General features: G+C 38.8%; 1 protein-coding gene across 1 annotated transcript; it reads right to left on the reverse strand.

Annotated features, from left to right (window-relative positions):
* Positions 1-1997: 1997 nt before the first annotated feature.
* dap (cyclin-dependent kinase inhibitor dacapo) lies at positions 1998-30248 on the reverse strand. The gene is made up of 3 exons (XM_090375064.1): positions 29701-30248; positions 16726-16848; positions 1998-2240 (listed from the first exon to the last, which is right to left on the reverse strand). The coding sequence occupies exons 1-2, from the start codon at positions 30170-30172 to the stop codon at positions 16745-16747; spliced, it is 576 nt and encodes a 191-aa protein (XP_090231190.1). The 5' UTR covers positions 30173-30248; the 3' UTR covers positions 1998-2240; positions 16726-16744.
* Positions 30249-72089: the final 41841 nt, after the last annotated feature.

Genomic DNA, 72089 nt, shown 5'->3' on the forward strand with positions numbered 1-72089 from the left:
GTTTTGGTTTGTGTTTTTCACTAGTTAGTAAGATTTCAGATTCTTGTTGTATGACAACGCTGGGCCATATTCTGAGCAGATTATCCATGCTTAAAGGACATTAGAGAAATTGGCAACAGTCAAATGCGTTTAAAAAATGTTCTTAACAGCTCTATCAGCGATTTCCCAAGTTGCTCAGGGCATTGAAAAATTTCTTTCGTTCTGACGATTAGTGTTTCTTTAAATTGACCATCCTGGAATTTAATTGTAAAATCTTGTATTTCTAATTTCAGAATTCCAATACAAATTACGTACCGAATTAAGAGATAATGATCCATAGAATTTAAAAGTTAACGTACCATTAAAAACATGGACTCTCGGCAGTAATCTAAGTATTAACTCGATCCTGTTCAACCTGTACATCGTCAACCTCGATTTGAGTCCTTAAATTCAAAAAGTATATCCAATATTTCAATGAGTTTTTGATCATTTAACTCCAACGCAAACCGTAGTGTTGAAAATTAATAAAAATCGATCATGAAATGTTCTCTTCTTGCCATACTTTTGAGTAATTTTTCCAATTACGGACAAAAACTTGAACAGGCATTTTCACTTTCTGAAGTTCCATGGACCTTTGACATGGATTATAGAATGACAGTTTTTTTGTTTGTTTTTTTAAATAAAAGAGTTGTTTTTCGGTCGCCACCCATCCGCTACAGCTACTGACTAGTCCCAACAAGAAAATACATGAGATCATTTTTTGGTTAAAATGGTTGCCCGGGAGTATTTATAGCCCACACAATAAAAAATGGTCTTTCATACCTAAATATAATTAAAAATAAGGTTATTTATTACAACATGAAAAATAGGTTAGTGTCTGTGGATTATTTATGAAATATTAACAAAAAACGCTTATAATTTTCTTCTTAAAACAAATATTACGGAATGGAAAAAATGAGATCAATTGTTTGGATATAATACATCGAAGTATCTCTTTGATATGAAACTAAATACACAAAACTTAGGCTTCAGCAGCCACTAACACATCTCTAATAGTAAAAGAGAAATCGCTAAGTAATATAAGGTTTTAGTAAAACACCAGTTAATACGACAGATGAAAAAACAGAATTGATTTCTTCACTTTAAGCGAAAGAAAAATGCTAAATCTTAATGCGCTCACTTCTGAACGAAGTACCTACCAAAGAGAAATCCAGAACACTGGACTTTGCACCATTTTTGACCAGGGAAAACGAACTGCAAATCTACAAACTATTCTAGAACTGTACAGGAAGAAAAGAAAGTTGATAATATAAGAGTCCATCACTTGCCTTCTGGAAACTTTAGCTTGCCAACACCAACAGGCAATGGATGAACCATGTGAGATCATAAGCTGATGTGATCCACCAGTAGTTCCTATCTTAAATACTTATCAATAAGTCACACTGATTTATGTACAACTATGTACAGCTACTGTTTTTTTCTTTTTTTTTTCCCCTTTTCATTTGACATTTCTTTATACACTATTTTATCTTATTTTGCGTTAATTTTCGCTTATATGCGACGTTTGATTCTACAAGAGTGATATTATATAGAGGTTAATGTCTACTCCATTATTTTGAAAGGTGAATCACCTAAATTAAATATTCAATATTGTAGAAATAATTAAATTGCAATTTTTGAACATTTTAAAATGGCTCGAAGTTATATACACGCACACATACGTTAATTTTTTGCCAGTTTTAACAAGATAAACTTATAACTCATTCTATATTGGCCTTTAATTACCTTAATTAATTAGGTAGTACTGCGCACGCTCCTCACAATATGGAGTAATGTTGAAAATCTTATAGGGAAAAAAAATACATCTTAAACTACATAAATTTGTAATTATATACCATATGATAATTAGTTTTGGATTATTTGAAGTTATTTTGAGCATTTTTATGCAATTATTAAAACAGAACAAGAGAAAAAGTTATTAAACAATTCATATTATACGTGAAAGCAATAGATGAAAAAATTGGAGTCCGATTTCTTGAAATCATAAGTTCTGTTTCTCTGATGTGTGTTTTTTTTTCTTTTCTTTTTCTTTTTTCGGTTTGCTGCCTGAAGATCATCCATTGTAGTGATGGCAGGGAGAGATTATTATCAGCTACCACAAGTAAGTGAACAATGAAGGCACCTTATATTCTTTTAAACCACTTGGTGGCAGCACTTATCACATGGACATCTTTGGTTGGTTTGGAAACTTCTGGAACAACCTGCAAATAAAAAAAAAAAGATATATATATTAAAAAAGTTAATTATAATGGTCAAAATTATAGAGAACTGACTTTACTTGAAATCAAAGAATAAGAAAGTATAAGAGTACTCAGGGGTTAATGTCTACTCCAGAACCTCCCAAAGTGTAGCCCCTTGAGGGCTCCCTCAAGGGGCTACACTTGGTTTCTTTGAGGGGACGTGTTCTTTTATGTTTTTTCTTTAAACGAGATACAGACAAACCATCCTACTAATCCCAAGCATATTTTTATAGCAATTTTGTGCCATATCTGTTTATTGGCACTTGTTTTAGAAGATGGGGGCACGTGAAATTTAGGAAATATTTTAAGGAGGATCAAGAGATAAAAGTCTGAGGATCTCTGGTCTACTAAAATCACCCCAAAGAATTCTGGACTACGTATCGTTCACCTGCACCCACATTCAACTCCTCCTACACTGAACATGTTATTTAGAGGTCCATAATGGGTATTGGGTACTCATTCCAGATATTCGATAGCGCAAGTTATTGACAAGCGTCAAGCAGTTACGAGAGAACAGTGAGTTAGGGGTCAATCATCGACGTATAGATCACCGATTTCCATGTCTGGTAGTTTGCTCGTCAGCTGACACCCTCACGAAACGCCTACTTCCTCCTGCTCCCTCCACCGGATGTATGAGTCCCAAGAATGCTGAGACTCTAAGGAAGTTACTTCCGCCCATTACCGGGCACCTGAATGGAGAGGGCCGACGTTCCTTGCCTCCACGGACTCTCTCTCAGCAGCACTCTAAAAGAAAAAGAGGATGAATAGGATGTGCAGTAAGTTTCATGGTTCATATCTTCCACTCATGCTTTCGTAGCTAAGCTAGAAATACCCCTCCCTCCCCTTTACTGTGTGCAATCCCTCTGTCGACACATTTCGTAAACACAGGAAATTCAAGCACATTCTATTTTTGACGGGTTTTCCGTTCCCAGAATGAATCGTATGTGCACGTGCGGAGTTGTTGAACTATGGAGGGAGGAAAAAAAAAAACATTGCCACTTGGACTCGAAAAAATTTCACACAGATCAAAAAACAAAATTCCGTGTTTTCTGTGGCAGTCTACCTCATATGGGCCAACATTTTACTGTCCAATTATATGATGCTTCATCATATAAAACACCTAGCATGGACAGGTATGTCCTGTAACATTATTTATTCAGAGATTAAAATATAAATTAGTGTTAAATTCCATATGGATATTTTTACGCATAACTGGTATTTCATCCCAAACTGGTGTACTTTTAAAAGCACACATTTCATAAATTTAAATTTATGAAATGGATGCTTTTTGAGGGGGATGTGTGAAGGATTCAATCCATTTATCTCGGTATTCACAAGTAGTTTTAAGTATCTTTAAATTATATCAATTCTTCTCCCTCAATTTGTTATCTGGTAAATTTTTGCAAGAATTTGAGCATTTTAATCATCTCTGGCACGTTTATAAACGTGGAAGTGTGCTTCAATGGTAATGAAAGCATTGCATCCCCGAATGGTGACTGAAAGACAGGCTGTCGCACCACACAACGCAGATTGTCTCTCCACTGTCCACGTGGAATTCCGCCTTTTAACCATAGGAGTATGCTCTGCAGGTGGCACAGCGAGTACACTCAAAATCTGCACTACTAAGACCTCTTATAGAAAAGGGAAGGGAAGTATTTGCCCAGTTGTCATCCTTTTTTTTTTTTACAATGAGTTCTTGGTGAACTTATGCGCTTAAGTGGTTTCTTTTCCAGCACTAGGAAATGCGAAAGTATTTTGCCAAGTCGCATTTGGCAGATCTATTTTACGATTGAAAATGAATTGCAGTAAATAGAGAAGGATAAAAACTGCTGGATAAGCAATTACCTTTAAAATTTCGGAAAACTGGAACATTTAAGAGTCTCTCAAAAAGAAACTTTCGGGACACCAGGACCAATTTTGAGAATATTTCAATCTATGGTGATCAGACACCTGGAAAACCAGATTTCCTAATTAAAAGAAATCTTGGAGTATTTTGCAAAATACAAAGGTTTTCACCTAGGGGTCTGACCTCTAGAAGGGTTCTTAAGGAAGGATGGGGGGTTTGGACTAGCGTGCATGGAGCACGTAACGGTGTGGAATTACTGGTATACGCAAACTCCCGTTATAACGCGCTTTGGAGAGGAGCCTGCTTAAATAAGCGAAGTCCCCTTTTCGAGCTTTTTTCACAGTTCATCAACATTTTGGTAGATAATACTGATTTTTCTTTTCTGCGGAGTTTATGAAATAATGGTTAGTATATAAATTGAAAACCTGCGCCCCTTAACATACTACGCTTGCTTTTGGGGGGGGGGGGCATTCACTCCCTTTTTTGTTAAATAATGATTTTTTTTTTTAATTTTTATTTTAAACGATTTCCATGAAGTTAAAAAAAAGTATCTATCATTCCTTCCCAAAAATCAAAAGGAAGGTGGATTATATGAGGGCTTATTCCCGGATATAAGCAAGGAAGCGCTACAGACGTTAAAAATGCATGGCAATTAATGGATTGAGCAATAGAATTATATCAACCACTCTCTGGCTGAAAACCAATTTTGGCATATCCATCCTACAATTATCCTTTTTAAATTTATGTCCCCTTGTGTTTACTGTCTGAGCGAGAATAAGGATGCCATCAAAATTTAGTTTACTCAATCCATTTAAAGCCTTAAGCACTTCAATCAAGTCTCCTCGCAGATGCTTAGGTTCCAAGCACTGCAATTTGTAGAACTGAAGTCTTTCGTGGTAAGAATACCCTTTCGTCCTTGGCATAGAGTTGGCCAAATGAAGCGTGAACACAGATAACCTATTTCGACAACACAGACGAGGAACACGTTCTTTACAATTTGTTCAAGGACTCCGAAAAAAATCTTAGTTACATCCCCTTCATATAGAACCCATCATAACTTTTTTTTTTTTTTTTATACTTACTGGAAATCAGAAGCATTTCACAACTTAGCAGACAGATTGTGACGGTAATGAAAGTTTCCACCCTTTTAACAACAGCGTAAACGCCACTACTGAACCAACCCATTAAAGAGGTACTGTTTCTTAACAAAGGACAGACTAGAAGGATGAGATGGGCAGCTCCCATTTCACGAGTGGCACCTCTTGTGTCAGGATACAAGAAATGAACCTGAAACCCGATTCGAACTCGCACTTATCACAAGTGCCTTCGCTACAACAGCCAATAACAGATTTTGCTCGGTAGTTCGGTATGCATATTATTAATGCTACTTATTATAACGCGTGGGATGATATCCATATTGTTTCTTCCTAGTTACAGATGGATTACTTTAGAGAGGAGGCAGAGACGGGAAGGTTATTTTCCGTCGGCAGTTCGCGTCCCCGAGTCATTCATCAACTTCGAGAAAGAGCAGAGATTACACTAACTGGTGTCAAATCTCTTAGGGTTCTTTGCCTCACTCCACTACCCGTTTTCATCAAGACGCTTCAAAACACATCTTCCCGAATAGAATCTTCCTTCTCCTGCAACGGTGCCGGATAAACAGACCAGTTAAGTCCCAGAAAACAACGCCACTAAGACACAGAAGACGCGGACCACTTAAAAGTTGATGTCAGTTTAGCGCAAGCTGCTGACGAATATGTTAAGGTGAAAAGGTTAAGTTGCATAAGAATCCTTCTGACAACGTGTTCGTCGCTACGATAAGGGGTCACATGTTTTAGCAAGAATGCCTCTTATTACGAGGAAAATGACGGCCTACTGTTAAAAACACACACAAAAAAAAATCTCTCGTTTGGGAGGCCAACAGGCAGACGACGAACTGGCTTTCTGTACTCCACGTGTACTGGTTTTTTGTTCCGTTGCCCGAATTAGACAACACGAGACGCCATGTGGATAAAGTTTGCAGAAACGCCCCACCTAACGTTCCCTAATGATGGCCTACAAAAATAAAAAAAGAAAACACAAAAAAAAAAAAAGTAACGAGGCTAGTTTTTGTAAATCTCGCAGCCCGTTAACTTGGTGATAAAATAAAATAAAAAAAAACACGAAATACTGAGTGGCAGTTGCAATAACTAGAATTTATTTTGTTTGCGTGGAAAGATACAAATAAACAGCGAGAATAAAATATAAAAAAAAAAAACAATGCTCAATCATAATATGGAAAATGTAAAGGTGGCGCTGCATTCAGCTTTTGTTGGCAGCCGTTAACAATAATTTCGTTTGGCTTCTTGCAACATTCAACTAATTGATTTCGTCACACCACGTTCTTTCCTTTGTTGCTAATCAACCAAGGCGTGAAAACTGAGAGAATTTTGTAATGAACCTTCCTGCACAATCCGATAATAAAACAAAAATATTTTTTTCTTAATAAATATATTTTTAAGAAAAAACATACTATTTTATTTATTTTATTATAAAATAACTATAAGTACTTTTTTCTTTCTAAATATATTAATTTAGATTTAGAAATAACTGGAAAATGAAGTAAAAATTGCATTTTTATACTTACATTTTTAGGAAAGAGTAATTACATTTATGATCAAAAGATGGCGCCACCACTCATTATAAAAGATCTGAGATAAAACATTTTTTTTGTTCGTTTTATGATAATATTAAGCACATTTTATTGGAAATAGTATGCTTAAAGCAGTATCAGCGCTACGACCTGTTAAACGAAGTCCTATCGCACTATCGCAGATGGTGAGGTGAGCACGTTCTTGTGGTACACATCCAATTACTTATGGTGTACACTGGCGTCAGCCTCTAGGCCTCAAGTGAAAGTTACCCACGCGCGCACCTGGCTTTGCAGTAGATTTTCTCCCTCTTCTCGTACGCTGGAGGGAAAGAGAACGCTCCTTTACATGTTTCCCCCACCCCATGCCCCATCCCAAAACAGCCGGCTGCTTCTCCAAGGCCGGGGAAGGTCTTTCGTCGTCACCTGTCCATTCTTCTGACAGTTCATAAGTTCAGAATGTCAGTTGGGCTGCTCAATATGAACAGCAAAAATTCTTGGTAGAAATCGTGATTTGTAGGGGACCAAAACCTACACCTTGTCACCTAAGAATGAAAACGTTTGGACAACAGATTGCCTTAATTAAGTCAAAGGTCACGCAGATAGACTAACAGATGCTCAACGAAGTCGAGGGTCACTGACAACGAAATAAACACAAGTTTGTTTTTTTCCTTAAACAGGATCCAGGAGGGAGCTAGGGAGAAGGGGTTTCTAGATTCCCCGAACACTTCTACATTCATCTGCACCTTGAAGACTTACAAAGAAATTTAATTCTTGGAAATTCCATTTTTGAACGATAATAAAATAAGATTGCTGCTTTTTATCTTTGTGAAAGTAACTTCTAGGTGTATTTTATCAGAAAGTGTGAGCAGGAAATATAATAAACCATCTACGTATATGACACTTTTGACGAAGCGTTGGTTGTCGTCTGGTCGCAAAGCGACTGCCCACTGTCTGGCAGGAGTTTATTGCGTGCTCGAACCAACAATACTTATTCGGCAGTCTGGCACACCACCCCAGGGCCCTTCATAAAAGCGCTTAATTAATTTGATTGCTCTAATAGTGCATAACCTTGATCCCGCAGAAGACAAAGACTTGCAATTTGCTAATCGCGACTCATCAATCCCTCGGACACGTGGGATTGCTGTCACAGCTACCCTTTAGGCATGCAGGTACTGTTAGACTGTTCGCCAGCCACACCCAGGAAAACTGCTTACGGCTCCAGATTCTAGAACTGCTACAGTTGGTGCATAAGCAGAAATCGGACTGCCCTTCGCTGCTGCCTACCTTGGTAATAACAGGGGAAGTAAAAACTTTGCTGTTTACATAATGGGTGCGGACACTGTACCTGGTGGATCGTACAGTGAGCGATTATTTACAATATCTTTAGGTACGACATTCATGCTCGCGCCGGCCCTGTGTCAACTTTATCAGATTTCCAGACATTTCAGTAGTTTTGACACTGAATTGTTGGAATCGCTGCAAGTAAGATAAGTAATGTTTCTTGCAGCGATTGATATTATATTGCGCAACTAAACTGTTATTTAGCTAGTCTGAGACCCTGGCGCACATATTTTTAGAGGCCCTTAGAGTAACAAGCGTTGTTTCGGCTTGGTGAGAAACCAACCAAATTTACGATTAGCGAATGTCTGTTTTTGACATCCTGTACAGTTGGAAGTATCTGAAATGTATGCTCTTATACTGTTGTTTATTTGTGGCCTAGAAAAGTGTTTGTTGATGTCCGGAATTCTTTTTTAGGGGGAATTCGTAACCAGGAGGAGAGATTTCTTTTGCGGAACGTGGATAACAATGATAGGTCCAACAACGCAAACAAATATAGTTACTGAACTTTAAAATACTAGATAAATTAAATATTTTTCCCGGCTATACTCAGGAACACCACACAGGGTCAAAGGAGCTTACAGAGTAGATAGAATACCAAAACAGCATCGTATTTTGCAATCACAAGGACTAGAACCACGATAAACCCAAACACGTGTACTACTGAACCCTCGCGTTTGACCACTTGCCTGCTCATCAATAAAGAGTAAACTAGTAAACATCAAATCCCAGAAGTCTATGCGCTACGAGTCCACTTTTGCAAAAAATTTACGACACCTAAAAACTGGTATGATTAAAGAATGGTACTGGGTTTGTTTACACGCATCTGAGCTGACCGTCATTCAAACCCACATAACTGCTAAATACGGGGATGTTATGTGTCGGCATATAAAGGGAAATTTTATTTAGATAAAAACTGATTCTTATTTTTCCGTCACACACTTTAAAAAAAATAAACAGAAAATCAATTTAAAATGCAACGTTTAAGCAACATTCGTACGCTGTGACACAGAATGTATTGCACAAAAGGGCTTACGCGAAATATTTATCTGGCTTATAAAAGAATAACAAAACTATTAATCAGGTGTTTGAAAATAGATATACACTTCGAAACATTTGTAATTCACAAAATAAACTTACATTTTCATTACACAAAATTATTAACTGAATTTTTTATAAAGCAAAGCAACAACTATTACCTCTGCCTAGAAGTCAAGAAGTTTTTCGTCTTGTTTGAGACTTATGAAGGTGAACTGTATTTTAATTTACTGAAAATACTGTATTTATTGTAAAATAACTATAGTTGAGCTTTCTTTGCTGACAATAGCGTTACAGTCTGCCTACCGATATAAATTGTAATTTTATTGGAAGTTCCACTGACAGAGCACCCCCCCCCCTTTCTTTCTTTCTTCCTTCCACACGCACGCACACAGTGATGAGACCATAAGACCCATGCCACTACCAAAGATAGCTGTCCCCACTTGAGCCCGCGCCATCTGCTGTGAAGGAACGTAATTCTAGCTACACAGGAAGCAAAGTGTCTTTTAGCAGTAATTAGGATGGGAAGGAAACCGGAGAGGGAGGAAATAAAGTTCTGTATCTCACCGTCAAACTCACCTGAGCGTGGGACTTGTGTGCGCGTGGCTACCTTTCCAGAACACAGGAAAACGGCTACACGGGCGTAACTTTTCCTAAATATGGGAAACTAGAAGCGAGGGGTGGAAGTGGACAAGGACCAATAGTCTCAACCCTTCGTACTCTAGCAGGTGCCTCCAAGAAGCTTGCTTTCGTCCAGGGAACGACCCCCCTCGTCCTTTCCCCTCGATACTTCCTCCCATCATCCTTTTTCCCTTGTTCTATTTTCTTTCTCCCCAATCACAAAGAACCCCATCTCCATGAGAACAGTGGAACCCTCGTGTGACAGGAAGTGCCTTGGGTTCACCTTTTTACACCCTGCTAAGGCATGGCCAAGTGTCTTCGTCCTTCTTTGTGAAGTCCGGAAGAAGCAGGTAAGATCGCCAAATAAAGGCAAAGAAATCGTGCGAACACAGCATTGTAGTCTTATTCGTATAAATCTGGCAAAAATACGCAGAATTACAGGTAGACGGCGACATGTGAATATTCCCCGGGGTTCACACACTTGTTTATGAGTAAGATAACAGAACGACCAGCTGAGTTTCTCTGAGCACAGCTGTTGGTGAGACTGTGCCACATGCAAAGTGCTGAGATCGCAACATCGAGCTCTTTAACAACCATAACCATGAAGTCGACTCATTTTGTTTATTGTCTTTTAGAGCTTGAGTTCTGGAAGATATCAGTGGTCAATCATTACCATCCTGTTCGTGTCCCACTGTCTGTGACGCTCTTTGAACTTGAATAAATCAAATATTAAACAAGCTTTTGACCTGATTTCGCAATAGGTTTTATTTAGCATTAAAATTCAAATTAAAAAAAAAAATTCCAAAAAAAATTTTACAACTGATTTTCTCTGACCTGATTCCTTTTGAAATAGGGTTTATTTAGAAGTAACTCTGAAATTTAAAGAAAAAAAAATTCTAAAAAAGATTTCCAAAAACTTTTCCCACTGATTTTCAAATCCCGAGAAATAATTTAGTTTATAGCGAAACTAACTTGCCATTTTCTTTGAAGAGAAGACAATTTCTTGGCTTTTATCATCACAATCAACAAATATCGGGGTCACACTATCAACAAATTAGGCGTTTTTACTCGTGGACAACTTTATATAGCGATTTCTAGGTACAGATAACTTTTGTTCAATAATTGTAATTTTTTAAAAGGACGATATAGTTATACAGATCGATGGGATCTCGAACTCAGGTCTTCTCCACCCGGTGTGGAAAATGGGAAGATGGCGATCCTACCAACTGTGCTACCCACGAGGGTGCAATATAAAGGATAACAGTCAATAAAACTGGAATGGCAGACTGTTACAATGCAACTCAAGTATCATTTCTTGCCTACGCAGATTACCTCATATGTACCTGAAAATGAGATCCAGCAAGGAATTTTGTAAACTTTAATTGAAAGTATGAGTACCGCTGACAACTCAACAAAAGAAGCGCACGCGTTCAGAAGAATAGTTCCTAACTCATGTAACGTTGTAGGATTGTGTGATGAATTGAAATCTGTCTTCCCAGATCATCTCATACATTGAAATCAGCTCTGAAGTCACCAGTCTTCAACTCTAAAGACGTCTGAGGCCACTCCGATCGGAAATATCCCCACTCTGAAAAAAGTCCTCCTCTATTTACGCTCTACAGTAAAAGTATTAATGTCCATCAGAAGAAAGCGTTGCACCCCTTAAAATTCCGAAACATGGTTCAAGGATTTCGACCCTATGTCTCATATCTGTCACAGTTCTCGAATATATATAATACAGCCACCCTACAACATGCAATGGATTTCATTGTGAACAGCAGGCATGTCCATCTGCCAGATAACGAAGAGAGTGGGACATCTAAAATCCATTCTTGGAAATATCGAGTAACAATGAATACCAGAAGGCAACATGACCATTCATCTCAACCTAGGTAAATCAGTGGTAAGAACATCCAGAGAAAGTTGACAATTCAAACACACAGTGAAAGGAAATCACGTGACACCAAGAAAGCTTTGGTCTGGCAGTGACTCGGTTACAGACGTGCTTCCTTTTAGCAATGCACGTCAACACCTATTCTTGTAGAAAGAACGGAAACATTGGCAGAAAGTGATGTGGACAGATGAATCACTACAGAATCCAAGTATCAGGTGGATGCACCTGATTCCTGGACTAAGTAGCATGATTCATCAGATTGAATCGGGGTATGGCGTATTTCCAAAGAACGGTTTCATCCAGATTATACTGCACTGAGAGAAAGTTCAGTGGTGATATTGCGGGTGTGTGGGTGTTGTAGGCGCATCGGTGACTTAGGCCATATTTCTCCATATATAATATTACTGTAAATAGTATGTGTGTCCTGTGATTGATCTGCTGTTTGCTGGACGAAAAACTCGAGTTTCGAGGAGAAAAAACCTTGTTACCCTCGCCTGAGACAGACGAACTCGGCCACGTTTTTCAAAAGGCCCATAAAATTCCTCGCGTCACTGACGGGATTCGAACTCTGTCTTTTCCACCAGATGCGGGGAGGTGCCTATACCAACTGTGTTATCCATGAGGGCAATAATATGGTGAAACCATCGCCGATCCAGATATGAATCCAACAGGTACATTTTTGGGATGTTTTGGAACAAGTGAGGGGACAGAGCAAGTAGTTCAAGCAGAGAACTACCCCCAGCCTTAATGCAGGAGTGTGGTAAGATTCCAGTTCATAATCGATATTAAAAAATTCATTTTCTGATCACATGTTTCTTCATTTAGTGTCCACTTACACGTTGGAAAGCAGTGTATATCTGCATCTTGAAGACATAAAACTCTGTACATGCACTGCACACTTTGCTTACTAAGACCATCAGACTCTTGGTGTCAGATCTCTTTACCTCTCCCTACAGCTAAGCATACTTGAGCCTCTATAGACTGAATAATTCAAACTAATCAATGAACATCAACTATCATGTTCCCGATACCAGATGAAACGGGGCCTTCTTTGCGATAAGAAATGTTCCGCCCTGAGGAAGGCCGCAAAAAGACAGTTGCTGCTCAGACGACAGAAAATTTCTGTCGTCCGGGCCAACTGCCATAAGACATATCCCTATGTCGCCTGGCAGTTACAGCCAGATATTCATCTGCTTGTGTTGTGACATTTGGACAAACTTGCAGAGTAATTCGGGATAATTTTAGTCTCTGCACTCGAGATATCACATTTGAGTGGACATTCAGAACCTTTGTAGGCTGTGATCTATTCGCTCTCCACCGCAATAAAACACTCATACACCGTCTTCCTCCATTGAACAATGAAATGCTTCTCATGAGTTTGAGCCACGGTACTTGAGAGAATTTTAAACGAATTATCTTATTAACAACCATGAAAAATATTTATATTAGATGCTGTATTTCAGTTCCAAAGGGGAAAAATATTTATTTTTCTAGTATAATAAAGATAATCGGGTTAATAAATACTTCTTTTAAATCTGAATTTTCAAAGTAATGTAATGGAATTTAAGAAATATATACGAAAAATTATAAACGCACGATTTCTTTCATCATCGACCCTTCGAAAGAGCCATACTAGGTCGGACGAGTTGTGTCAGTGAATAGCGCGATGCACAAAAGGCATTTATTGTTCCAGAAGTCAAAGGTTTCAGGTGCAACAACCATTTGTTCTACAGAAATCTCTGGACGCTGTATTCCTTAAAAGCCCATAACCGTTGGAAGCAGGGGTGTGCAGAACGCTATGAACGTTCACCGGTGTGTGACCTCAGTTTCCTGACCTGACCACCACCCGAGATCGGACAAGAAACGTTCACCTGCCAGGTAAATTCAACAGATTTCCTGTGCGAAATTGAGGGGTTTCCTCTGTCGCCGTACGCCTGACACATGGCACTATTACTACCCCCCGTCCCTTAAGGGCAGTCCCCTTTCTATCTCCCCCTCTTAACGTCTTCGTTACCCTAAAGCACTGCGGTCGCTCAACTCACCGTAACCAAGTCGGATTTCTTTACGGCTCTTCGCGTCGTCCTGGTCCCTTTTTTTTTGGTGCTATTAGCAATCACCATTCCAACGCTACGCGTAGGGTTGCCAAGGCAACGAGGTGCGTAGATCTCCACCTAAATCTCCTGTACTTCCTGTCATGGCATAAGCCACGGGGAAGTGTTTCCCCTTAAATTACTTTTCGTCCTTTGGAGTAAACAAGGATCCAGTTCGCAAGGCTGGTTGAAATCTGCACCCAATACGTGATGTGGTAACCTTGGTAAGTGCAAGCTCACCTTGCCCCTATATGAACAACAACGGTCATGCCATCAGCGATTTCTTTTTAAACAGAGGTTTATATTTTTCTACATTTCCAAACAAAAGTACGAAGAAGTGGAACTTTCGTGTCATAGCTTAGGAGAGAGAGAAAGACGAATTCTTCGTGCGCTGCTCCACCCAGAAGTCCGTTTTAAATGAAGAGATCTTGTTTACGTTGAAATCATTACACCGCGCCACAGTACACGTCACCGAACCCGCACCGTGCAGGACACAGGACTATGACCTTGAACGGGAGGATGCTCGCAACTCAAGGTCACATCAACCGAAGATGCTTGCAGATCCCCTGACGATGAAGTCGGTGTCAACTCACATCGAAATGCCATCCTATTCAAATTAAAGGTTTATTCCGTCTGTCTCTCCGATACCTGACACTACACGTGCTGTTTGACTGACCTTGTCTTCCTGGGGTTTCTCGCCTTCCCTCCCTCCGAAATACTTACAAGGCTTCTCCATCACACGAGACAAGATCCACCTGCGCCCCCATACGGCGGTTTCGCGTACACCTGCCAGCTGCTGCAGTTACTAAGCAACAACAACAACAGCTGCACTCTGTCAGGGCTTGTATATCTCGGGGTGGGTCTGGCCCGAAGACTTCCTTAATACCGATTTTGCTGAAATAGGTTACCGTAACTTAAATATCGAGACGTGAACAGTTGTTGGAAGCAGCAACGTTTCTATTGCTATGGCACTGTGTGTAGAAAGAAATTAGAGAGAAAAATCGCAGAGGTGCCAACCCTATCTGCGTGTAATATTAATAACGATTTTAATTCTATTTTAACGCTACAATAAATTTATTAAATAAGTCAAGAATTTGTCGATCTTATCTCCTATTGATGATGCGATGATTATTGGTGTATATAAAGCGAAAAGAATTCTACCTGCTCTCTCAAACAGTATCAGTAATATGAGGGCTGTTTGAAAAGTAAGGTAATTGTTGTCTTTGTGTAAAGGTTTAATCAATTAAACGACAAATACGAGGGGGACGGTTCAAAAAGATTTGTATTCACCCAGAAGTGCAAGCCAGTTTTGTAGAAGTCCTCTGACTGTCCTTCAAATCACGACTCATCATCATCAGCAAAGTATTTTCCACAAAGAAAGGACTTCGGCAGGAAAGAGGAAGAAATCGAGGTTGCAATGTCAGGGGAATAAGCAGGATCCGGCAATATTTCAAACCCACATTCGTGGGCACACTTCATTGCAATATGCGAGGAATGCGCAGAGGCATTGTGAAGCAGGCGCACACCTTTTGACAGTTTTCCCCATCTTTTTTTCTTTTATAGCAGCATGTAGCTTTATGCTGAGGTTGAAATAATCATAGTACAGTCCCTTTGATGGTACTCTGTTAGTATTATGCCATGCTGATCCCAAAAAACTGACTGCATCACCTTGCCAGCATTTGGTTGCACCTTTGAGTTTTTGGCGGGTGGTGATTCTACGCGCTTACACTGTTTTGACATTTGTTTAATTTCAAGATCATAGTGATCAATCCAAATTCCTTCCATGGTGATTACACGGGAAAAAACCTCCTCTTGTTTTCCTGTCACATCGACATTTCATATCTACATTGTGCCCTTTCCTTCTGGAAGGAGTCAGAAGTCTGGGAATCCATCTAGCAGACACTTTACTCATTTGATAGACGATGTTCTCCACAGACCCCATGTTTTTGCGTCATAAAAAAACGAAAATCGAATCAACCACAGGCCCTATACTAATTTGGAGCTTTGCAGCTAGTTCTTTGTTACCCACGAATGTGGGTAACAAAGAACTTAAGGCATTAATCTTCCAGGATTAATGCCTCAATTTTTGCAACACTCTCTTCTGATACAGCAGTTGCTTGGCGTCCCGAGATTTTTTCATCATGCATTCTTCCACATTTGAATTGTTTATACCTAGGTTCAACAAGACTGTAACCTGGCCAGTCATAAACAGCAACCATTTCTTTGTGGATTGTTTTGGGTATATCCCTTGCAGAGGGAAGAACCAAATCACTGATCTGTACTCCACCTTATCATTGTGACATTTCATTCAGCGCTGCAAGGGAAAAAAAAGTGGTTGCTATAGACATTTCATGCTAGTCTTTTGTTGGGTGAAGATAAATCTGGAGATAAATCTAATGACTTATTACAGAATAGTACAAATAACTCTGGAACAACTAGTAAAGATCTTGATGCTCCACTAAAAGATGATGGCTTTGGTGGTGCTGTTGGTGAAGGTCTTTTAGATGGAGAGACTGGAGGTCTGTTTGAGCCAACACGTTTGTTTGATGATGATGCTCCATTGGAACATGTGCCACTTGAATCAAGTTCGGTAGATAATCAAGCCGATGCACAAGAGGAGCCGTCGAGCAGGCAGGATCTTCCAAAAGATGATGATAGTGATGATGATGATATGTATGGTGGACCACCTTCTATGGGAGCCCCTTCACCACCATCCAGTCCAGAATTTCAAAGTAACAAACAACAACAAAAAAAATAATCTTTCTATCACAATTACAGGGTGAATACAATTTTTTTGAGCCCCCCCCCCCGTTGATGAAAGAATATTGCTGCATTACTTTTCGATATGGTTGCCCATCGCACCACATCACGAATGAAGTCATACCTCTGTTGCACTGGCATCCTGATCACACACAAAAAATAAAATAAAATAAAAAATCGTCAAGTGATCCAGCAAACATTGTAAATATTCCATTAACTGCATTTACCTTGTGTACGGACGGACTATTATGAGGATGCTGGCGTCCGCTGAACCTTGCTCTTTGGTGAATCAAGAGTAGCCGAGATCTTTGATGAAATCATTGCACTTCGTTTTCGTTTCTTCATGAAGTCTGAAATAAAAAAAAATAGGATTAAACTCGGTTTAAAATATTTACCACAACCAACAGAAATAATCTGTAATATATAACGCTAAAAAAAAAAAAAAAAATCTCACCCGTGTCAGCATCAATAAGAAGTTCCAGAACACCAGACTGTTTTTGTCTGGTGCACTCCGGAACTTCGCCGGCCCCAAATACGACTTCGTACGAGATAAATGGCACCTACTTCAACTTTTTCTCGACTGCCAGATAAGCCGGACTACCGTTTTGCCACCTGGCTTCGACGACATTTTTCCTGGTACTCGAAACCCACTTGACGACCCCACACACCGTCCCCGCGAACGTGCTAAAATATCTTAAGCGTTAGCAGACCCCTGTTTATCGTCATGAAAGCCCTGGAGCTCAATCCCACTGTATGCTTCCATTATTTCTACAGTTCTTCAACTACTTGATGTTCTGGGGAGTTTAATTTAGGGATCCAGCATGCACACACATCTGCTGTACACGAAAGGGGAAGTGTGTGTGTGTGTGGGGGGGGGGGGGGGTTGTATAAGATATTTCCAACGCCGGAAGAAACCGCTTCAATATAAGAGGGACATTCATAAAATCCATAGATGTCTACATTGAGTCGCTACTACTGCATTGGATCCTTCGATTTCCAACTAAAATTTCTTATTAATTCTAGATGTACCCGAAAATGCCCTCTTATTACAAGAAACAAGGTCAAAAACTGTTTTATTTCTAAGAAAACACACCAACCATCACTCTATCATTTTCTCCTAACGTATACTCAGTTCTAGGGCTGCATATACATCATGGGAGCAGGTGTTCGCTATTACACCTGCTTATGAAAAAAAGCAGGCGCAAAAAAGGGAGAAAATGTAACTAGGGAATGAGACACGCACGTGCCATTGGCAAACCTGTTTCTCCTATAAAAAAAAAAGCGAAAATGCCAAGCAGTTAGAAAACAGCATTAAATGTATGTAGCTAAAACTGACGAAAGATGGCAAAAATATTATAAGACTCAAATACACATCGTGAGATTCAATAGTTACACATATAACAGGCATGTTTTATAAATAAAATAAAATACCGTATTTACCGGACCATAAGAAGCACCTTTTTTTTTTCTTTTATTCCGAAAATATTGTCTAAAATCTCATGGTCTGAAGGTATAAGAGGCGCATGCAACGACTTCTCTCTTTCTCTCTCTCTTTTTTTTTTTTTTTTTTTTTTTTATGAGTAAAGACGTATGGATCTATCACGAGAAATCGTAATTTATTCCCAAGCAATATAATCGCAATAAAACCCTACTTTCTTTTAAAAATTTTTCAACAAATGTGGAATAAACAATTTCCTTAATGACACTGAAGATAACGCTCTCTTTGAAGAAAAGAGTTCAGATCATAACATCGGTAATGGCGAGAGTGACAATAACGGATTTTTGGGATTCTACGAATAAATAATTCGTTCTGCACTGACATTTTGTTAATTAAGAATCTGTAAATCTGCGTTTCAGATGTATGCAACAAAATTTTTTTTCCCGAAATTCGCCTTTAAAACGGAGGTGCGTCTTATAGTCCGAAAAATACGGTATATAACAAAAGCGTTTATTTCACCTTGTGATTTTCCCGGACCTTCTGAAGCTTTATATACATCTTGTTCTCTACTCACCACACTACCCTCATTAAAAAAAAAATAATAATAATATTTCTTCACCGTACATAAATATAAAAATCTATTACAATTCTACAAGATTTTTATTTAAGATGGGAAAGGATGTGCTTATCAAAAATTGTGTAAAGTAGCTTATGGTGGAAGAGGTTGCCGGCCCCTGTTTCAGGCAGAGACCTTCGCAATATCGGTACACTCCGAAATCTGTTTCCTTCTTTTCTCTTTGCAATTTGGTGGAACTCATTCAACTATCATTTCATAAATCCTTCGCGATGCCTCAAACAACATCTTGATACCTGGAGTTTAGCTCACTTAAGGGATAACCTATTGTTTGTAGGATTACGGTAACAACTCCATAAATGGTCCAGAAGGCGATGTGCCCTTTATAACAATGGACGCGTGTGGAGAATTTCCTCTCATTAATAACACGAAGTGGGGACAAACGTGCCGTAATCTTATCCAAGTTGAAAGGTATGTTGATCACGTGTTTTGTCACCACAAATAGCTCATTGTTTCCATACAGAAATATGTGAAATTTCTGTTGAATAATACGTAACCTTTTTGGGGGATAAGTTTATTTGTCCCTCAAACACAAAGGAAGCTTATCACTGAGATCGCTGAAGACAGGATTCATTTTCAAGCACGTCAGTACCGCAATGTACCATTAGCCAACGTCTGGGTGTCCAGTTATCAAGCTGACCCGAACAGGTTTTGGTTCCTACACAAGGTGACTCGCGTTCTCTGTTTTTGGCTAATTAATTCGTATTTTTTTAAGGCTCTGTGAGTCAAGCGTGGAATTTAAAGCATGTCCCCGACACAATGAAATGGAGATGTGGCTAGCAAATAGACGCACCTGCTGGGACAAAGCCGCCATTCTTAACTGCCCTCACGACACGAAGTCGCGTGCCATCCACGTCAGACCTCCTGTGGCACGCTGGTGACCATGGTGGTACCCGCATAGCGAGTTCTCCACAACGTTTATAAACGCTTTTAATAGAAGGCTTCCTTGTTCGCTTTCGAAAGTCAAGAAACAGATTTGAATTATTTAATTAAAAATTATGCGCTTTTTGAATGAGTGCTAAAAATATAAAATGGTGTTTAAAAGATTTGTAATTAACTATTTTAAAATTATATTATATATAAAATGTAATATATATATAAATACAATTATATTTCTTTTTAGGCGCATTAAAATATACATGTGTAATACGTCTATTGCCTTCGCCAAGCCGTATGTCCGTCCGCATGTAATAACTTGACTCCTACTGGATGGCTTTTCATTAAATTTTATATTTCGCTTTGTTAGAACGATTTGTCGATTATTATTATTATTATTTGTTAATGAGCCTGAAATGTAATGCATTGACTAAAAGGGCCCTTTCATAATGAAGATAAACTTTTCCTTCTTTCAAACACTGCAATCCAGTTCACTATTTTCTAAATGATCTTAATATAAAAGGACTCCTGGAATGGTAAGAAATTTTCTATCGCAATTATGTGCAACTTTACAAATATTTGAAAGGTAATTTGTATAATGAACTGTTGGAGGGTTCTCCATAGTGGTGCGCGTGTGTGTAAACATAATGGAAACATAAGCCCAATGTCTTATAAGTGACATTTCTTGGCCCTACGCTTAGTCTTGTATTTCAAACAGTAATTATCTGATTTTAACTCTCTACTGTGCACAGCGCTCCCGTGACCAGACTGGACTAATAAATCACAAGCGGTTGTGAGCGTCTTTATCGGACGTGTGGCTTGTCTACTACGATGCGGCTTGCAAACAACAGTGACGTCATCGGACTGCTGGGCGGAGAAAGAGGCAGGGGTAATCACGAACAAGGACATAATGGCTCAAGCACCTGGGCACGTCCAAACACGTCCCCCTAGAGGGGAGATCCATGCCATCAACGGGGTTTGCCTCCTACGGGCCTCGATTGACCTCAAGTGCTTTCACGAGCTGTCTGTCCTTACAGTGGGCTCGCCACCTCTGACATTTCGTTACGACAGTCAATCTCTCTTTCTCTCTTTCCGATCGTCTGTGTTTTTAGTAGCACTTTTTTTAGAAAGGCGCCAAAAGACAGATAAAGAGACTGTATGAGAAGCAGAAGAACTAAAATGAAATGCATACATAAACGTACTAAATCACAGATCCTATAAACTGTACAAATAAAAATATTTAAAATTACAGTATTTGAATTTAAAGGCATGTAATTAAAGTGTTTAATAAGCTTTGAGCAGTTGACGATGTATTACTTATTTTGAACAGTCCCATGATTCTCCTGAAAGGAATATTTCTTTGACATTAAAAATAAAACGAACAAAAATTGCTAAGTGGATTTTTATCGGCTGCTATTATTGGATTGATAATTTCTGTTTCTTTTTTTATTATTCGGGAAACTGTTTCACAGTATTCGTTTGGCACAGATTCTGCACCAAACGAACAATATACTAGTCCATCTGCACCAGCGAGATCACTGTTATGTCACTTGGCATCTTCAACAGGAGTTGCCTTGGTACTGTAGCACTTTAAATAAATAGCATTTACATTGTTATAGAGATGTATGTTTAGTTGACTCTGGAGCATCTTCCACCTTCACGACTTGCATTAGTATTACAGTACTTCAAAACAATCATCATTGCACTCTTGCAAAGAAGTTATTTGGATATTGATCACTATGATTCCTTATCAACGAGTGCGCTCAGTCGTGCACTACATCCAGTTCCATGTACCGGGATGATGAAAGAACAGGAAAATGATAAGCCCTACTCGTGACGGTACAACATAATGAAACAGTCATTTCATTTTCAATGGTTCTGACATATAACAAGGGGGTATCAACAAGTTTTCCCCCGACCTTCTGTGTATTCCGGAAAAGTCATGTTTTATTGACTATATTTCTTGTTTATCTAGTAATATATGCCAGAAGTTCCATGGCTCTAACTCTTAATGTCTCTTTTGTTACAGAGGTGAATGGTGTGAGAGAGTGTTATTATGGATAAAGTTGAATATCAATCCATTATCAAATTAGTTTTGTATGGGAATATCTGTTCATCGAATGACATTGTAAAACATTGGCAGAGATAGTTCAAATAAGGGCAGGAGAATGTCCATGATGAGGAAAGAAGTGGGCAGCCATCCACATATCGCACGCAGTGCGATATGTGGATGGCTCCGTGGAGAAAACCGAACAGCTGATCCTCAATGACCGCTGGATAACAATTAAACAGATAGTTGCTGAGGCTGGAATAAGCTATATGGATCAGTGGAGAGCACATTTCATAATGATTTAAATATGAATAAGGCCTCAGCACGACGGATTCCTCGCTTGCTGACATGTCTTCAGAAAGAAAATAGGCAGGCCTGCTCTGCTGAATTGATCGCCACGTGTGACAACGATCCTGACCTGTTTTTTTCCGATTTGTGAATACGGATGAATCGTGGGTACATCTCTTTAAACCAGAAACAAAACTGGTTTCAAAACAATAGAAACATCCATCATCACCAACTCCCAAAAAATGTCAGAGTACAACCATCTGAAGGGAAGGTGTTGCTGTCTGTTTTCTGGGATGAGATGGAGAAGGGTACACCATCAATCCACATTACTGCAGCAAAATACTGAAGCAATTACATGAGGAAATTAAGGAAAAGGGAGGCTCAGCAAAGGCGTGTTGCTGCTTCACGACAACGCATCAGTCCACACCTACTGTCACAACCATTGATCTTGTCCAGAAGTTAGGACTTCAGGGTTCATTTGACGTTTAATTTTAATTAGACAGGACATTAATTAAGATAATGAATTAAGAATGTATTTGATATATTAAATTTGCATAAGATTCCAGCAGACAGAAAATTTCTGGAATATTTAGTTAATTTTGATTTGTCTCTGAATTTAATAAAATCTCAATACGTGAAAATTTTATCTTTTGATAGCTTGAATGTTCAAATGTATCTGGTGAATATTCTTCAGATTCGGTTAAATTTCTGTGGACCGTAAGTTATTCCTTTGCTCTTAGTGATCGACAACTTTAGTTTAAAGTATTTTGAGTGTGTAAATTGGACATGGCTATAATCTCTGATAGCTTACTGAAGTGATTAAGTTACAAGTTGAACTTCCTCCTGCGTTTTCCAGACACTAATTATGTGAGCAGTTGAAAATTAATTCAGTGTTAGTACAATGGAAGGGAACACCCAAGATGAGTTCTGGCGAGTAGTAGAGTGGTTATAATCATCGTCCTCCCCACGCCAGGAACTTTTATGGGCTTTTTTTTTTTCCCCCCTCACTCCGTGGCCGAGTTAGCAATGTTCCCTCCACCAGAAACTCTTAGTTTTTTTTGTCCACTAAAACGACCGGAGAACACACAAATTATTGACCTTATACACATGTGTAAATGCGGTCATCCCGAGTGGCCCTTATAGAATTTTTTCTCTGTTTTGCATCCAAGATGGTTCCCGTGTTGAACAGAATTAGAAAAATAGATCTTTTTTTCTGATGTCGTAATAGTATTGACTGGTTTGTTACTGGTACCAGTGACATGGCCTAAGGATGTACTATCTGGAATTGAAGATATATAACTTGTGACTGTTGAATATTCAAGGATGATGCATTTTGTTTGTTTATTTATTTTCCATTGTAAATCTCCTTAGGCCTGACTGTATTGAAGGTTTTGCCTTTTGTTGTCTCCCCCCCCCCCTTAATGACACTAAAACTTGTGCTTACGGATTTCGACCAGGAGGACCAAGGTGACCGATTCTCCACCCCCCCTCCCCCGGCTCCATAACCAACAACAATATCACTTTTGTTTTTCTTGAATCCCTAAAAGAAAATTATATCAGATCCCCTTCCCCAAAACCAATTTTAGTATAAAGAATTTGGTCTTTGGGGAAATCCAATATAATCTTCTAATTGTTCAATATATAGAAACGATGAAATAGAAATGCCTTTACAATGATTTTTCATTTTTTTTGTTTGTTTTATATGCCAACCAATCCAATTTAAGTTTCTTATATAGTTCTTTAGGATTTTCTAATGTGATCGATACTGATTAAGATTGTCTTCGCAAGCACGCGAACAGGAGAGTATAAACGATAATTAGTTTGTAATCAGATCAGCTTGTCTCGACCGAATGGTTGCATTTCCCCTACCCCGGGGACTCGGATTTTTCATCCCGAGAAGAGAGGACCGCCATATATCCACGATTTACAGACATGATATATATTGACCTTTAGTGGCCTTAAATGCCTCAGCTTTTCTAAACCCACGAATCCAACTCTATAGGGTGTCTCAAATAATAATAAGTATCTATATTGTTCGAGATGGTCCTGTATTGCTTTTACAGAGCTTTGATTCATCAAAGAAAACCACGGTGTTAGTTGAACTAACCTTCAGGAACAGCCCTATACAAGGTATAATAAATGACCATGTCCATCTGTCTTTAATTATACATTCCATAATCTTGCGAATCACAGAAGTTAAACTCACTGGTCTATAATTTCCCATCATCATTTTGTCTCCCCCGGCCACAGACTGGGGGGAGACAATGGTACAGTACTTCTCCAGTCGAAGGGAACAAAGATGTTTACCTCAAAACTAATAATAAAAATTCATGAGTCCACCTGAAATTCGAAGTTTAATCACATAGATAATAAATCTTAACTGACACAAATCTTCATACATTGTATAGAATTTTATAAATATGATCCACCGCCACTTCATAGATCTAAAGTTCTCGTCCTTTTGTGGAAGATTGTCTCCTCAATCCTTTTGCCGAGGAAACACATACCATCAGAGACATCTTTTATTCTTGGATCTATGGAACAGATGCCTGGAAACAATGGTAAGAGGGGACCAAATAAAACTTTTATTTGATTGATATCAACGTTATCAATGGAATTTAAAAGGTTTCGATGCCAGGAGCTATTATCGGATAAAAACAGCAATATAAAAGTTTAATCCTAAGACACTTAAGTAGAACAGTTATAATAACTACATTTCTATATTGCATATGTTCTAAGGTTGTTTCATCTGCACTCGGACGAAAATATAAATAAAATCCACTGCGGAGGAACCTTCAACCTCAGGATACTGATTAACCCATCACCGATTTAAATAACAGTCATGGCGAATTTGTGGCTTAGGCAAACAGGACAATGATCCAGGATCTGTAAAGCCTCCAGGCCAAGGTTCCATTGCGTAAATTAGATTATCTTTCGAAACCGTGGTAAATCGTTGTTTTAAACTATAGCACATGGTGCAATCATTATACCATTTTTAAAATTAAAAAATATCATCAAATTACTGTTTATTTTTTCTGGTATTTACTATCTAGATTTAAAATTTAATGTCTAGATGTATGGATATTTTGCCTAGAGCGAAAATTTATAAATCTGTCGATGATGGCCCGAACTGGATTCCTACATTGGTAGAAATTTAATTAATGATAGGTGGAATTGGATTCCCACATCATCGACAGAACTTAAACTACGAACTTTCCAATGTGACGTAACATTAACTGACAGTAATACAGTACACCATGTTATGAAAAGTATTAGGACACGAAAAGATATCGCCATTTTAATATGGCGAAATCAAACCTCTGGCCTTTAGTATAACAGATGACTTACATGGCGTACTTTTCCTCAAATTTTTGAAAAATAGCTATTTTTCCATTCCACAAGCAGAAAATTTTAACGCAACACGGCTCTCCAGGCCATCCTACCCAGATGCTCAGCGAGGTTATGATCGGTCTCTGACACGTTTCTTTCAGGGGTAGCACACTATTCTCTTCAAACTAGGTCATCCTACTTGCACTTTACGGAAGAGGACACTATTCTGCTAAAACGTCTATGGTTCTTCACTGTAAAATTCCATCGAGGTAGCATTGTTTAGATTGGTAGAACAATTTATTTATTGTACCGTCTACAAAAGACGGTGTCCAATGTAATACTATTAAAAAGAAATCCCCACACCATCGCACTTCCACCACTTTATCTTGCTATTGGAATGGTACACGCTGTTCAAATCTAATTGAAACAACAACGTATACAGTGATTCATACAGTTTCTACGAGCACTGCACTATTGGCATTGTAAGCGAACATTGGTTTTTGAAATCATGGGTTTGTATCCCACAGCTCGTCCAAGGAAACCATTCCTATAAAATGCTGACAGTCTCTCTCTCTGTTGGACCCCTAAATAATCTTTCTGAAGCTGTAGCGGAGATTTTGTCTAATAGCACATTTGCCCATTTTGAGGGCTCTTTTTGCCAAAATACGCTGCCAACTGCTTAGTGATTCAACTTTCGAATTTCCATATAGTTGTCCTCCTCCGAAATCGGTCAAACACAAAGTCCCAGATTGTGTGATACCCAATTACTAACCCCTCTCCACCCTCGAACTCCCATAAGTTACACTCAGTTAGCATTTCGGTTTAAACAGAACCAGGTTTAATACTGTTTTGAAAACAGTGTGACAGTAGTCACAATCATACCATGGAGATCATGTTTTATTCATATTACGATATATGAGATTTGCAAGCCTTAACTGACAGTTTGTAAACCTTAACATTTTAGCGAAATCTTAAATCAATGTATATCTAATGCTCTTCGTGCAATCAGCCTGACCGAAGTTATCTTAAATGCGGCGATGACACAGTCTAATTAAACTTTTATGTTTTTGATTCAAGTAATAGATATGGATCAATGGTTGAGAGCAGATGGTGTTTTCTGTGTTTATTATGACAGCAGTGGCGCACCCAGGATTTTTCTTTGGAGGAGAGGATTAGAGTGGCTGCTGTTTGTTTGTATTGTTTTTTTTTTCCGTTCTGATCGTCTAGAGAATGGCTGAAGAAAACCCCCCTCTGCCTTAGGTGCGCCCCAGTTAGACAGTCGTCGATTAAGCACAAGGTCATCAAAACTGAATATTTAACTTGCAGCAATAATTTGGCGTTGCGAAATAGGTAAACTTCGGAGTTGATTACTTATTATATTAGTTTGTTACCAAGCAGTTCAATTAATAGGCTGGTTAAAAAGAAGCCTGTGGATGTTAACCGTTATTTGCAAGACCACATTCTGCATTTTCAAGACATACAAGTGGAGTGAAAATGCAAGGAACATTTTCCCAAACAAGATGGAGCAAGCCCTCATAGCAAAATGTGGCTTTTGATTTCTTTAGAGAGCATTTTCATGACACGATCATCTTGAATTGGTATCCTGGACCCTTTTGAGTGAGACGAATTTGCCCATCATACTCACCAAATTTTGATCTAAGTTATTTCTTACGGGACAGTGTGTACAAGGATAATCCGCATTCAGTCGATAAGCCTAAATAAACACCAAATGAGGACCTTGCAAATGTCACTTAAAATAATAATTTACTTTATATTTTGTTTTTGTAAAATATCGGTTGGACATTTTGCTGTTGTTGAAAAGGGTTTTCCAATAACAAAATGCTTAATGGCTTATTACATAAACTATTTAACAGAATTTTTCACCTATTTCTGAAATGTGGGTGGAGAAACAATACGTAATAGCGCTAAACTAGAGAAGTCAAGTTCGTTTTTAAGAGCCAATTTGAGGTGTAACAGGCAAGATGAGTACAATTTCTTATAATACAATGCAAAAGTGTTCTCTAAAGCTTTAGCAGCATGGTGTGATGCCCCTGCTGCCACACGATATCAATAATATGACTTGCATATACAGTGACGCTTTCGCAACTTGTGATACGAAGACTGTAGCGTAAAAGACAAAATCCATAACAGTTACGATGACCATCTGATTGTGCAACTTTATACACTCCTGGAACACCTACCAAAGTGTTATTCCTAAGAAGCCTCTAAGATCTTGAGATAAAGTCAAAAATTCTGAGCAATTTCTCAATGAAAACATTTTTAGAAGTTACCACACATATAATATTAAATGCTTTAAAATAATCGCAGATAATAATTGTGATTTTTTAATTCTACCTCGATACGATCATCCCCTGTAGATATACGAATATTAATGACCTCAATAACACTAAAAAAAAAACAATAATTCCGTCTCCATTGCTCTTACGTCATTATACAAGTCCCGGTGATCAATATTTTTCAAAATTCGACTTAAAAATCATTCTAAAATCACTAACGTATCCAGATTAATTAATCAGTCGATTAATATGAATACACCCACACAAAACATCCTCCTCTATGGTTTAGAGTCTTTGCCAGTGGAAAACGCCCCCTAAATTTTCAAAACGAACGGCAAACAGTCGATTTGGAACCCATCAACCAAAGAGAAAAACGAGTACCACCACCCCTACAGAGCAATGGAACAGTCCACGATGGCTCCACTTTCCAGCGTCCCGACGCTAGCTAACGCCAACGGCCGAATGTCCGTTAACAATTTGAAACGTAACGTAACCGACTTTTTGTGGCGCGAGCTTGGGAGTGCGGTGAGATGCATTGGACGGATCGATCAGTCGGTAGGCGGCATAGAGTAAAGGTGGTGTCAATTAAGGGGGCTTCGTACAGGTGTTTTCTAGTGGTGAAGTGTAACTACAGGGTACCGATACAACCAGATAATTCGTTTCTTGCGGAGAATAATAATAATAATATTTTTTTTTTTTTTTTTTGAACGCAGTAAGTGTTGCCATATTAATTAATATTTGATGAGTTGCAGGTGCAATAGAATAATAGAAAAGCAAAATATGTCAGGTAAGTGATTTTAATCAGTGAAATTTGGTTTTTACATTTATACCCTTCCGGGTAGAAGTTTTTTTTCTTTCATTTTTTTTTTTTAAAAGCCATTTTTTTTTTTTTTTTGGTCCTATCCACCCACCGATGTAATTTCTTTCTGAACTTCCCCACATGGGTTGGTCCCAGGGTATTTATCGGCACCCCATAAAACCGAACCGCTGATTTTCTTTCCCCTCCTTTAGTGGGGACTTTTTTTCTTTTTTTTTACAACGCAATTTCTTCCATTTTTATGGTTTTATAGCTGCCATATTGCACATTACGTGACTGCAATGACTCCCTCTATTTTGAATTGCTATAATTGAGTCTGAATATAGAAGATCAATAGAGGGCGTTTTATTCTAGAAATAACTTAAATTACATTTGTAGAATATTCTAAACCTGGTTTTATTTAAAAATTTAAAAACATAATTATATACAGCAGACGAACTTTTTCTGCAGACGAAGGGGGTTCGTCTGCAGAAAAATTGATTTATCATTTTAAAAGGATAAATAATTTCTTTTTGGTCATTTATAGCGTATTTAATATTTCCATGATTGGAAAAATTTTAAATCATAAGTAATGAAATAACTCCTTAGCCTCGTTGGGCTGTCTTTCGCATCCGGTCTCATTCAAATAGTTAACCGTTGACCAGTGGGAACTTTTGGACAATATTTAGAGCAGTTACAGTTAACAACCACCAGGTGGCAACACTTAAACAATCTTACTGAGTGTATAAATGGTTGGCTGAAAGAACACACAACACACGGCCGTCTATGCACACGAAATCTAACCAACCCCCGACCCGCTTTTTATTTCACTTAATCAGGTGTAACTCGTGCTCTTTGTGAACACTTCCGTGCAGGGGGAAACAGAACAGTACCTGCCACCTGTGGGGATATTCCCGCACTTCTATTGTTCAATCTGTGAAAAGCAAGTTCGGACACACGGCACACGGAAATTCTTTACAATGATCGTCGGACGCACAGTAAACCAAACACCACTTTCAATACCCTTTTCGTCTTTACAACTTCTGTTGGAAAAAAAAAAGAAAGAAAGAAATTAAATATATGAAATAAAAATAGGTAGTTTAACTGGGATTAGACCTACAAGCACACAAATGTTCTTTCCATGAATTCTGATTCAAAAAATCAAGCTTCGGTTATATATTTATAGATGGTACAATCTATAGATGGTACAATCTATAAATATTAACTCAATAGTGAACGTATTGAGGGATGGTTTATCGGGGAGGACACCAGGATCTGCGATAGAGAACTGACACGAACAGCGCTTTTGGGCTCGACTGTAGCAACCTCGCGAGGATTTAAAGGCCCGGATATTATCCCTGGGTACATACGGGCACATAAATGCCCGGGACAACCCACGCTACCGACTAGATGGGGAGCGAAAACGCTTTTCGTACCCCCCTTACGGACACAAACACGCAAACGATAGAAGTAGAAGGAAAACGCAAACTTACCTGTTATTTTTGTCTGCATTTTCTCTCTGGAAACGCCCACTTCTTTCGTAGCATTGCATCTTTCTGGATATATCGTAAGCGAGGCCGATGGCTTCGTGCATGCACTGGTGCTATCTGACTTCACGCGCTGGCACGCGTTTGCTGTGTTGACACACTCCGAGTGCTGTGAACAGAACGGCAAGCGACTGAGGGCGTAAGTCCTGTGCACCATTTCACTTCTGTTTACTGGAGCCCATTCGTACCTCCCTTCCAGGGGCGTTTCCCCTTCGAAATCGAAGTTCCATCGTTTCCGACTCTGCAGCGAGATCTGGGCCATTTCCTGCCGCACGAACCTCCGAGTCGATTCGCGATCAATGGGCTCGTCGGCAAATAACCTCCGCCTTATCGACGGGCTGTCGACAGGCCCAAATCGTGGCTGCAGCCGTGTCCCATCCGACATCATCACTCGGAGAACTACATGTCCAGTACTCATCTCTACCGTCGACACACTAAAAACGCGGACGCAGTGATAACAAACTCCGTAAAGTTTACAGAATGTAGACCTAGAGTTCCGCAGTCAGTGCTCAAAAACCAGTCCCGATCACGGAGCTCAGCTTCTAGTTATTTATAGCCACCAATCGCTGCTGCGTTTCGCGTGCCGCAGGTCATGGGGCGAGCAGGCAGCCAACCAACTGATAAAGGCCTGCTCGTCCATTGGTCGAGGAGCGAACCCGGCCACTCTCACTGGCTTTGGTGACGCGTCTTTGGAAATGCTGCAATCAACGTGCTGTATGTCTGGCTTTAACTGTACTAGACAGTGGCCGTTGGTCCGATGAAATTTTGGAAATGGTACAGAATGGTCTCCGATGCATCAGTGGAAAGAGTCTGTAGGCTTTAGTCGCAATGATTTTAAGAGAATAAAAGTACCAACAAAAATCCAACTCCCGTGAACACCACATAAATGGCGATTTTGGAGGGGCCTTACGTATCGCCAAACCACTACGGAATTTCCCTCCCACTGAAATATTTCTTCCCTAACATGTACCTAACTCAATCATGAACCTCATTTCACATGTCCTCTATGCTTTCGTGTTAAATATTCGCGTATTTTTCGATTCTTTGTCCACAATAAGTCGGACGATGAGACTACAGAGACAGATTGATGCACTTCATTACACCCATTTTTTCTCTTCCCTCTATCTTTGTTTCATTTACTATTTTGTGGGTGTTTATCTTCGGGTTAGGTGCTATAACTGTTGCTTTAGAACACTGTCTGTAACTGCAACGCTTTTGCAAACCGTAACTGAGAAATTCATCCCCAAAGAGAGGGCACATTTCCGCGCGTGCTTCGCCTGTTCCACATAACAGATTCTGATATTTAAGTTATTTTCGAATAAAGAGTGAAGTTAGTAAGAAATGAAACTTAAAAAGGTACTAAAGTTAGATGAAATACAGAAATAAATGTTAAATTCAACGCAAAACTGATCGGACATGATTACTGAAGATTTCCAGCAAAAGGCCAATGATAATCAGTTTGTTCCTTTTGTAATCAACTCCAAAACGTTGTAAAGATTTGATAATTAATCGATCCTTTTTAAACTCTGGTGTTAAGGATCGAGAAAGATCTTAGTTTTGTAAGGCTATTCATACCTTCAAATCATTGTGGGTATTTAGACAACAGCTCTGGTTTCGAATTCCTTAGAAAATCTTCACCATTCTAATTATGACTTTCCAATTATATACTTTCATAATTTTCTGCCAGACGAACATTTTTGCTTAATTCGGGAAATTTACAAATAAACTGGTAATGATTACTTTTCGTATTTGCTGCTAGGTGGCGCTAGTTGAAAAGAGTGCTCAGAAATAAGCTTAGATAGCATTGTAATGGCGAATAGATGTGGTTTCAGTCCCGTTGGAAATGGTAATCATAATCCTTCTCATCTTTTATTATCACTGATTATTCCTCACTTTCTTTCCACCCGTTTTATTCTCTGTAATCTCTCATTCCTCACCTGTTCTTAATTTCTAAATTTTTAACCGAAATTTATCTAATCTTTCAGATTTGATTAACTGGAAATTTATTCGATTTTTGTATCTTATATTTTCTAACTATTAAAAAAATTATTCGTGCCTCTCACGAACAAATATATACATAAATGTAATTGACAAAAAAACTTTTTAAATGTTGTAAGAAATTAAAACTTAAATTAAATGAATAGACAGAATATTAAAATGCATCGAGACACCACTTATTGATATACATATGTGTTATATATCTTGGAATATGTAACTTTTATACAATTTTAACTTGTTTTCTACACGTACATTGATACGTATTTTGTAGTATACTTTAAAAATATTAAAAATAATACATTAAAAATAAATAATCCAAAGAAATTTTCAGTTTAAACTAACTAAATATTGGTTTTTATTCTAATTATATATTAAGTAGTTAAATATGTCCTCTTTTTAATTTTTATTAGCATGGATTCATCTGTACAGACTGTATAATAGCGTGGGTAATACACAGTACAATATAGTACCATATTGTATAGATATATTAGTCTTTAAACATTTGGTTCTAATGTGAAATATAAATGATATTTGTTTTTCCATCATTCTACATAACAAACGAACAGTCAATCTGAAAAATCACAGCGTGCATACAAAAGAATTTCTTCAAAAGAGACGAAACGTAATATAAAAAGGCTTCGCGATGCTTCTCCATCGAATAAACTTAATTTCGAGTTAATTCATGATCAGTTTAGTATCAATTCACTTATTCCAGATTAAGACATAACTGGGGCACAGTAAAATTATGGTAGAAATGGTGGGGCAAATATTAATATGCGCTAATTGCAAAAAATGGCCCAACATGGCCCATGTTATAATGCTAAACAAATGAAAATTAAGAAAGTCTGAAATGATTTTCAAAAGTAAGACTAGGACCAAAGTGATTGAACAGTGGAAGGTGATAATCGTGTGTTAATCTGTTTTTATTGGGAATTTTGCTAAAGCTGTTCCACTCGTAAATCAAATATAACGTTTGGTTTCATTGTTTCTTGCAGAATGTTTCAGGAAGGGTCTCTTAAGGTCCAAAGTGTATCTTCGTAGACAACTTTGTTTGTTACATCAGCCATCACCAGTCTGGTAAGTGTTTATTTACCTAACTTTAGCTGTTTTGTAAAAGACTGGTGTGTATATATATATCCTAAGTGCTGTTCTACGTTATGGTGGCACTGAATCTTTAAATGTAGGTTTAGCAAATTTATCGCTAGTTTAATTAGGCTTTTTATATTACACCATTCATATGTTTGGTATTTTTACTGTCAGAAGAATTCTTGCTTTTAAAACTAAGAATTAAGCTTGCATTAGAGAAGTATTTTCAATGTTGATCTATGCATCATCGTGAACATTATGAAGTTACGAATACTTCTGTTAAATTTGTACTTCATTAGACGTGAGCGTCTATTAATAGTAGAATTAAAACAGCTTTTACCTTTAGTGAAGTACGTGTAAAGAAACTTAACTGATGTACACCGAGTATCATTAATAAGAATGCTGACACCTAATAAATATAATTAATGTAACCTCCCAAAAAGCGAAAAGGTATAAGCTTATCATGGTAATATTTTAGCTTAATATTAAAGGCATATTGCTAAATACGTTGCTGTTTCTCGCATTCTCTGTATCTTATGAACGCTGACCGTGTGGTTGTTCAGGAGTACAAGCAGAAAATTTATTTATTTATATTCAGTCCTCATACATTTCCCTTCCAAGAATATCTGACACCCTTCTATTTGAATTGTTTGTCTTTCTGAAATCAAATATATACACCAAAATCCAAGCATTGTTTTAATGAGATTTGAAATTGTTTTCGTGCTAAATTTATACTGGAATATTTCGATGGTGATCCTCAAAATATAAGTGCCTTCTGTTCATTCCAGCTAGATTTGAACATGTATCTCTCAACTAAGAATGCATAAAAAGGTAAACGTCTCTGATGGCCTGGCTATGCCTTAACCTTGAAATAAAGTTTAAACTCGATAGGCGAATTACTATCAGTTATCACAGAAATTAAAACAAACTATATACCAATTGATATGTTTGAACTGTAAAGCATTTAACTATAAGTTTATCTGATAACTGACGTTTTGCTAGTTAGGTCAGGCTGTGAAATCTTTATGCTTAATAAAATATTAATGAGTTTTTTTTTTGTTAAGGATTTTATTTCTGATATTTTCAGAGATGGACTGATTTTAAATCAGGTTGTTAGCCATTTTATTTCGGGCTAATTATTATGCCTTTCTCCACATTTATTAAATAAAAATGGATGGATGTTCAATTTTTTAGATATTGAATTTTTGTCAGACAATATATATATATTATTATTATTATTATTTTTAATTCAGTTTTATTATTAATATAGTAAAATATTTATATTTACTTGTTTACATACGGTAAACATAAATGTATTGTATAATATATATATATATTATTTTATTTATTATTATTATTTTTTTTCAATTCCAGTCGGATGAAAGTAGGTCAATTATTTTCTTCCCCCCACCCCCTTTTTATAAACTAGATCTGACTTAAAAATACAGTATTTTGGGTATGGAAAAGTATTAACATAATTCTTGCTAGTTTTCAGAGTATCTATTATGGCTCTAAATGTTAGTACAAAAATTTTATTTGTGGGATTATGGTCCCAGGTGTTCCTAACTATAAAGTAACATCTGTAAGATACTTCAATTTAGTCCTAGTGCCACCTGGTGACAGTTTTTAATGAAAGAGTGCATGTATTTGCTATTATAGCATTTCGTTATCTGTTCTGTTATACTAGTCATAGTTGTAAACTTTGTATTTTCAGAACTTAAATTCTAAACAAGGTCTATCCACAGTCAAACCCCAGTGATAAGGAGATGGACAGTGACTCTTTCAGGTTTGCTTGAGTATATAATTTACACATAAAATTCTATTTATGGCCCAATATCGATAGCAAGCTCTTGTATTAATGTAAATAATTATTCTGTATATCTAGTATTTCGATTATTTTGTTTTATTAACTCTACTACTACAGTAATATAAATATTTTTTAAATATTACTTGTATTGACTTCACATTATACATTTTCACCAATGCCATGTCTCCAACATACAAGTCAAAATCCATCGTATGTTTAAATTTACAAAAATTTCGAATCTAAATTGAATGCAACAATTATTGTGTTGTGCTTTTTATATAAAATGCTTCAGAGAGGATCGTACAAGTACAGTCATTGCCAAAAGCGAAGACAAATGTATTGGGTTATTTATTTCTAAATTTTCTGGTGATTCAAAACATGAAGGGTTATTGACACCTGTATTATTCTCAATGGGTTGAGGGATGTGAAATCAGAAAACACTTGGTTAAATATGGATTTGAATTTCTATTTAAAAAAAAAAAAAGGTGGTTGCGAGATTTGAGAACAGTATTCCATCGAAGGATGGATATGAGACCTGTACTGAGTTAAGCCTCTGAAGAAAAAGCAGAACCTAGTTTACTGGATGCAGTGGAATCGATGTTTGTGATATCTTCGTGTAATTTTGGGTTAAAATATTTAATGACGTAATTTTTGGCCTATGCATTTTTTTCTTTTTTCTTGCTCCATATCAAAGACACGACTGAGTTTTAAGGATTAGTTATACTACTGGACAATGGCCTAATGATGAAATTGGCATTTAAGAAAGTGGTGGCGGCCACGCGAGATTCCAAATTGTGCAAAACAAGGTAAAAAAACCTAGTATTTTTAGCACTTAGGGCCAAATATCAAAAATGTGAATTTGATTTTAATTAATTTTTATTAAATAGTGCTTTAATAAAATTAATCACTGTTATAATATAATGCCATGTTTCTAATTCTAATTTAATATTGTTAATTCCTTATTGTATAAGTTAATTTCTTATTTAAAATTTAATTGGATTATCAATATTCGTATTGGCCTACTGCATCTGCCAAAAGCGTCATTAATGTGTGAAAATTTCGCTTTCATTAACTTCGGATATTCACACAGAAACTAATAAACTTCAGTCGGATTCCCTCCAATATCTAATTATCAAGTTCTCTAGCTTATATATTTGAAGTCAAAGCCTTTCCGGCTATGAGAATCAGTTTGCCAGTCCCTCCAGACGTGTTGCCCATCTTTGGACCTTTTTAAAAAAAAAAAACTGGTCTTTTTTCACGTTTTATTTATGTCTGTACATTGTATTCTAAGTACGATCTCATAATTGCCTCATACAAGGGAATTATAATTCCTATTTCTAAAACCAATTGGTTCTTAAATTATCAAAAGATATCATGGGCCTCTTTGCCACCTGTCTGTACCACACGAAGAGTGGTACAGACGGGTGGATTTCTGTCTGGATCTATGATCCAATCTCCAAATCCCTTTCTTCCTATTCGACCCCTTCAAGTGTATAAGTTATTTTCTAAGTATAAAGCCTAGAACTTGCAGCGTTTAAACTTAGCTACTACTTATGAACATCTCTGAAGTCCATCCAAGCCGATCTACAGGAGAGCTCTATGGCGCCGTTCATGTTCATTAATCTCCTGTCCTTATGTCAATACAATATAACACAATCAGAACCAGAAGTAGGTCCAGCATCGATCCCTGTGAGTCCTCACTTCTAATTCTATCCATTCAATCGGATGGATAGAATTAGTGACCGGAGGGAATCCGAGTAGTGTGTATACGGGAGGATTGTCCAGGTTGTCATGGAGCTGGTTACATTCTTGCCATGTGTACGCCATATCCAAGAATGTTATTACTACACAAAGCATGTATCCCCCCCCACCTTTTCTTACTAAGGAATACATAATGAATTGTCAAAGATAATAGAAAAATTTTTATCTGTGGAAAGATCTAAACCTCTCAAAAACACTTCCTCGTTCAACTGAGACGTGTGGTCTCAGTTCCAATCTCAATGAAGTCCATTTCCACTTACAGTCTGCCAAGCCCCATGTATTCTTTTTGACAGAGTCCCAATTATCAGTTGATTCAATGACTGTCCATCTCAGGTGTCCAAATTATTCGCTGTATGATTCTTTTCGCTTAAAATTGTCCGCTCTGATATTCCCTGTTAGATACTCAGTAATTTGGAATCTCCTCTTTTCGATTTTCTCTGGCTTAAAATCTCTCTACCATATTGTCAAATTCATCTGTTGCCTCTATCATTCTCCCAACTCAACTAATCACTAGCAACTCTTTGACTTCCACTCTTTGAAACTTGACTTTATTAAGTCTAACGTTCTTTTTCTCACAAACAACCCTTCTAAGTACACGGTCGAGGTGAGGGGTTCTCTAGGCACCTCACACCACAACTTGATGATCTCTTCTCCAATGGAGCTCGTGGATATTCTCAACCTCGTGTTGCTTGGCATTACAAGAATGCGAAATGGGATGACCTGCGAGACTTTTCTTATTTTCCTTGGTTAGCTTACTGTTTCAAATATTCTGATGTCAACATTTGCTCAGATGGTGTCAGTGAAATTATTCTTATAAGGATGAAATCCTTTATTTCACAACCTTAAAATCTCGTCCTTTATCTAAACCTTGGTTTTCCAATAAATGTGGTAAGGCTGTTCGAGATAAGAATGTTGCATATCGCAAATGGCTTGTATCCAAATCTCCAGATTCATTTTCTGCCTACACCAAAGCTCGCAATAATTGTAAACCAGTTTTTAACCAGTCCAAACTAGAAGTCGAACAGGCTAAGAACAGAAAACTTGCTTCTTGTCCAAATGGTAGTCGAGCATTCTTGTCTCTTGTCAAAACTATTGGCTGCAACTTTTGCCCAACTCTATTTCCACCTCTGTCTAACCAGATTGCCACTTCAGCCAAAGATAAAGCTGACCTGCTAGCATTCTACTTTTCTTCTAACTCGTGTATTGATGATCTTAGTAAACCACCTCCTACCATTCCCAATACACTCCATTCAAAGTCTCCCGCGGTCTTCCGTCAAAAGGATGTCAGAAGGATTTTAAACAATCTTGATGCTAAGAAAGCTCCACGTCCTGATGGCATTTCTCCACTTTTTCTCAAAACCTGTGCTGCCAAGCTTACTGATGTTCTGTCTCCTTTTTTTCACTTTCTTATTCCAAAGGTGCCTTCCCTTCCGCTTGGATATTTGTTCATATCTAGCCAGTTCCTAAAAGAAGAATGACAAATCCCTCCCGTCCAATTATCGTCCCACTGCACTTACTTCTATTCTTTCTAATGAATAGAGAAATCAATTAACCGCCAACTGTTAAACTATCTAGAAACCTTCCATCTGATCAACGATCACCGGTATGGATTCCATCAGTGTTGATCCACTGGTGATATCCCATCTTATGTTACCCATCTGTGGACAAATTAAATGGAAAAGTCTGGTGAAACTCAAGCAGTTGCTCTAGATATTTCCAAGGCGTTTAATCGTGTTTGGCATAAAGGTCTTCTCTCTTATGTTTTGCCAACTTTTTTTTTTTTTTTTTGTACAGCAGGCCCTCGTTATAACGCGGTTCGCTCTACGCCGATTCGCTATAACGCTGTTTTTATATTATAACAGCGTTAGAGTGAGATAAAGGTTACTATATCTCACTCTAACGCTGTCACAACTCACTATAGCGCTCTTTTACCAGGATAAAGATTGAATTTTTGGAATGTTTAACGAAAACGTTTCATCTGATGTAGTCGATAGCTTGAAAATGAATAGCAAAGTTTCCCCGCTAATTTAATTGCACTATGGTGACTTGTTACGTAGTTCACTCTGTAGAAATCGGAAATCCGTCCTACCATGGAATATATTATTCTCACATCTGCCCAAAGAGGTGCCCAAAACCTCTCTCAGGATGAGAACCCCAAACAGCTCCATTCAAATTCAAAAGAGTGCAGTTAAGTTAATGAATGACTCCTCTCTAACAGAGTCTCTCCACTCGCTGTCTCATGCACGTTCTGTTTCTGCTGAAATCCTTTTCTATAGATACTTCCATGGGCACTGTTCTTCTGAATTGGCTTTATAATTCGAGCCGTCTCTTCTAAACCAGTCCGAACGCGTGCCACAACCACTCAACATCCTTTTACTGTCCAACTTCATACTCACAGAACCAACTTTTCTTCTTCATTTATTTTCAACTTCCGTTTTCTGGAACAACCTTCCTTCATAAGTATTTCCTGAAAATTACAATCAACAAAAATTCAAATCTAATGTCAAGTATCTTTTTTCAACTTCTGAACCTTCAACTCATGCGTGGCATAAAGGTCTAATATCTCGTGCTTGGGGTTCTCGTTAAAAAAACAACCATTAATTACAATCTTTTCCCTCCGTCGTGTAGCCATTCCATAATCTATCTAACAATGATCCCAGTATGTACTAGCAATCTCTTGTGTAAAACAAAGGCAAAAACCATACTCAATACTAAAGGTTCTAATGCCTTTCGAATTTGGAGTTTCATTAAATTAAAAAAAAAAAAAAAAAAAAAACGAAAATAAACTTTTGCTAAAGTCCAAATAAATAATATCAAAGATCCGGCATCTAACTCATCCGTGATAGTCATAATGCGTTCATCAGATCAGTTAAACAAGATTTCACCTTTACAAAACCACGCTGAGTTCCCTTGAGAATACTATTTCCTCCAATGAACCCTGTTTTTCAATCTTCATCATTGCCTCCTTGATTTTTTCCCTGCATCCTTGGCACTTTTCCAATCTTCTCTAACGAAGCCCTCATAATTAACCATAATGGATTTCTGCATTCTCTCGCTGCTTCCTTTAAAATAACTGGGTACATGCAAAACCTACCCCAGGCCCCCTAAACTTTTCGTAGTAAACAATCGCGTGAAATTTCCACGTTGCTGATTCCCTGGTGCTCAAGTTCACTTGAATAGTTTTACCTCATCGTGAAGAGTCTCACATAGAGCCTAATGCGAGGTACCCGTTCAGTTTATCAACAACATCACCTGAGTTATCTAAAAATTTCCTGCATCCGTTAAGCCAAGGTCCGATCTGATTCGCCCTTTTCTCCTTTGTATTCCCATACATAAAGGGGTACCCCCGTGAGTTTATCATTCCGCACTACATACAAACCGGCCTGTGGACACACAATTGTATGGACATAAACACACAATATTGCAATATGGCCTAAGTCTTTCATGCACCTAAACACCAACACATACGTTATTCCTTTTCTTTGTTCTCCTGACGAGCGAGTTCTAATTATTAGCCATTGCTAGCCAGCCCTCGCGGATGGCATAGGATACATGATGATTAAAAGCTTAATGATGTCCTGGAATGCTACTTTCTTGCCCCCTCCTTTAGGAGATTCTTGGCAGTGGATATAATTACCGTCCTCCCGCACAGCAGATGGAAAATGACCTGGTTTAAATCTTGTTAGTGACGCGAGGAATTTAAGTTTTTTTTTCCCCCTATTACTTGCCTGAGCCAGTCTCAGGTGAGGTTAGGATGGATTTTTTACCCGGAAACTCGGGTTTTTCGTTTGGCAAACGGGCAAATTGACCACAGAACACACAATGTACTGTTGCCCCACAGCCTTAGGTTCTTTCGCGCTTAACACACATACACGCTAGTCTAAACATTTCTGTAGCAATATTAGACCCTTGCTTCTACCTTAAAACACTGAGAACTCACTCACCATCCACCTTAGGACATCGTGATCACTCTCGCTATAGGTTTCTTTCAGGAATATGGGGGATAATCAGATCCTAGAACTTTCCATAACACGATACAATAACACTCTTGCAGTTAATTTAAAAACTTCGACTGCTATGGTAAATTTTTCCCCCAATTGTTCCAATCAATAAGGGGAATGATTGAAATTCTTCATAATCAATCTATAATCATTTAATAATAATAATTATTAAATGATTATAGAAAGCGTGTAGCTTTAGAGTAATCTATTAGTGGAGGGAAGCAAACATAAAAATAACCCAAAATTTTTTTGTAAACATACATTAAAAAAAGGTTTCCTTCTAGTGATATTTATTCGAGCTAATGGGAGAAGAGAGCGGAGCAATTAGGTCACTACAAATGTGCAACTAAATAACTACATTGTTGTCTTCCACCGAAAGACAACTGCCTCCATAACGTTCATCACCTCGTGCACGTGCTTCACGGTGTAATACATGACCACGCCGGGCATCATTTGATGTTCCATTGTAATGTCAGCTGATGAAGGGATCCGATATAGTTTGTAAATATTTTAGTCGTTCTTTCGGATGCGACAATATTCCTCATGTATTATGTATGTATGTATTTATTTATTTATTTATTATTATGTAACCCGAAGCAAAAGACCTTTTCCTAAGTGAGCTATGTAAACGCAGGTCGATAATTGCATAGTGATATTTATTCCACCTTAGGATTGCCGAGTGGTGGGGAGTGGGGTAGCCAATGGGAGAAGAGGGACGCAGGCCACGTGGTAAAAGTGGACGGGGTAATTACGCGACTACAAATTCACAGGTAAATAATTACATAGGTCATTTCCTGATTAGATATCAATCAGTACGTTTCGACGGGTGTGTCTTTTACATAGAAAATATTTGATTTACTCCGTCATGCCTCTACATTTTATGTAGAAAAGCATGCACGGGGGTTGGCGAGAAAAGCTCCCTATTTAATATTAAATTATTAATAATTATGCACATTGTTGACGATCAGTCACCACACCAACCTAAGTTTAGGAATAACGTATGGGTTGCTGTGATTTGCTAGAGAAAGAGTTTTGTAGGCCAGTTGCGGGGTAGTATTTTCCCATTCCAATCAGTATTACACTGCCCTCATGGGTAACACAGTCGGTACAATCACCGTCTTCCCCACACCAGGTGGAAAAGACCTCTGTTCGAATCCCGTCGATGACGAGAGCAATTTTTATGGGTATTTTTCACAACGTGGTTGAGTTAGTTGGTCTCAGACGTAGATAGCAAGGCCGCACCCCGACAGAAACTGGGGTTTTTCGTCCAGCAAAACAGACAAATCGACCATACGCAATTAACACACACATGACACAGCACGGCAGATGAATTTAATTATATGGGTGGCCTAAAAATAATAGTTTAGGTTTTATAGGATCTGAATCGAGTACAGTAGCGTCGAAATAATGAGTGTGCCCCAAACGTTCAGCAAAAGGCATAACTAATCATGCAGAATATTTGTATAGCCAGCCTGATTCCTCCTCTTTTACATTTCAAGCAGGGGACCCATTTCATAATACCTAAAACATCCCTAAACCTTCACTGACCCACCACCTGCTTGTACGACACCTTGCACCCAGTCTGGATGGAATGTCTCATTGCTTCTCATATGAACTCAGTGCTTGGCATTGTAGTATAAACAAAATTTGGATTCTTCAGAACGTATCACAACTTTTCAATCATCAACAGTCCAGTTTTTATACCTTTTGGCCCATATTTAATGGGCTTTTTGTGTGCAGTTAAACACTGGTCTTTTTTGAGAGACTATTCCATGGTATGGAATTCTCTTCACAGCGTTCTCTCAGAGGTCAGCTGACGAGGTCCTTGGTTAACTGTTTGTAGCAGTTCTGGTCTTGTTTGAAATCGTTTTTCGTTTAGTGGAGGCGTTATTCGTCGCTGATCACGATCACTTAACACAATTGTGCCGTTGTTTCTCGCTGATTTAGACTAACACCATTCCTTAAAAACTCTTATCACTTTTCTTTTTGAAACGCCAGCAATTTCCTTAACAGGATGTCCTTCAGACTCGCCAAATGCTATCACTCCTGTTTGCCACACACTAATGTATTTTCGGTTGTCGATTTTTCGAGGTAGAAACCCTGTCTTCCTCGCTCTAAGCTGGTATACTTGTAAATAGAGAAAACAGATTAACTCGATACTCTGTAATGCTTTAAGCAAAAAGACAGAAGACAAAATAACACTCGTGTTCAATCTGATACGTGTCCCATTGGTATCAGAAGTGCCAATATTTTTCGACTGGTGCGTGTATATATAAGCACTTTTAACTACATTAAATATTTACAGCTTTTTGGCCCATATTGGACGGGTTCCAAACATTTCATTAATTACTCTAATTAGAATAATAACGTGAGTAATTAACTAATAAATAAAATTTAATTAATGCAATTATAATAATCAACATTTACCATATTTAAGACATATTTTAACATATTTTTAGGCACTGCGTCGGTAGTTTGAACTCGGTACCAAAAAGTCATGAAAATCGGCCACCCCCGCGCCAAGGCGTGGTTGTGCTCACTAATTAATGCAAATGAGCTTATACTTACAGTATAAATGACAGAATGTATGGATACAGCAATGCTTAACAACCCAAGTTGGACACGTTTTTGTGTTTTCAATGCAATCCATGTATTAGGGCACTCATCGAAGTGTTGGTTTTAATGATTCTGATTTTAGAACTACAGTACACGAACAGAGCATTCCCCCCCCCCAACAAGATACACCTGCGCTGCTGGGGATGTTTTCTGGAGGGTGTCTAAGATTGCGTTCTATTGTTTGACAGGGCCGAAGGCGTCACGAGGAGGCTGTACAGGCGAGACAAAGGAGGGGGAAAAAAAGAGGAAAAAGAAAAAAGATATTGTCTGTTGTGCCCTTCGGCTCGTAAGCCAGTCATCAAAGAGACGGGACCAAGCACCAGTTAAGCGTCATTTGCTGTGCCATATGGCGCGTGCCAGCGAGTGTGGGTAAGCTAGACTCCCAGCGTGACCTCTAGCATTCTACCCCGCCCCCTATGCTTTCTCTCTGTACAAGATTTCTGCTTTGATGGAAAGGTCTTGTGCCTTGTGCACGCGTGCCTGCAGTGATCAGTGCTAGAGGTAGGCGCCTCCCCGTCCGTGGAAGGTTAGGTTGTTACTTTGTAGAGGTAGTGGTCGTCTCCTAGGCGACACGGAAATAGATCATTCGTAGATGAACCCACAACATTCTCCTCTTTCATCTATATAAGATGTGGTCCACGTTCATTTCTACTTGGAAGTTCACAGCACCTCTTCAATGACACCCAAATACCTTGCCATGGTGATAACCACCATTTTCATCTTTGTTCAAAAGTGCTTGGAATGTGTGTCCGTTAATTTTCTAAAAGGTGTTACACCTTTGGCATTACATGTCAGCAAGATACTCTTGGTTTGTGGTTCCTCAATAATTAATATGATTAAAATCAGTACGCATAGTCGCTTTCTTACGTGTATTTGAATGTTCTACAATCCTGTTTCTCCTACAGAAAGGAGGAAATTCTTGAGATGGACCTAGCGGGTATACACGCAGCATTTGACCTTTGGCCGAGCTGTGAATATTCCACAATAAAATGGTTCCGTCGATCACTGTCCGGAGAAAAAGCTTCGGTGGACGAAATTCCTGACAAGGTTTTTCTTCGGTTTTGAGATTTATTGAGGCATCAAGTTTACAACGCTCTTTTAGCTAAAAGGTCCCTCTGGAAGGAAGTCCGATTGTAAGACAAGCTCCTTCCACCGAGTGGTGGGAACTCGCACTGAACGACACACCACGTTGTTCAAAGGAACTCGGGTCATAAAGTGAAAACTTTTGTATTCGCTTATGCCGTGACGTCGTAAATTAGACTTAGGAAAGTCCCTCCCGTTCAGAGATTTGCAAAAAGTCTCTGGAGGATCTGGAAATAGCAATCGAAAATAGACTCCAGGAAAACATCCGGATATCATTATTACAGAGGCGAAAATACAGTGGAGCAAAATATTATTATAATGTTCGAGTTTAATAATGCATGCGCGGGCGAATGTACATATACAATAATCGACAAAATATCTTTACACCAGTTGTAGCTACCGTGTAATATATATTCAAGTGCGAGAAAATTGCCACGAGTTGCCTCGGTCTTGTGCAACAAGTAAACAGCTCAACTTCCCATGGACAAGTTTGTCGGTTACTTAAGGAAAAGCATATTCAAGTCTGTTTTAATGCTCGTGCTTTACCCAGAAGGTCGTTTCAGAAATGTTGCCTTCATCGGTTAGGTTGCTTGGTTGGTTTTTTAGAATTTCTGCCAAGGTAACCAACGTCATGAGGCGACGGCATCGAATCTTTAATTTTCGTTATTTTTTTACAGACTATTTGTTTGTTTTAGTGGGATGAAAAATCCTAATCTTTCGAAGGAAAAAACCCATGCGGCCCTGAGACCAATTAAACTCAGTCGTGGCAGCAGGATGGTGATCGTAACTCCTGTGTTAGCCACGAATTGTTGTTGTAGTAGGGTTTTAGGAGCATTAGCAACTAAGGCCATATTGCTCCGCGTATACTGTCTGTAAACTGCGGGTGTTTTGTGGAATTTTCTGTATGTATGCTGGACGAAAAACTCGAATTTCCGGGGTAAAAAACTATGCTACCCTCGCATGAGACCGACTAACTCAGCTACGTTGTGAAAAAGGCCCATAAAAATTTCTTATGTCATCGACGGGGCTCTAACTCAGGTCTTTTCTACCAACTGTGCCCCTTTCATCGGTGGCTAGCTAGGCAATCTGAAGCTCCTTAGCTCTTGAATCCTGAATTTTAATCGACAAATGTCTTTAGTATGTGGGTTTCCCTCCCCACCCCATCCTTCTTTCCAGTCGCGATTCCGATAACCAAATTCCTGCCTCGGTTATCATTATTTTTAAAGCCAAGAATACTGATAGATTTGGTCATTAATGGATGACTCTTATACATTTAGGTTTTTTAGGTATTTTCGAAACACAACAGGAGAAGTAACATTATACTATTTCCTGTGTTCCAAGAATAAACCGCCATCTACATGCAGGGAGCCCTCGCTTAACGTTACCTCACTTAAAATACATTTTTAAAAGCATTAAAAGAGACTAGACGATAACACTATGTATTATACTTGGTCACGAAACCGAACGTTCCCAAGTGACAAAATTTCCATGTTTTTGAAAACAAGTTTCACGCAAACAGAATTACAAAAATCAACAAACTGTTTTTTTTTTTTTTTTGTCCACTCTACAAATGAATAACGGCAAAAACTTAGTATAACGGCAAAAACTGCAGACAACTTTACTGTACAATAGTTGAAAAGCAGGTTAGGCCACTGGTCTTGAAAGAGAATAAAAATATTTCACTGTTAGGTCTTGCAACCAGATAAGTTATTAAATAAAAGCAAGTATGGCAGTTTAATTTATTGTAAATGAAATGTCTTTTCTTGTGAAAATATTTTAACCGACATGAAACAGCGATATATATACTTAGTTGGGTGGCAATATCTGTAGCAGTTTCTGACTGTTCGGATGACCGACGTTTCGGATGATCGAAAATCCCGTTCTAACAAAATTATTACCATATTCGTCAAAAAGAAATCTTTGTAGGCTATCTGATTAATGATTGCACTTTTCAGTTGTCTTCTCCTTTTGGCTTCACTCTTAGTCATGTTATAGACGGGCTCGAATCCAGTCTAAGTCTGGTTTCAAGTCACGTCGAACGACAAGTGGAATTTGTAAAGCTCTCTTCAATCAAGGCTGTAGTTATCCGATCTCAGGCGGAGGGAGTAGGGTTTCTCCCCCGTGAGTTATTCCCAGTTTTCCACAGACAGAATGCAGTTTTAAAATAATTATTATTGACCTTATAAACACAACATCCTCCAACGTATATCAGGACACTACATTAAAAAGCAAATGGTTATTAAATTTTTTTTCACAAAGTATGATCATCACATAGGCATTAAAGATATTACTAACCCCCAGGGGGGAACTTTTATTCTGTTGCACCTAGCTGTCATTGGTCTGCATGGATCTCATATCCTACCTTTAATCAGTAATGCCATCTATCTATCATGACTCCTGGAATTAACCATTATGATTTTTCAGTTTCAACACAAATTTTTATAAAAATCGAAAACCTTCACTCCTCCTAAATCCACAGTGATCCAAGCAATTGATTATTCCCATATTACAAAGGTTTCCACCCATATTATTCCAAGTTTTATGCCTATCTTCCAACTGTGTAAACTTGCCAATGGTAAGGGGAGTACTGAACAGGAATGTCTGACGAGGGCCATACCAACATCTCCGCATCGGTAGCTGAACAGGTCACTGTACAGCAGAAGAAATGGTAAGGGGAGTACTGTATATCGTGCGTTTTTCCCCTTTGGACACCGACAGTTTATTGCTGAACTATGCTTGACAGCATATAAGACATCGAGGTTGGCATGTATCCGTATAATATGATTCCCCGATTTCAACATTCTTTGGGACAGAGTCAATGGAAATGTGGTTGAGTTCTTAATATTTTGAACCAGTAGTGTGTGTGTGTGTGTGTGTATATTTAATAATTATAATAATGTTTGTATTCTCCTCCGTGTAACCCCCGCCCGGGTTGGTTATAAATTTTTCACTCAACAGAATCACTGAACTTTATGTGAAGCCAGTTACTAGTGTACCTCTCCCCTAAGGGGGCAATACCACCCACTGAAGGCCACTGTTCTCGAATATTTAGAAGTATACGCTACAGAATATTTGTCAAAAACTCCAGACTTTTTGCAAAGGTTCAAATCTTTGCAGGTGGCACATTTTTTGGGTCGGGAGTGTACAATATCTTTTGCTTATTCCCCACTGCAGCGTCTGTTTATCCCTCTGTCATGTTTCTTTAATTTAACGCGTATTGTTGGAACGCCAGGTCAGAGTTCACATCTTGAACGTTTCTAGTCTAAGGTTCATGATCACCATCCGCTGATTACAGACGGGTTGTTTATGTCTTGCTGGCGAACACCTGCCTCTACGGACAAACAGCGTCCAGTGGTCAGCGTTCCCGGAGTCTCGCTGCCCTCGCGCTACCTCCTTGGCCTTTAGGGCGGTATTGAACCCGCCTAACGGACTACCCTACACTCAAGTTTTGCTACGCCTGATGCGTATGCGCATGTTCTAACGACTCGTGCGAAATACTCCGTCCTATCGGAGTGGTCAGGTGCTTGGTGTCACGCGTTCCAACTTCGCCTACTTCCAGCGATTCGAATAGTGGCAGGTGTCTGCTAGAGCAGGTGTTGAAGTCTTCGGAACTGTCATCTTGTTTCGACCTCTGCAGAACACTTTACCGCGGTTCGCTAATGCCAGAGACGCACTAAATTTGAACCGTTACTGCGGGAGTCGGTGAAAGGAGAAGATAAAGAACGGACTTTTAACTCCCCATTGCTCACTCAGTGAGGGAACACTAATTATGAGTCATTACCAACTTGGTGAGAGACGGGTGCAGAGAAGGCCTTAGGCCTAAATAGAGAACCTTTAAGTCCTATTGTTGACCATGAAGACTGGACACACACACAAGACCTAGAAAACTCTATTAGCAGCATTACTCGTTACTGTTTTAGAAACAGGGCCATAGCGATACATGGAAGACTTCTGCGCCTAAGGTGAATCTTAAATACAACGTTCCCCATTCTGACCTTTTCTCCATGCTAAAATTTGTGCCAAAGGCGACTGTAGATGGTAGAATCGCAGTCTTCCTCACAAAAGACCCGAGTTCGAATCCCGTCAATGACGCGAGGAATTTTTATTGGCCATTTTCACAAGGTGGCTGAGTGAGTCTGTCTTAGGCGAGGGTAGCATGGTTTTTTTTTTTTATCACCAGGAAGCTAGGGTTTTTCGTCCAGCAAACCGACATATTATATACGACACAATATGGCCTAAGTTGCTGATACGCGGAAAATTTTACAACAAGAAAATGATCACCAACTACCCTTCATTATATACAGTTAATATTAGTTGTCCCCTAAACAACTCAAGATCATAACTGTACTTGGTGATGACCTCTTCGTCAATGGCGCTTTTGACCCATGGCCATTCTCAAGCTCTGTCATTAGGCCTTACAAGAATGCGAAATGGAATGTTGTTGTCGTAGGGTTTTAGGAGCATCAGCGACTAAGGTCATATTGTTCCATCGTGTATTATCTGTAAATTGCGTGTTCTGAGGTCGATTTTCTGTTTGCTTGACGAAAAACTCGAGTTTACGGGATAAAAAACCATGCTCCCATCGCCGGAGAACTGACTAACTCAGCCACATTGTGAAAAAGGCCCATAAAAAATTCGTCCCATCATCGACAGGACTCAAACTCAGGTCTTTTCTAACCGGTGGGGGGGGGGAGTACGGCGATCCTACCAAATGTGCTACCCACAAGAGCCGAAATGGAATGATCTGCGTGGTTTATACTATCTTTTCTTGATTGGAATATAGTCTTAAGTAGTCTGATCCTAATACTTTTACCCTGAAATTATTCTTGTAAAAATTAAATTCCTCATTCCTTAGTCTACTCTAAAATCTCGTCCTCTATCTCAGTGTAGTGTTGTCCCACCTTTTGGACAACCTTGATTATAAATATGCTTGGTGTATCAAAAAAATGTGGTTTTATTATACTCTCATAAATATTATATATTATTTATGCAGTGCAAGAACAGCTCAATACAGTGAAGTATGGAAAACACCAGAGATTGAAAGTAGCCAACATAAAAGAAAACGTAGATGTCAGGAAATTGAGGCATTGGGCCATCATAAATTTACTCAAAGAGATAACTACCATCAGGGGTAAAGAGAAGGGTTTTCGCTTTCGTAAAGGCGACTACGGTGGTCCGAGACAGTATTTAAATTCTATACGGTGGGACCAAATGATGATGGTTATTTTGAATTTGCTGTTACCAACAACAAATTCAAAATGGGAAGCATTCAAAGAATTAATCTTGAAAGCTACTAGGCTTTACATACCAACTAAGAAATATTGTTCGAGGTTTAGGCCTAAATGGATGTCAGATGAACTAATGATACATGTGGCAGAGAAGAAAAATGCATGGAATACATATAAATTAATGGGTGACATGGAAGCCTTTGATAGATATAAGCTGGTCTGTAACCGAGTCACAAAAGAGATAAGGCAGGCAAAAGCAGATTTTTAGAAATCCTTGGCAAAGGATGCAAAGAAAAACAACAAAGAGTTCTTTTCTCAGATTGGTCCATTGGATATTGATGGTTCAACTGTTGATGATCCTGCTCAGCTGGCTAACAAACTAAATGAGTATTTTGCATCTACATTCACCCATGAGGAGTTGTTATTCAGGAAGGGGAATGCCAGAGGTGAAGTAAACTCTGGCAGTGAGCTAGATGATTTTGTAATAACTGAGAGGAAAGTGGAGGAGAAATTGTTGAAGATAAACATAAGAAAGACACCCGGGGTGGATGGGATCTATTCAGTTATATTAAAGGAGGCAGCAAAGGAAGTAAGCAAACACTTAGCCATAATTATGAGAGCTTCTTTGGACTTAGGGGAGGTACCCATGGAATGGAGATGTGCAAATGTAACCCCCAATTCACAAAGCAGGATCAAAGGGCGAAACAAGTAATTATAGACCTGTTAGTTTAACTTCTGTTCCAGGAAAATTAATGGAGGCACTGGTTAAAGAAGCACTGCAGGATCATCTAGAGAAGACTTCAGTTATAGCTCGGACACAGCATGGTTTTGTTAAGGGGAAGTCTTGCCTGACCAATTTGATTGGATACTATGATGCAGTCACAAAAGAACTGGATGCAGGGAATAACTTTGATATCATATATTTGGATCTTAGGAAGGCTTTTGATACTGTTGCACATGGAAGACTGCTGAACAAATTGGAACAGTGTGGCATTGGAGGAAAATTGCTGCTATGGATAAAGGGGTGGTTGAGGGGGAGAAGACAGAGAGTGGTAATGTCTTCATCGTGAAATAATGTTATTAGTGGAGTTCTTAGGGTTCAGGGTTGGGTCCATTGTTGTTTTCTGTATTTATAAATGACGTTGATGATGGTATATCAAGCTTAATATCCAAGTTTGCAGACGATATGAAGTTTGGCAGGGTAGTTAAGGATACTAATGACAGTACGCTGCTGCAACAGGATCTAGAAAGTTGAGCAGATGGGATGAGAGGTGGCAAATGAAGTTTAACATTGACAAATGTAAAGTACTACATATGGGAAGCACTAATCCCAGAGTAACGTATCAACTCTGTGGTACCATACCACAGTGGTAGAGAATGAAAAGGACCTGGGAGTAATTGTGCAGGCAGATATGAAGTTTTCTGAGCAGTGCAGACGGTCTGCAGGAGTAGATCATGGTGTCTTATCAATGATATACAGGAATTTTTCTAGCAGGGAAAAGGAGGTGATTATTCCCTTGTATAAGGCAATGGTCAGACCACACCTTGAGTACTGTATAGAGGTCTGGAGGCTTCATTTTAAGAAGGATGTAGAACGAGTACAGAGAAGAACAACAAGATTAGTGAATGGAACAAAGGTTTGCTCTTACGAAGAAAGGCTTAAGTTTGGCAAATTACAGTGTCTGGAGACTAGGCACCTACGACGTGATCTGATTGAGGTGTATAAAGCTTTGAACAGTTTGAGCATGCTCAATGCTGATGGAATTCTTCCTCTTGCTCAGAATAATAACCTTTGAGGGCATAAATTCAAATTGAGAAAGATAGTTGTAGGATAGATGTGCGGAAGTTTACCTTTAGCCAGCGGGTAGTTGGTTGGTGGAACAGATTTCCATCCTTTGTTTTGGAAGTTGATAGCCTAAATAAATTTAAGGCTGAGCTGGATAGGTATTTGGTACAAACGGAGGGGTGAAATGGGAGCGTTTTTTTTTTTTTTTTTTTTTTTTTTGACTGATGCTGCATAAGCTTGCATCATATGCCTCTAGTAATGCTAATAAAATTTTTGAAAAAAAGAAGTGAATGGGCCAAAAGTCATCTACTGGAGTTGTCACTTTCGTTTAACCAAAGTGACAACCCAGAAATATTCTAAAAATCTAGACCTAGATATGCAGGATATTAAAATGTCTATGAATGTCAAAGAATGCAATATTTCCAAGGGGTCAGTAATGACTATTGTCCGTGAAGACTTGGCCATGTCAAGATCAATTCTCGCATAGTGCCAAGTATGTTCACACCTCTTCAGAAACAGTGGAGAAAATTTACACACATGATACAGATCCACAAGAGTTTCTTACAAGGATTGTAACTGGCGATTAAATATGGATTCGTCACTGGCGTTCCGAAAACAAAATAGGAATCCATGCAATGAAAAAAGCTGCCCAGCAAATTGGGAATTAGCCCTGCTCCAGGAAGGTCTTGGACACCATCTTTGGGGATATGGAAGGAATTCTTTTGATATTATGTCACATAAGGAAACAATTATTGGAGATGCCCATAATGGTTGGACGAGCTTTCTGGTCTCTGCCAAAAGTACTGGCTGCAAATTCCATCCATCCCCACTTCCACAAAAGTTACTACCTACTGTACTACTACACAGGGTTGCCAGGTTGGCTTTTTTATGGCTAAAAATCAGAAATTTGGCCTTTTCTTGCGTGTTTGGCCATGAAAGTTTAGGTTTGGCCTTTTTATAATTTGATTAAATTTTGGTCAATTTTCCTTTTAATTTTTTGTTTCTGTTTATACACGGTGTACGGAAAGTCACTATACGCCTGCATGACAGCAATTTGTAAAATGATATGAGCGATATGGAACCTTGTACACCTAGTGGTGTGTGTCAAGGTCAATTGGTGTGAGAGAGCTATCGTGACAATCGATTTTGGAGTGCGTTAACGACGGCTGTCATTGGAGGAGCGTATTTTTTTGGTCGAGTACGTTTTTAAAGAGCGTGGTGGGTACTGTATATGCAAAGCGTCCAAGCAAACTTTTCTAAGAAATTTCCAAACAGCCAGTACCACATCGGCATGCTATGCGAGCATTAATAGACAAATTTCTTGAGACAGATGCTGTACGACGCGAAGCGTAGTAGAAGGCCACCGAAACTGACAGAAGAGGAAATTGTGGATATTTCAGATTCAATGCTGTAAAGTCCTTCAAAATCAACGCGGAAATTTTCACCAGAGAAAAACATCGTTCTCGCAACTGCGCATTTAGGAAGAGGCTATGCCTTTTTCTTAATTCTTGGACAACTTGTACAGTTGTCCAAGGATTAAAAGCAGCATATCACCAAAAGCGAGTACATTACTGCCACTGGTTTCAACAGTTCATCACTGAAAATACTGATGGTATTCTGGATCTTACATTCATCACTGATGAGGCGTAGTTCGATTTGTCAGGGTATGTGAATGCTCAAAATCTCCCAAACCATCTGGCAACCCTGTTACTGCATTCTCATCTAAAGATAAAACTGACTTATTAGCATTCTACTTTTATTATAATACTTTCATTTCCTAAAAGGTTAACAAATCCTTTCCTCCCAATTATTGGTCTGTTATATTTATCTCAACCCTCTCCAGAGTAAAGGAGAAATCCGTCAAATGCCAACTCTTACATTTTGAAACCTTCCAACTGATTAATGCCAATATGGATCCACTGCTGATATCTTGCCATATGTTACTCATCTTTCGAATTTTATTTTCTCATCCTGGTCAAAGTACTTCCAAAGTTTATCTGTATTTTTTTCTTCTAACATAAGCGTTATGTTAGCAACCGTACAGTGACATTAAGAAGGCAAATTCAGAGGATGGGCTCACAGTTCTTTGGATCTTCATCATATTAATGATGGAGGTCCAAATATAAAAGTTTTATACACTGATCCTAGAAATTGTGAAGCCTTCGAAAACACTACTAATAATGGATTATACTGGTGTAGCAACTTTAACATTGCCTATATTCTTGACGATGCCAGCATCATTGCTAAAATGTAAATGAACCCATCATTATTGGAGTAATGATGGGCTCATTTCCTGAAATTTGAGAAACGTCTCAATAACAGAATAAAAAATAATCAGAAATTCCATTTGGTGCCACCAGGAGCAGGGCCGATTCTACGGATGGGGGAGGGATAAACAGGTGAAATGCACCCAGTTAAAATCCATATAAATGTACCACTTCTCTGTCTCACCAAGGAGGACCGGATATCCCTCCTAATTTTTAATTTTTGCATCTAGGCCCCTGAACACTAGGACTGGTCCTGACCAGGAGCAATAGCACTACATCTGTGCACGAGTGAAGCGTTTATTCAGATCGCAGAATTATATATCTTAGATGTTAATATTTGTCAAACTGTTCCCAGACTGGTAGAATACATGACCTCGAACAAGTATGGTAGAATACTTGTTCGAGGTCATGTCCACCTATAATGTTGCAATTACAGAATCATGCTCATGTGTCGCTCGCAACATTTTCTTAGGAATGCTTCTAACGAGTCGCCATTCTGTCTTTTACGTCTGCCAGGGTTGCAGTGATATTCCGATACACTCTGTCCTTCAAATAATCCTACAGCAATGGCAAAACTATCCATCCCACAGGTCAGCCACCGCAGAGAGGGACGGTTTAGAATGGTTATTAAAGAACACAGAAGGGCCTGTTCGTGAATCTCGGAGTGGGGGGGAACTCAAAATTTGTAGTTTCGCTACTGCCCACAACCAAAATCGCATGCAGTAGACAGGGTGAGTGAAGTAGTGGAGCAATTGGGAACAAATGGGAAATTTCGCGGTCTTCATTAAACGTGTCACCGAGCGAACAATAAGTCATGGTGCTCCACCTTACTTGAAAATACTGTTGTAGGCTACGGAGGTTAAGACTGTTGTCCTCTAGCATCATGCGGAAAGGGACCTGCTTTCTGGAGAGCTGTCACAGTGTGGTCAAGTTCATCGGTTTTTAAAGAGAGTTGTACAATCCCTCCTTCTAACCACGGAATCTCAGGTTTACCATCCACCAAACAGGCAACAATACAATGAAAATAAAACAACTGCGCCAGACCACCATATCCAAACAGTCGTTAGCGCGATATGGTGCCTACATTACTATACCACATCCATTACGGAACCATGTGGTTGAATCTCTTCAATGTAGAAGGGCGTTAAACTAAATGATACAGTGAAATTTCATGGACGACACGTGGATGCGATGATCCAAGTATTCTACCATTCTGGGTACAGTATTGATATTACTGTAAAACGGAAGTGCCCCTCGCCTATCCGATGAATGTTCCAAGGCCAATTAACTACACTACACACCTCGTTTCTAGCCAAGAACAGATTGAGGTGTGCAACAAAAATCAAACATGTTTCGATATCATTTAGAGTTTATAGAGGCACTAATGAACCACACTTCACAGATCTCTGTGTAGTTGACCATCAATGGTTCAGTTGTGTAGAATTGCTCTGACAATAGCGGAAGAATGCGAATCTCGGTGATCGTAATAACGATCGCTTCAACAACGTCCTCAAGATATTGGTACTGAGATCAGCTGCCTGCTAGCAGATACTAAGTGCATTGTACAAATTGTACACTGCTCTTGATTGGCAAAGAAAAATGGACCAATGATGCGATTCTACATCAAGACAAATCTTATTTGGCAATTCTGCAATCTGTAACTGGATTCCAGGGACACTGGCAAGTTCGTGGAAAGTATGAATGCATTTCCACCATATACTGCTCCATTCACCGTAGCCTAAAACTAAAACCAAACTATTATTTTTAGGCCACCCGAATAATTAAATTCATCTGCTGTGCTGTGCCTTTTGTCTGTTAATTGCGTGTGTTATATGGTCGATTTGTCTCTTTTGCTGGACGAGAAACCCCAGTTTCTGGGGGGGAACCTTGATATCAACTAACTCAGCCACGGAGTGAAAAAAAACCTATTAAAGTTCCTCACATCATCTACAGGATTCGAACCCGGGCCTCCTCTACCCGGTGTTGGGAGGACGGTGACCATACCACTTTGCTACCAGCGCAGACATTCACCGTAGCCTGGGTGACTTCCTCTCATGATAATGCAATGTTTGCCCATGGATTTCTTAATATGGTATCTCCCCATAGAACCGATGATTGGTCCTCGCCGTCTGTCTTAGTGATCATTTGTCGCATGGTTCCCCCAGAGAAAATAAGCTTTGATATCGCTATAACCCCTTGGTTCATCGGTTTCAACAGAAACGATATGTATATTGTCAACAGGTCTTCAATGGTAATACGACAGCCATGGAAGCGCAAAAACAACGAAAGATTGTTGTGATTATTTCCTTACAATACTTTCCCAAAAAGGGGGAAGAAATAGTTTTATATTAAAAAGAGAAAACGTTTATGTAATCTTTTTAGGAAATTTGAATGTCATCGAAGATAAGCATAGGAGCAGAAGAATCCTTTTTTTTTTTTTTTTTTTTTTGAGAGCTATAAGACATGACTGAGTTTTAAAAGGATTGAAATCAACTAAGTTATCTTTGCCACATTGGAGAATTATCTGGAATTCAGCATTTAAGGAATTAGTAGTGAATATTCGGGGAGTTGAAGTTGTTTGACAGGACAAGGTTTCTCGAACTGGACGGTGGAATGGCATGTGCTATCATCAACAAAACTATGGAACACCAGCATTAGTGGGGAAGTCAGAAGACAGAGAGCCATCTACCATTACCAGCAGTGAGCAGTCAAAGAGACAACTGGATATCCAATTATAGAAAACAGTTGGTAAACCAAAAATGGAAGTTTATTTAGAAGACCTTTATGCCAAATACGAAGCCTTTGAAATATCAATAGCAATTGCTTGAGTTTCACCAAATTTTCCCTTGAATTTGTCTGCAGTTGGGTAACATAAGCCAGAATATCACCAGTGGATCGAAACTGACGGAATCCGTACTGGTGATCGTTGATCAGATGGAAGGTTTCTAGATAGTTTAAGAGCTGGCGGTTAATTGATTTCTCCATTCTTTAGAAGAGTAGAAGTGAGTGCAATGGGATGATAACTGGATGGGAGGAATTTATCATCCTTTTTAGGAACTGGTTGGATGTGAGCAAATTTCAAAATCAGAAAGTGAAAAAAGGGGACAAAGAACAGGAGTAAGCTCAGAAGTACAGGTTTTGAGAACAAGTGGAGACTGTTCAAAATTCTTTTAACATCCTTTTGACGGAAGATCGCTTAAATTTTCAAGAATAATTTTAAAGTGGTGTAAATAATTTCGGATGTCGTATAAGATACTTCTTACTATTAGTAATGAATTTAATATAAGAGTTATGTTGGTTTCTACATGTATATGTATGGCACAGTCCCTCCCCTCTTCTAAGTCGGGACATGGGTATGCAGATTTTGTCATGAAGGTGCTGAAATGAACCTTCCTTTTCATCGATTATACTGTCCAGATAGGTCCCTCCCTCCCATTTCGCATCAGATCCTCCAAAATGGAAGCCGTTTATTTTTATCTTTTAGGACCTCTTCTGGAGAGGTTTTACGAAGAAGCGCAACCCCTAAAAAAAAAAGATCATTTTTCATTCTCTTACTTTCTTGACGGGGTCTCTACCCACGTGGATTAGAAAGTCCCAGCCATCCCGAGACACACTACTATAATTAATTATACCACGCGACCTGACCACCTGTCCGTAGAAGCCAGGGAAAAGGCGAACTTCGTATAGCCCGGAGAAAGATTCGCAGCAAAAAGCAAGAAACGAAGCAGGAACTGATCTGGGTGCACACATGTCTTAATGGTCTTCGAGGTACCTGTCTGTAGTCCTACCTACCGCAGGTGACATGATCGCTATGGACTTGGATGATAAAGTACAAGTTGCACAGAGCAATCCTTTGAAAATTTGAACAATAAACGAAAGTAAAAATTAATAATAATTAAAAATTATTAATGCGTGAGATTAAAAGAAAGTTTCCTGCCCAATTTAAGGTTTTGTAAAAGCAGAATATCGCCCGAATGATTTGTTTTGACTCATTTTTGACCCTTATGTTGGTGCAGTGAATTCCGTTGTATCCATACTTAATTGCTTTTCGATTGCCTCTCAAACAGATTAAAAAGATTCTGAGAAAATTTAATATTTTTGAATTGTCATTACAGATTGGCTTTGGACAGCAGATGAATTCCCCACACCAGTGAGAAAATTATTGAGTGTGTTACTTGAATTTAGTTAAAAGGTAAGGTGTTAATTTAATTTTAAAATATACAACTTTTCTATTAACGTATTAACAATTAATGAATAAATATGTTTCACTTACCGTTGAAGACGTGATGGGTTCTTTAGACACCAAAAGTTAATATAAAAGAATTCTGACATCCTTGAGGAAAGAGAGAGGAATATTATGCAACTGGACCTTTTTCAGATTTCTGAATGTTTTCTTGTATCTTTGGCAAGTGTCTTTCTGATGACCACATGATGTCCCGGTCAGTGTTTAGTTAAGTCCAAAAGCTGCATATAATTTAATTTAATTATATAATTTTTTGAATGTTACTTTTTAGTTAAAAATAACTAAAAGGACGTCTTTTGTGAGAACTATTTACTTGTACAGATCTATTTTCAGTTTAGGCCGCAAATTATTCATGCCTATAAAAACACGGGTTGAGACCACATCACTTCATTCCTGTGCTTTGGCTTGCTCAGTGGGACAGCCACATTTCCAGTACTCAGGATGGCAAGTCAACATCATTCAGATGATTCTTTGAGATGGCGTGCCGTTGGCCAACTTGAAGCCGGGCGGGCAGTTGCAGGCGTAGGTGGCACACTAGCTTAATATGTCACGAAGTGTCGTCTCCGTTTCAGGAGACAGGCTTAATGTGTCACGAAGCAGTTTCAGGAGACAGGAAACATTACCGGGTCGCCGAGGGCTACGTCAACCAAAAACAGACCGCTATCTGACTCTAACTGCAAGACGGAACCCTACGAAGTCCTATCTCTTCAGGTTGCTGCAACCACAGGTGAAAACATTTACAAACGGACTGTGTTGATAAGGCTCAATCCAAATGGACTACAGTTCTGTTCTCTGATGTTTTCAGTCCCGTTTTAGCCTACAAACAGATTCTAGACGTTATTTCATACGGAAACAACGAGGAATGCGATACCATCCCTCCAACATCAGAGGGGTGCAGATCAACATCTGCACCCCTCCATGTTTTTGATAGGGGTATCGTAACTGTGCAAAAGTACCGAGAACAGATCCTCGAACCCTATGTGCGACTTTTTAGGAGTGAGGTTGGCCCAGATTTTCTTTTCATGCAAGACAAGGATGACCAAAAAAGAGAGATCTGCACATAGAGCTCAAGTGGTTGTTGTTGCTGTTTGGTTTTTAGGAGCATTAGCAACTAAGGCCATATTGCTCCGAGGATATGCGGTGGTCATTCCCTGACCTTTCCGCATCCTCCGTATTTGGTGGTCACGGGCTGGAACCCCGGTCTACGCACCGCTGCTCCTGCCCACCTGACTACGGAGGCGCCTAGCTCAAGTGGTGGAGGAATATCTTGAAACTGAAGAAATCCAATGACTGTCGTGGCTAGCCATTGCCGATTACTAGACTTAAATCCATTCGAACATGGTTTTTGTTAGTTGTTGGCGCATCGGTTTCTGTGGCCATAATGCACCTCCCAAAGTTTTTGCATTTTATTCTGATCCAATCCCGAGGTGGGATTCGAACCCGCGACCTTTGCGTTGTCAGGCAGGGACTTTACCCACTTGGCTAGCCCTGTCGGCGATCGAACATGTGTGGAACGCCCTTGGGCATCGCAATGCACGCCGTTAGCCAACTCCTCGGTCACTTGGTGAGCTAATATCTGCGCTGGCGGAAGAACGGGATTTGTTGCCACAGAGTCATAGACATCTGTGGCAACAAATTCACAATTTGAAACTTGAGAATCGATTAAAAATCTTATGAAACCCTGCTGATGTTTGGAGGGAGGGTAGGAGTTAAAACACAAACCAAAAATTAGAGTAGGCACATTTACATTCGATTGTAAGTGTTACTTGACTTGCTGAGTTTATTTTATGTCTACCTTTCTGGACTTACCTTTCAAAAATTATAAGTAAAATAAAAGTAATCAGAAATTATGAGATAACTACCCATTAATACACTGTTATACCGCGACTATTCCCTTTGTTTAAAAGCATCGCGTTTCGGAACTTATGCCAGTCCCTTGATCACAAGCACTATCTTGTGACCAAGGAACTTGAAGACGTTCAGTCTTCAAGTTCCTAATACCAATAAACCAATGCCAGGTTCTCGTTAATTATACGAGCTTAATTTCGGTAACTAAATAATTAAAATGCTAAAATTAAATGAGAATTTCTTGCACACTTTCCTAACGTGATGATTTCGGTCCCTTACATAAAACAAAAAAGGTTAAGCAATTATTTTTTATAATCTTAAAACACGAAGCAACAAAAGAGCTCTCACCTGTATGATGTAGGTGTGAACTGATTTAACCCGACAGAGTCCACATGTAACACGCAAATAACCTGAAAAAGTCCCGCGAAGTGTTGCACCTTTTAAGGGTTCCTCAGACAAGATTAATCGATATGGACGTCACTTGAAAGTGATGATAATGATCTGTAGAAAATCCCACGTGAACATGAATCCATATGGTGGGTTGATCACGCAATACCGACAATACGACCAGACATAAGCAAACAGCAAAAATGATCGAGTATCGGGTCGTTTTGAAAGTTCCAGGTGGGCAACAGTAGGGTTAAATGGCCTTCAATCCTCTTTTAATAGCGTACGATCTAATTAATTTGCCCCTTTTCAGGATTTGCTGTTTAATACATATTCGTGCGAAAACTGATAAGACCATTTTTGTTTTGACCTAGAAAGCTTTTAAATATGTTTGAAACTGCTACTTCCAGTGTAGTAACAATTTTACAAAAATTATCTTCAGAAATAACGTTTTTTGATAGCATTTTATAAGCAGCAATAACAAAAATGGGATTAAAAAAGTGAAGGAATCTCAATTGGATGGTGCCATAAGCTACAGTACCTTCGTGTAAAACCACGATCCCACAGAAGTGCATGCATACAACATGAAACAGCCAAGGGATCCATCCTGCTTCAGAATTTCAACTGGTGCTAAAGTGGTACTGAATTTGAGCAGAGCTTTCTGTAAAGATGCTGACCGATTGGTTAACAGGCTAAGATGGTCCCGGTTTCCTTACAAATCTTCTAAATGCCAAGGAACCAGAGAGCTTTAAAGGGTGCACTATCACTATTACAGTACACCCAATCGAGGAAAACATGCTGTAGTCCCATTTATAGGAAACAAAGGCGAAGTTCATCTAAAGAATTTTTACTTCTGCGACCTTAAAAATGCAGATTACGGTGATACAGAGCAGCAGAACCTTTTTGCCTCACCTAATAACTTGCAGATGTAGAGGCAAACTGTTCTACATCTGCCTCACAACAAGGCATTAAAACTACTGGCAGTTTTGCTGAGAGCGTCACTCTGAAGAAGCAAATATCCACGCTTCAAGTCGACTTCCACGACTTCAGGTCGGCTTTATGCCACTTGCTAAAACAGATATGATTTCATTTTGAAAAGCATGGTCTAAGTAATGAGGTATATGACATTTAGCAGGTTGAGATTGTGTTATGTTATTGACATGCTGTGAGATAATGGAGTCAAATTTCGCCAACATTTCTATAGTCTTTAAAAACTTTCCATTATTTGTTTCATAAAATTTATAATTTTTACCTCTGAAAGATAAACACTGCCCTGCTAAAAACTGGACAATTGCAATGATTCTTTCACCTTCCATTTCGTCCTTACTGTCCGAAATGAATTCCCAAGCGATTGTATTGATGCTGTCCGTCACCCTCGTCCAACTTTACGAATTTCAACATGGATCCTTGTAATTTTTCCTTTTCCTTATCACTTTCATTCTTCCGCTTGCGACAAAAAGCACCAGTTGACGACTTAAACCTCTTATGATTAAACCATCCCCTGTGCTTGCACTTCTAAAGTTTTCTGATGCAAAACACCTAACGCGTATGCTTCGGCGTTACTGCACAGCTCTATTATCCATCATCAAGCAAACGTCAATTTTTTAAACTATGAAAGAAGAGTATGTTGTGTTTCCACGGTTACCAAATATGTTTGCGGTCATGTTTATGTTCCCGTTGTGAATGTTGGTATGACTTCATTTTACGGTAACGTTTGTTACGTTTTTTTTTATTATTGCCGTAACCAACCAGTTCCTGACGAACAGACCAAAGGGCTGCATAGAATTTGTTTCTTGCTTCCTTGAAGTGCTCCAGAAAAGACAGATCGAATCCCAGACCAAACCGAGGTCCCTGTGAGAGTTGACAAACTTGATTTGATGTCCGTTTATAGAGACGTGCATTGGGATTATTCTTTTCCTCTTTGTGAACGTCATCCGGGCAGATTTTTTGGCATTTAGCTCGAGTCCAGTGTAATGCAGAAAAGTGTTTACCTCATTTACTTGCTTTATTGCAGCTCTTTGGACTGAGAGCGCTTGTTCTGGTTGATCCGAATGAACGAAGAGATTCAAATCATCGGCGTACGAGATCATGTTTTGGAAATTTGCCAGCAGAGGTTCCAAAGCAGCTGCAAACAGTGCTGCTGACAAAACGCCCCCCTGTGGAACCTCTCTGCAAGGAGCAGTCTTTCCTGCAAAATTTTATTGAGTACGGTTAAGAGGTTATCGGAGATCCCTAAGTAGTTCTTCAGGATGCTAATTAAGGATGTGATGGAAATCCTATCATATACAGCTTTAATATCAAGAAAAATTATGTCGAGCTGAGCTCGAGAATTCAAAGCTTTCTGTATGTGAAAAAGAGACTTTGAAGGAGATTAGTGGTAGTAGATCTTCCAGGGACCACGGTGTGAAGGTGGCGAGGTCTGTGGTAGAAACAGTGCTCTATAAGTTGAGTTAGGATTGCCTTTTTAAAAACTTTAAGGAGCAAAGAGCCCACTGAAATCGGACGAATATGCATTATCAGTCCATGTTCTCAAACCATGGTGAAATGAAAATCTTACCAGATGCAATAAAAACAAACAAGTATAACATGCGAAGTTCAAGAGAGTCTTATCCAAGGAGTCATGCTCCGGATTTGCGCATGCATAGAAACCCTTCCTTTAGTACGAAATTAAGGCTTCGACGAATTTATGAACCGTCTCCTTAAGAAGGTAGTAGGAGTACCTCAGGATGGCAATATAATTTCCTCTATAATTTAAATTTGAAAGAATGGGGTGAACGTGTGCTTCGGGGCCTCACGAGTATCGGCAGTGGATTTAATCGCCATCCTCACCACACCGGGTGGAAAAGACCCGAGTTCAAATCCCATCAATGACGCGAGGAATTTTTATGGGCCTTTTTCATAACGTGGCTGAGTTAGTCGATCTCAGGCGAGGGTAGCATGATTTTTCGGCCAGTAAACAGCAAATCGACCACAGAACACACCCAATTTACAGACACAATATCTTATAAATCGCTGAGGCGCCTAAAACCCTAACAACAGAATGATTAAATAACATACAACTGAAATAGAGAAATAATTCTGCATCACTTCAAGTAAATTAAGGCGAATTATACGATTCAAAAATTGTCCATAGGTCAGTCCACATAAATTCACAGCACGATGTAGTGGCAGGTGAGCATAAACTGTTTACGACAGCTACACAATGAAGCACATGGGTTGAAATAGAAGGGCTCGAACCGCCACAGATCACGCCAGATTTACCAGTACTTCACAGGAGCAGCCAGGTATCAAGTGAAGATTAGGAGCTGTAGTGCCGGCAGGTACAGCAACACACAACATTATAGCAATGCAGAAAGACAAATGTAAAAGACACGCTGACTCGCCAGGACAAGGAAAGTCACCGACACGATCTTCTTCGGGCATGTTTTGTTGGTACAAATTATTCCAGCATCAATTTCTAAAGTTCTGAATATTTCAAGGGAGGTGGGTGAAAACATCCTTTCAAGGAATATAAGACAGAGTAGGTTTGCTTGCCTGCCACAGAAAGGTTATTTCCGTTACATCCTTTATGAAGTTTTGGATTAAAGAGGCCAATAGGGTTCCGTTATGCGTAATGTGCTAATGTTAATGCAGTTGTAAAATGTAAATAATTCAAAACAAAACACGATTCTGTAACAGGAATGGAGTGTTTCTTTTCTGGTTTTGTTTATTATTATATTCCGAGCGCATACAGGTATTTTGTATGATAAATACACAATTACTGTGGAGTAACCATTTTGGAAACTGAGCAGATGATCTGCAATCAAGATGGATAAGAGAAATGGTAATGAATGAACAAAGTCCGCATTCGACATTAAATGAATTTTTAGAAGAGAACTGGACTATCGAATGAACAGACGTTGTTTTCATACGTTCCCCTCTCCTCTCCACTAATCTGGCCACGTTAATGTTCCTCTAGTTAAATAGGAAAAGATTCCTCTTCGCCCTATGTTATTTCTCCATGGGTATCTTTAAGGAGAACGAACGATACAATCCATGATAATTCACTATTTATGTCCTTCTCTACCAGCTAAGGTGGTCTTCTGATAAATTCCAAAGCTGGTCCATTACTTACATTAATTAATAATTCGTCATTATGTTGGTTGGCAATCCCTCATTATCCCAACAATAAATTTATCAAAGCTGAATTATCTATAGTACCTAAAAATTCGGAAGTTTGGTTTGTAAATTTGTTTTGCTTTTATTGTTAGTAGTGGCAAATGATGTAAGAAACAAGCTTATAAATCTACAAAAAAAAAAAAACACAAATTTGCCCATCCCCTCCAATAAGTTGTCTAACTCTTCTTTGAATTCATTTAAACCACCTACTCTGCACATCTATTCTGCAACCAACTTTCCTCAATTTGAATTTATACCTCTTCACACGTATTGGTTGGTTGTTGAAGGGTGTAGGCGCATCAGCAACTTAGCCCATATTGCACCGCGCGCGCGTGTGTGTGTGTGTAAATTGCATGCGATCTGTGATCTGTGGTAAACTTGCTGGACGAAAGATCCGAGTTTCCAAAAAAAAAAAAAAAAACAATGTTAGCCTCGCCTGAGACTCACTAACACAGCCATATTGTGAAAAGCCCTATAAAAATTCCTCATATCATTGACGGGACTCCAACTCAGGTCTCTGCCACCCGGTGCGGGGAGGACGGTGATTATTCAAATTGTGCTGCCCACGAAGGCTTTGTCTGCATTCTCGACAAGAGGAAGAAAGTCACCAGCACTGAGATTACTCAATCCATTCAAGGCCTTAAACACAATCAGATTTCCTCTCAGATGCCTAGTCTATAGATGCTGCGATTTGCACACCTGAAGCCTTTCTTTGTAAGAGCACCCTTCCGTTTCCTTCACCAATCTCGTTGCCCCAGATCTTTTTCATTTTCCACTACGCTGAATTGAGATTTTCCACTACCCAGATTAACATACCAACTGTGTACCACACAGTTGGTATGTTAATCTGGGATTACTGCTGTCCATATGCAGTAACTTGCATTTGTCAATGTTAAAATTTTAACTGCCATTTCTCAGCCCATCTGCTTAATTTTTCTAGATCTTGTTGCAGGAGCTTAACTTGATTACTATCATTAACCACCCTCTCAACCTTTGTGTCACCTGCAAACTCAGACATTAAGCCTGATATACCTTCATCAATATTATTGATAAATATACAAAACAATGAGCCCAACACCGAACCGTGGGGGACTCACTATTAACATTAATCCACTTAGAGCAGTGTCCACTGATTACCACTCTGTCTTCTTCCACTCAACCATCCCTTTATCCATAGCAGTAACTTTCCCTTAATGCCACATTGCTCCAGTTTGCAATAGTATCAAAAGCCTTCCTGAAATCCAAGTTATTGATGTCAAAATTATTTTTTTGCATCCAGTTCCTTTGTGACTGCATCATAGCATCCAGTCAGATAAGACTGACCCTTAACAAACCCATCCTGTGACTGAAGTATAACTGCACTCATGTCTAGATGGTCCTGCATTACTTCTTTAAACAGTGAACACAAGTTAAGCTAACAGGTCTCTAATTAATTATTCCTCTCACCCTTGTCCTCCTTTGTGAATTGGGGATACATGTGCACATCTGCTCTCACTATGGAACTTTCCTGAATCCAAGGATGCTCTCATAAATATAGCTATGGTTTGATTACCTCTTTTGTTGCCTCTCTTAATATAATTGGATAGATCCCATCCACCACAGGTGCCTTTTTTTATGTTAAGCTTCAATAATTTCTCTTCCACTTTCCTCTCAGTTATTAAAAAAAATAATTTAGCTCCCTGTTAAAAGTTTGATAAACTTCTCGCCTGCACTTCCCTAAAGAATTCCTCATGTGTGAATGTAGATGCAAAATACTCATTCAGTTTGTCAGCTATCTGAGGGGGATCATCAACACTCGAACCATCGATACCAAGTGGATCAATCCGATTCATTCCCTTCCTTCTACAGTGGCGGACAAAAACGGCATCACGTTAAAAAAAAAATAAAAAAAAGTAACATTTGTGGTGAACTGTAATCAAACAAGATATTGCTTGATTACAGTCGTTTTGTTTGTCGAAAAGCAAAGGTATTGCGTCAGATAATGCTTCTATTGCATCGGGCAGTAATTGCAAGGTATTGCATCAGCTGTTTCTACAAATAAGGTGTTGGAAGGGTATACACGCTTCTAAGTATACGGTCGAAGTGAGAGGTCCTTTAGGCACCTCAGATCACAATTTGGTGATTGTCTCTTCTCCAATGGAGCCTTTATCTCATGGCTATTCCCAACTTCGTATTGTTTGGCATTACAAGAATGCAAAATGGGATGACCTGCGAGATTTCTTTTCATCTTTTCCTTGGTCGAATTACTGTTTCAAAATTTCTGATGTCAACGTTTGCTCAGATCGTGTCAGCGAAATTATTCTTGTAGGAATGGAATCCTTTATCCCACACTTCAATTTAAAATCTCATCCTTTATCTAAACCTTGGTTTTCCAATAAATGTGCTAAGGCCGTTCAAGAGAAGAATGTTGCATATCGTAATTGGCTTGTTTCCAATTCTCCAGTTTCATTTTCTGCCTACACCAAAGCTCGCAACAATTGTAAAGCAGTTATTAATCAGTCCAAACTAGAGTTTGAACAGGCTAAGAGTAGAAAACTTGCTTCTTGCCCTAATGGTAGCCGAGCATTCTGGTCTCTTGCCAAAGAAAGCTATTGGTCGCAACTTTTGCCCATCCCTGCTCGCACCGCTGTCAAAACCATATGGTTCTGTTGTCACTTCAGCCAAGGATAAAGCTGACCTGCTAGCATCCCATTTTTCTTCCAACTCATGTATTAATGATCTTGGTAAAACACCTCCCACCATTCCCAGCACGCACTATTCAATGCCTCCTGTGGTCTTCCGTCAAAAGGATGTCAGAAGGATTTTGACGAATCTTGATTCTAAGAAAACTCCAGGTGCTGATGGTATTTCTCCACTTGCTCTCAAAACCTGTGCTCCTGAACTTACTCCTGTTTTTTGCCGCCTTTTTTCACTTTCTTATTCCAAAGGTGTTTTTCCTTCTGCTTGGAAAATTGCTCATATCCAGCCAGTTCCTAAAAAGGGTGACAAATCACTCACATCCAATTATCGTCCAATTGCAATTACTTTTACTCTATTTAAAGCAATGGAGAAATCAACTAACTGCAACTTTTAAACAACCTAGAAACCTTCCGTATGATCAACGATCGCCAGTATGGATTCTGTCAGTCGATTCTGGTGATATTCTTGCTTATGTTACACTTATGGACAAATTCAATGGAAACATTTGGTGAAACAGAAGCAGTTGCTCTTCACATCTCAAAAGCTTTCGATCGTGTTTGGATTAAAAGATCTTCTAAACAAGCTTCCATCTTATGGTTTGCCAACTTTTTTTGTAATTGGTTATCCAGTTTTCTCTTTGACCGCTCACTGATGGTGATGGCAGATGGCTCTGTCTTCTAACTTCTCCACTAATGCTGGTGTCCCCCAAGGTTCAGTTCTTTCCCCCCCACTCTTTTCCTCTTGTATATTAATGACCTCCTTCCATTGACCAGAAATCCTATCCATAGTTTTGCTGATGATGGCACATTGCATTCCACTTTCCAGTTTGAGAAACCTCGCCCTGCTCAATCTGCTTCAACTTCTCGAATATCCGCTACCATTTCCTTAAATGCCGATCTCCAGGTAATTCTCTAGTGGGGCAAAGACAACTTAGTTGATTTCAATCCTTCTAAAACTCAGTCCTGTCTTATATCTTGCAAAAAGGATTCTTCTGCTCCTATGCTTATCTTTAGTGACACTCCGATTTCTAGGAAAAATGATATATCTCTTTTGGGGATTACCCTGACTTCCAATCTTGGCACAAGCACATTACAAATATTGCTTCCTCTGCATCTAAAAAACTTGGTTTTCTCTTTCGCTCTCGGCGTTACTTTTCTTCCAAACAGCTATTGACTCTGTACAAATCGCAAATCCGCTCTACCATGGAATATTTTTCCCACATCTGGGGCGGTGTCCCCAAAACCTTCTCTCAGGCTTCTAGATTCCATTCAGAAGAGGGCAGTTAGGTTAATTAATGATTCATCTCTAACGGAGTCTGTCCACTCGCTGTCTCATTGACGTACTGTTTCTGCTGCATGCCTCTTCTACAGATACTTCCACGGGCACTGTTCTTCTGAATTGGCTTCTATAACTCCCGCTCTCTCTTTCAAAACAGTCTAAACATGTCTGCCACCATCGAACATCCATTTACTATCCAACTTGAAAATTCACAGAACCAACTTTTCATCTTCCTCGTTTATTCATTCAACTGCCGTTATCTGCAACAACCTTCCTTCATACGTATTTCCTGAAAATTAGAGTCTACAGAACTTCAAGTCTGATGTCGACAAATATCGTCTTCTCAACGTCCAACCCATGCACGGTACTAAGTACGATAGGTTCTAATACCTCTCGTGTTTGGGGTTTTCATAAAAGAAAAAAAAAAAAAAAAAAAATCCTACCTCAGAAATGCTGCCATTACAGTGTTGGACTGGCTCGGCAACAGTTCATATTTGAAAATTGCTGGTGCATAATGTCGTCTAAAATTTCTCAGAAGCGGCCAACAAGTAAGATTCAGCTGCAGGAGAGCATTGTAAGAGTGTGGCACCACGAAATTGGGCAACTGTATATCCGAAAGTTGATTAACTCTATGCCAGATCGTTGCAAGGCTGTAATTGCAGCTCGAGGAGGAACAACAAAATACTGAGGACTTATTTTGCTCATTTAACAGTACACAATAGTATTACGTTAACTTGTCATTTCAGTTTGTACATGTAAATGCAATAAAATGCATGTTTGGTTGTCATGATTGCCATTTGCGCGATTTCTCATATTTCCATTCCGCAGGTGGAGTCTTTTTATTGGATTACATTCACAGAGATATATAACCCATCTAACAAATGCATTTCGAACATTTCTGCAACCCACAATGCAGCGCAAAACACATTATTTGCAAAATTCACGAGTGGTACGGTTTTTTTGTCCGTCACTTTATAATTTACTTTAGTAAAGAAGTCTTTGCTGCTTTCCTTGGCATTCTTTGCCAGGGACTTCTCATAATTTGCCTTGACCTGCCTAAATTCTTTTATATCCACCATAAGCTTCTATATATCACCTGATAATTGATATTCATCCCATGCATTTTTCTTCTCTGCCCCAAGTCTCATCAGTTCATCTCACATCCATTTAGGTCTGATTATTGTGATGCTGTTCGTAATGTTTTCTTGAATAATCTGGGACATTTCTTCAGCTGTCTTATTGGGAGTTGTTGGCCTACAACTTCTAGGGCCATCATGCACACTACCCATTGTCCCAAATTTTTCGCTAATAACACAAAAGAACATAAGATTGTTTGGGAATTCACAGAAGCTGATGCCTCTATGATGAAGTGTTCCTCCAAACTTTCCTTTCTATTATTTTTTTTATCTTGGAGTGTTCGGGTATCGGTATTTGGTTTATGAATTTATGCATGAGTGTGGAGTCCTTGTATCATTTTGGCTGCTGTTGTGCCTTGGGGATAAAACTTCACGTGCCTTCGTAGTTTTATCCCTTCTTCTTCTTGAAGAAGCTTGGTAACAAGTCCTATTCTAATTACTCTGAAACTGAATGTAAAAAAAAAATAATAATAAAAACTGAATGTTGTTGTTTACTATGGGTTAAACGAAAGTCAGATTAAAGGGATTATCGAAAGTCTATCGGGCCATGCGAACGTATTTATTTTATTATTATTTTTTTTACACCTGCTGGAAAACGTGATGATTCTGTTTTAATCCTAGTGAAGCCTCCCCTTTTCCCCCTCCTGAAAAATGATTATGAGAGACACAACTGCGAAAAGTCGAAGTTGTACTGATGAGGAAGACCATAATTCTTCATAGAAAGGAAGTAAACTGCATTTATATGAAATTATCCGGCGAAGCTATATATATCAGCTATATATATATATAATACGTTTGCATTAAGCAACAGAACTATCCCGGATTCACATTACTGTAGGGGGGGGGGAGGACTGTAAAATTCAGTTTAGTGAATAATTCGTGTTCGTCTAGACAGACGATTATTAACAGAGGCAACGCTGTCGCTATAGAGGGATACAAATAATAACGGAAGACCTTGTGGAACAATAGACCTATAGGAATGCGATAGAGATAAGGAGAATTAATTAAGTGTGTTTTCTTATCTAAACTCCTATTTTCTTATGTGAGAGAAGAAAGTGTTCTAGGCCTCAACCCATGCAAGCTTCAATGCTTACTTTAGAGTTCTGCTGTAGACCATGAAATGGCAGGGTGATCACAATAACACAGCGTTCATGATCTGACAGCTCGTGGAAGGAACTGGTCAGACCACAAACGAAGCTGACGTCAAATCTGCGGACGGCTTCACTCACCACTGTCGGAATAAAAGGTCGAAACTATTGTGTCTCAATAGAGCCAGTCTTTCGTGACTGCCTTCCTTAACGAGTATCAAAAGAAGTAGTTTGTATTCTCCAGGGAGGGAGGGGAGGGTTACCGACAGGGTAGGGGAATTTTCTGGTATCATTACAATAAACGTTCTTGTACCTGTTCGCAAAGAAGAGTGAATTCAGTGAAATAGACTGAGACTCCCTCCAACTTCCTTACACCTGTCTTTGCCATTACCGGGGCTTCTCAAAGGAACCACTGTTTTAAATCAAATACCATAAATACATAACGAAAATGAGAGAGAGATATCTTTAAAGGTATTTTCAAAAACTATTTTTAAGCTCAGCAACCTATAAAAGGCCACAAGTCACTACAATTAACTTCACTATGTGTTAAAAGTTTTCACTCATCTGCTGTAAACTGCCAATTTCTTTTTTTTCACTGAGCATGCGTGAAGACCAAGTGCCACCTGGAGCAATTGTGCATGCAGACGTATTACTAATAACAAAATTAATGTTTTTATTTTTACATTTATTTGTATAAAATAAATTAATATAATATTTAATTAATTAATATATATATATTCATAATCGACGAATAATATAATATAATGTAGAATGTGTTCATTAACTGCATCGCTATTTGTATTGAAAAATAAAACTAGATTATTTAATTTATTTATTTGCTATAAAGCTGTATTATTAATTTATTTATTTACACGAAGCTTATTTGGGAGTAATATTCTCCAGATTTGAAAATTTGCCCTAACTAAGAGGCGACACTATTTTGTTTTAAATCTATATTGGGAGGTAAACGTAGGGGGCTTGAGGCTGTATGGTGTTTCGCGTTGAAGAACTTAACGCCCAGTCTATAGCTTACAACCCGATCAAATAACTATGACTCAACCATATTCCACCCTCCCCTTAAAAATACGAAACGCCATCAACACTCGGAGAACGAAGCTGTGGCGTTCCGGGTGATTCATATCTGTATCCAGCGAGACTGCGTGCGTCATCCAGCGGTGCGTATATGTTCGGTGCGCGGTCACCGTGCGCGCGTGTGTGAGTCATTGTCTGCTGCTATGATCCGGTAGCAGGTACACAGGACACCACCACATTTGGAGAGGTGTAAATCAACTCTAGCGAACGAAATTATTTGATCAATCGACGGAATGCGACACTCTGCACACCATCTACATTAGAATGGAAAATAAGATTCTCAGAGTATGAGTCAGTCTGGCCAGCCACTTCGGCATATAGCTGACCCGTCCATTCTTGGTTTTCAGGCCTTCCCTCCATCTTTTGAGAGGGCCTCCACGTGGTGTGCATTTCAAGAGGAAGAAATGCATTCCAAGCTATTTTAGAAAATGTACTGAGTGGATGAAGCTGTTCTATACATGCGAGGTCAGTGTAATATTGGGATGGGATACAATATAATACAAGTTGTGAATACCTGATGAAGCTCCATTATTTCCTACTTTTCAGTCAAATTTCTGAGTTTTCCGTTGTCAGACTATTTTCTGATATAAATTTTATCAAAGGAAATGCCATGTTTGCTTGCACGAATGGCTTAAACCAAATGCATTTTCTGGATACAGAAAAGTTCTGATAGAATTCAGAATTTCTGACATTTCAGAAAAGATAGCACTAAAGTTAAATTCAGTTTTCTCTTTATGCAGTTTCTTTAATTTATCTGTTTTATATTCATTTCCGAGAAATTTATTTTATTAAA

The sequence above is a fragment of the Mastigoproctus giganteus genome, chromosome 6 (assembly GCF_048544385.1).
Source record: "Mastigoproctus giganteus isolate SK-2022 chromosome 6, ASM4854438v1, whole genome shotgun sequence".
NCBI classification, from domain to species: Eukaryota; Metazoa; Arthropoda; class Arachnida; order Uropygi; family Thelyphonidae; genus Mastigoproctus; species Mastigoproctus giganteus.

What these genes read in the sequence shown, in the direction of transcription:
- dap (XM_090375064.1), bottom strand. Translation starts at nt 30,172, where the DNA reads ATGAGTACTGGACATGTAGTTCTCCGAGTGATGATGTCGGATGGGACA. An exon ending in AATGCAGACAAAAATAACAG is followed by an intron (nt 16,849 to 29,700) that starts GTAAGTTTGCGT and finishes TTTTTATTTCAG; the next exon opens with ACTTCATGAAGAAACGAAAA.